The sequence below is a fragment of the Protomyctophum bolini genome (genome assembly GCF_963924005.1).
Source record: "Protomyctophum bolini genome assembly, chromosome: 9".
In the NCBI taxonomy this organism is placed as follows: domain Eukaryota; kingdom Metazoa; phylum Chordata; class Actinopteri; order Myctophiformes; family Myctophidae; genus Protomyctophum; species Protomyctophum bolini.
This window is the reverse complement of record NC_137870.1, coordinates 13,393,799-13,455,528: the sequence shown is the minus strand read 5'-3', so window position 1 is coordinate 13,455,528 and position 61,730 is coordinate 13,393,799. Positions and strand designations below refer to the sequence as shown.

Genomic DNA, 61,730 nt, shown 5'->3' with positions numbered 1-61,730 from the left:
TGCACTGGTCTACTGCCTACTGGTGATGAACAAGCAGCAGCTATATGACCTAAGGTCACATGAAAGGGACAGCAGACTCCAACAGTCATGCAATAAAGTTGTAATGCCTGTTTTGTCACAATACACAATTGATGAATTCACAATTCAAGTTCAAGGGAATTATTCAATTCAGTTGTTAGGTGCAGACACGACATCTTCTGAAAAAAGACCCATGTAATAGCAAGTCAAATGAATAAATATACAATTAGAACAAATGTTTTTTGTGCTTTGTAATTTTCTTCTTAAAGGACCTGCACTTCACCACTTTTCAACCTATCTTCATATAATAGGTCCTCACATCAATGATGTCACTGGTGGACGGGTTTCTGAACTGCCCACAGCCCTCCTATATGAGACACAGACCGAGTAGAAAAAAATGATACCATTTTATCATGAGTGAGGACCTATTATAATAAGATAGGGTGAAAAGTGGTGAAGTGGTCATTTTACAAACTGTTATTTGGGTGAGTTTAGCCATGCAGTCTAGTCTCTAGTCTATAGGGACTGTGTATACTGCTGTAAATGTAGATTTTTGTCTAATTTCCTTTCAAAGATGAGGAGAGCAAGGACAGAGAGGAGGTCTGATGATGCAATTCAGGTTCCAAACCACAACCAAATAGGTTGTGAGTATAGCACACTCCAGATTTGTGTTAGGCTACTTTGGAAGTAAACTAATAATGTATCATAGAAATTATGTGCAGATATTAAAACATTTTCCTTTGGATAATAAATAATAATACATAAAATAAGTAAACTCCATTATTATCCTTTTTGTTGTTGTTTATCATGTTTTTACATTGCTTATAACATCAATACTTCGAAATGTAGGCTAATTGTACCATTTTCGCCATAAAGGCCTGTGCCATATTTATGTTGGATATAAATGGCCTGGTTTAAATAAGAGATATGATATCATAGAATAAGAATTCTTATATGAACAAAAGCACAACAATGTATCAATAAGTTGTCTGGGAGACTAAGACTCCTAGATGAGGGCTACAGGTACTGTATTTAACACTGTTGATCTGTACAAAAATATATTGTATATTATATTAGCTAATGTAAGCTAAGCTAATATAATATAATTAGTTTTCTCCAATGGTACAATTTGTGTGTTACTGAACAAGTAACTACACCTTCTCTAAAATAATATAGGCTACTATATGTTCAAGTTCAATGCATCTGTGTAGAAAATGAACCTTTAGCCCTGCAAAGGTTGCAGCTATATGTGTGTGAAAGTGTATTGAGGGGACAGACGTGAACTGCAGTGTTGACAACATTCCTAACCTCCAGACAGCTTTCCTTGTAATCAGACAATTCAAGAACAGGCCGTGATGACAATGAACCAGCACAAGCCGTTGAGTCACATTTCAAGGATATAGAAAAAAATAAACAAATAAAATAAAAACTTGTAAACATATCTATACAAAGAAACACTAAAGTGTGGACACTTAAGAATGAATGGAAAATATAATAATTTAAATGAATGAAGGCATCTTATCCTATTGTTCTTAAAGTAGGGAGCACTACCAGAGCACTACTAATATTTGGTAGGATAGCGTCATCTGGTGGCCAAGTTGACTCATCGTTGCTCTTTCTGATCAGACAAGTATGTTATTATTATCATCATTTAATATTAGTGCTGGTGGTCTGTGCTGCAAGACCAGACAGAAAGGCACGAGACTGTGTATTTATTAATTGAATGTAATTATAATTTATAAAGAGATAGTCTACCCTTTTGAATAATTAATTAGTGGTTATTATTAGCTCTATTATAGATTCAGTCAAACACATTTCTGTAGGCTTACTGTACTTTTTAGCTATGTTATTAAAGCCTGAGGCTGATACAGTATACAAGTATGATGTATCAAACTCCCCAAATCCACCACAATAAATGAAATCTATTTAGGACTACTACAACTCCTTATATCGGCTGAGCTGAGTCATTAATTGTGACGTGAGGGTGATGACGTGATCCGCCCTAAACACATATTATTGTGATATCGAGTCGAGAATAAATGATAAATACAACTATTATTGGTTGTATTACTTTAACCGTCTATTTGTCATAATGTCAGATGTGGCGTTGACTTACTACACTGACTACATGTCCCAGCATTCAACTGTAAGTTGAAAGGTCGTACACTCGGTGAGGTAAATGCATCATGGCGGCGCTCGGTGCAGCACGGGGGTGTTTACTCCGAAGTTATTCTCGGGTGAAAGATTTCCATAAAAGTACACATGTTATCGACAGATTCAGCAGGAGGACGCTTTGTAGCGGAACACCCGACCACTGTAAGTGTATGTTTATAAACTGTCTGCATGATGAACGTATTGTAATTCATTCCGACGGACTGACCTTGCAGAGCGTGTGTATGACGTTAGCATTCAACCACAGAGCTGATATTCCATACGTATATTCTATTAGTATACAGTGTTACAGTCAGAACTCGCGATGCATTTTGTGTATAGTAGTACTGTAGTAGGTATAGTAGGCCCTCCTCTATAGCAGCCCTCCTAGCTCTGATCCAAAATGCGTTTCATAAATAGAGCTATGGACCAGAGCTACCCTCCTACAAAAACGGGATAATATTTTGCCCTGGACCATATCTTGTTGGCATTGCAACTTGTAGCAATAATCGACTTGCAGTCAGCTCTTTTGATTCATTGAAATATTTATTAACAGTTTTCAGAATTACAGTACATTTCAAGCACAAACTCAATACAAAGACTGTTAACTGTGAGTGGACGACCCAATTAAGCATTACACATCTTGTGGAGTGGACCAGACCGCCATTGCAAGATGCTGTACTCTGTCCAGCCTGTCAAAGTGGGCAGGGGTGCAGGGGTTCCAAACGGAGCTCCTCTCCCTTATGGACCAGTCACCAGAGGAGAGCTACCTCTCCCTCCGATTGATATTCCTTTGGAGCTAGTGTTCTCCATTATAGAATATGGAGCCTCCATAGTCCATACAGTATAGCCTACTGTACGTGCTCACTGAAGGAAGTTTACATGTTTACACGTTTGTCATAATAGATGACGAGCTGGCCTCAAAGTTGCAGCACTTAATTATTGGGCTACAAATTACAATTCTGATGAGATTAATCTATGAAAAGGGAGTGTTTCTGTATAGAATATATACAAAGAATATATTGTATGTACTGTGATATTGGCTAGCCAGTTGTCTGTGTAGCTTTGTGAACACCATGTCAAGCTATTGAGCAGATCTACAAGCTAACAACGGTGCTGTCGGTGGTGTAAGCTTGTAGGTCTGTGATCGTACATACATTTCATGTATTGCCAAATAGATTGGTCCCCTCCGCTCGTGCGGCGTAAATCTGCTCCACGCGGTGTGTACACTACACACCCAGTAAATAATTCTTACCACTTAGTCAAATATTGTCCTCTAGTTTCATTTCCATTCAAAGGTTTTAACAGAAAATGTGTTATTCAAATATCTCCACTTTTCCACAAGCTGCACAAATTTAGCAAAACTTCCTCTGATCACCACAAACGTCATCACAAATTGACCACGGAAGCACAAATGCATGTGTGCCCTACTGGCAATTAATAATTCATAGGACCTATTTACTGGGTGAGTACACATGCCGTGCGGAGCGGAATCATGCCGCACAATGCACGCATGTCACGTGCTAACCGCGAGCAGGGAGGACCGATCTATGGCTGTGCATTTAGAAATGTATGTACGAACGCAGACATTCTAGGGCTAGTATAGATGTGTTTTTTGCGGCACCGTCAGACAGACTTACTTTACTTGCACAAGCCATTCAACTAAAATGTGTCCTCCAGCTCCGTCAGAGGAACATAAGCCTCAGTACACGGACCCAGCAGTGCAGGACATCCTCACCAGGATAACAGGCCTAGACCTGCAGAAAGTCTACCGGCCCATCAAACAGGAGCTGAAGCCGCCCACATACAAACTAATGACTGATGTGCAACTGGAACAGGTACCGTGTCACTCTGCCTGTGTATTGACTGCTTGTTAGTCTTTGTGTATCTCTCCCTCTCACACAAACTAGATGATACTGATGTGCACACATACTCATCATCTTTTAGGTGTTCTTGCTGCTCTCTCTCTCTCTCTCTCTCTCTCTCTCTCTCACACACACACACACAGTGATCTGAACATCCCTTTACTAAGCAATATTATGGTGTCTTTTCCAGGCGACCAGGAAGGCGACTGAACAGGCAAAGAAGCTACTGCAAAGGCCTCCTGTCTTGCCTGAGAGGAAAAAAATTGATGATGTGCTGTCTGTGGACCCGATCCTGGAGGGCATGGACACAGCCCGATATGTCTTCACTGACATCACCATGACCATCCCACACAGGGTAGGGAAATACTGTCTGTCTTAATATGTTCTGTCGGTCTGACTCCACACGGCCAGCTAGATTCATGCTGTGTTTTCCCCTCAGGAGCGGTTCATCGTTGTGCGGGAGACCAGCGGGACCCTGAGGAAGGCCACATGGGAGGAGAGAGACAGGCTCGTCCAGGTCTACTTTCCTAAGGAGGGACGCAAACTCACAGCGCCTGCTATGTTCAAGGAGGAGAACATCAAGGTGAAGGATGGGAAAGTTTGATTTAATCAACTATACTGCCCCTTATGGCCTCATCCCTCCATGCTACTCTGTGCTATACAGTGGTTCTCAAACATTTTACAGTGCTCTAGTATAGAGCGTGTATAGGCGTGTATAAACCATATTTCAACTTTGTACTGTATGTTGTTGTACAAGGGTGTTGCACATACTAGGGGGGAAAAACGTGAGCAAACTATTTTAGATTTATTTTTCTGAGAAATTATGATTTTGCACTGAATTTCGCTCTCCCGTCACACTTTTCTAAATGTCATTTTATTTTGGATCTACTTAATGTCCTTCCATCCAATGAAATATGTCTAGATTCATTCTGTTTATGGATAGACAATGGTTGATTATTGACTCTTTATTATCTTGTTCATGTCTGCTCTTCCTTCATCATCCCTCCATGGTTCTCTCACTGCATCAGCTGGTGTTCTCCCAGGAGCGTCACAAAGACGTGTTGGACCTTTGTCTGGTCCAGTTTGAGCCAGATTGTGCGGACTACATTAGGGTAAGATGACACTGATTCTCTCTCTATATTTTGACAACTGCACCAAAAACGTGACTTCATTGCTCAATTACAGACGGAACATTTGAAAACCGTGAGCCGACAATCTGTCTCGTGAGACATACACTCAAGAAACGTACACAGAAGTGTAAGTGCAGATGTTATGCATTGTAGTAAATGTGCTTTGTGTTCAGGTACATGAAGCCACCTATGAAGACCTGGATAAGCATGGCAGATACAGCCTGTTACGCTCCAGCAGACACTTTGGGGGCATGGCCTGGTACCTGGTCAACGCACGCAGGGTGGATGGACTCGTTGTAGACATGCTGAAGAGAGATCTGTGAGTTTGTGTGTTGTGTAGCTAATCTGTCCAGGTTGTAGACTAATGCCTACGTTGTAGACAGCTGTGGTAAGACATCTTGTAACTACGAAGACAAGAGTGTACAATTGTAATTAAACTAATACACTCTGGGAGTACATTTTACACTGAGAATATCACTGTGTAAAATACACAGAATACATGAGCGTAGGCCTGTCCCCCACTAAGAATTGATATAGTCGAATCTGATTGGCAAATGGTCAATCCATCAATCCATCCATCCATCTTCAACTGTTTAGCCGTAGTCGGGTTGCGGTGGAACAACTCCACCAGAGGGCTCCAGACTTCCCTCTCCAGAGCACTGAGAGACTCCCTTGATCGATTAGTCAAACTATTCGACTAAACGAGGTCAGCCTTACATGAGTGTAAACTAAAGTCACTATAGTACTAGCTGTTGTTGTCCTCACACACACACTCATGTGTCCCCCAGGCTTCAGGATGCAGTGAGCCTGGTGTCTCTGTTCCACATGGTTCATCCTCACAGTGAGTCAGCCCAGGAGGCTACCAGCCAGCAGGCCACTGGCACAGACCTGCTCAAGGTGAGCAGTGTACACAACTCATAGGAAAACCTTATTGTCATTGCATAACCGCTGAACCAATCCGTGCCATTATGTCTTGTGCACAAAGTATACTTAAAACCCTTTTATTTTAGATCGTTTTTTTAGTATTAGTACAGCATAGACATTACAGAGACTTTAGTGGTCGCGGCTGTACAATACTTTGAACAGTTGTCATGTTGCACACATGCCTAAAATTGCTGATATTTGCGCCGCTCTCATTGAAAACAATGCATTTAAAACTCCACTCCGGAGTTGCATGACCAGCGCTCGAGCACTGTTTTCTGCCCCCTCAATGACGCCAATCTGCTCTACACCACTCAAATTTTGAGTCGTACATCATGGATATGTCATCGGTGACTGACATCACAGGCTGGCCACAAGAAGTCCAAGATCCACGCCATTCCCATGTGATCCAGAGATCCACATCACTCATTTTTATCCAATAACAAAATGCCAAGTTATGCTTTCAAGGTACCACAAATGCTTGATGGCAGGTAGTGTTTACAAATTATTCACTGCTATTTTGTGTCTTTCTTGTATCTTGTGTTCCAATTTATGTAGTTATTATTTAGTCACAAGCTATTGTTAATACTTTTCATTGGTTAAATATTTTTAATACCCATGGCCTGTTTTGGGCATGCCATAAGTGAAATGTCCAAAAACCGCCAAATCTCACAAAACATGAAGAAATAAAAAAACATTGGGAAATTTGCACATCTACAACATTGCAACATGTTGTGATGAGAAACATTGTGAGCTTAGATAACCTTTGTTCGACACTGTATAAAATAGTGCATTAATTTATGAAAATAATAACTAGAAAGATGCACTCTGTCGAGGTGCCAACTTGCGCCATGCACAAGTAGGCCGCACAACACCGACATACGCAGCCGATTACAGTACTTGCGCGCTTTGCTTGCGCAAGTAATAATAATACATAAATAGTAATAATTCTACAAGGAGCACCTGAGGTATCTTGTATCTGTACATGAGTTTAAATTTAAGGACGATTAACCATTTTAATTATCGTCATGATAACGTATTGCAGCCTTACGTTGCATTTCAATCTATGCATTGTAAAGGTCACATGAGTCCGAAGGCACATATTATTAACAGAGAGCGGTGAGGTTCTTGAGGGGTCACGTCAAGGCCATCTCATCTGAGATTTCCTGTGTTAGAGGTTGAGTGTGTTTTTTAGTGTGGGAACTCGGGGCCAGGCCCCGGGCACATCAGTTCCTATTAGGGCTCATAGGTTGACCCCTGGCCTCATAGAAATTGGATGGGACATTGAGAATGACAGCCATTTGATGTGGGGAAGGTTAGCAATATAGGGGATGTGTGTACGTGCATGTATTTCTGCTTCTCCGTCAGAGTTCCTGTAGTGTAGGGCCTCTCGTTTAGTCATGGTTGATGCTGAAGTTACTGACACGCAGGATCAGCATACCAGCTGATGAATAACCTTGTCACAGTCTGACCAGGTTCCTTTTCATTAACTCAAATGTCAGAATAAATGGACCCCCTCGTGTATTTATTTACCTGCTTAGAATTTCTGTACAACCCACAAGTTAATGCCTACTTAGACCCTGGTACTCGGATCAAATTATCTAAAGCTTAATTCCATATGTAATGGAAACTCTTTGCACAGTGCTGACCTATGACCTGCTTCCCCGCAGCTCTATGCCCAGAAGGAGTCTCAGAGATCGGGCTACATCGACCTGGCTCTGCAGAGCTACGAAGAGACACCTGCAGAGAGCACTGCTGCGTGAACGGACCAGCACCACACGGGCATTTTCTTTTTAGGAATGTCAATTTCCTGGGTACATTTGTACCATCGTAACCCATGTTACGGATCTGTGGCAGTCCCAAGAACACCCTGTGGACCAGTCTGGGCTCTGTCCTTTCGTTATAATGGAACAATGCTCATACATCGTCAAATGGGAACTGCAGAATTAACATTATGTACCATGCATAATGCAGTAACTTCATTTCCTGTGGGAGAATATCATAGGGCTGTATTGTGTAGGCCTACTTAAAGGTGCTGTGATATTTTGTGGTTAAAACAAAAAGTAACAAATTACCAGACGGAACTGCAACACTATAACATTGAAGCTGACAAATGGCTTCTCTCTCCTGATTGGATGAAATTGGTATCCTGAACAGATTTGTGTTTCTTCTGGTTACTAAATAGATGGGGAGACCCCAGTTACTGAACAAACTCCCTACAGCATTGACTGCTATTGGAATTATTATTATTTCAACAACAAAACATCGCTTGCAGCACCTTTAGTCCTCAGAGCCAAGCCACTCCTGGCACAGTACATTTAGGTATGTATATAACTAAATTAAACATGTTTTTTTATTATGTCTTGTTATTTACTTTCTCAAAGAACTCAGGCCTTGAGACAAGATTCACTTTTATAGCCCAGGCACATCCAGTTTACATACCGGTAAATGTCTACTTCGGTATAAGGCACTTCCTACCAAATAGGTAATCTCAAGATATGCTTAGTTAACAGCACCTCCTAGGTTCTTTGAGGACAGAAAAGGATGTACTATTACTGTGACATTGCCATTTTATCTTAAGCTTATTTTGTTTAATGCTCAATTTTGGTCTCAATGGTGCAGATTCAATCAGTGTTTGGGAGAAGCTTTCAAAAGGCTCAACAAGTTGGAAATCTGTTAAATTAATTAAATATTACATTGAACTACAATGTAGGCCTAATAAATAAGGTATATTAAGCCTAATGTTTTTGTTAGAATTCTGCATCCTTACCTGATTAATTTGGTCATGCAAAGTTTTCAGAAAACTTTCAATAATGGTGCATCTCTATAGTGTATGTTTATTGTAGTACTAAAAAAGAAAAAAAAAAATCATATTCCACATCAGACATCACACATGGACCATGACTTCCCTCTCAGTCTGGGTTTAGTCATGCATTTGTATTGTATCTTTTTCTTTTTTTTAAGCCATTATTTGAGAGAAAGTTTGGAGAGAGTAGGGGAGTGACACATAATGGTCTGGTCAGCCAGGAGAGAGTAGGGGAGTGACACATAATGGTCTGGTCAGCCAGGTATCAAACCAGGAATCACTGTCAGGTATTTTAGCCCATCTGGTATGCAGCACCCTAAATTCGACTATCGGGATGACCTTTCATGAAGATTCTGCAGAGATGCACATTTCCAATGCCACCTACATTTTGGAGTGCAGACAATAATTCAGTCGGGTTTAGATCATTTATGTGGTTATTGTGGGGGCTGGGGACTATCAGTGACATTATATAAAGAAAATATTGTATACATTTACAACCTTTTATTCGGTGAAATGGGTAAATATACAGCAAACAAATGTATCACTAATCTCCAATGGGAAACTATATATCCCATCATGCACTGATGTTGCTCTGTCACAGGTGACCTGTATCAGTCCCTCTCTGCCAGGGATATCAAATGAGTATCCACCTCAGCCTCTGTCAGAATCCTGAACTTGGGTTCCTGTGTTGTGACAACTCCCACCTCCAGGTCAGAGGGCTTAAAATCAATGGCCAGGGCTTCTGAGAGACAGGAGATGGCTGTCTCGATGGCTTGTTCAAAGGTCCAGTCGGATTTCTTTTTAAATGTCTTCTCCAGGAAGCTGGTGGCTTCTCTCTGCTTGACCCCAGCGGAGGTGGCCCTGTAGCCGTGGTAATAGCCTGCCGGGTCACACTTGTACACCTGAGGTCTTTTGTCCTCATCAATGCCAATGACAATCATGCAGCAGCCCAGTGGTCTCATCTCCGCATTCTGTGTGTAGACCTGTGAGATGTCTGCAATTCTCTTACATAGCATGTCCACTGGGATCTCATATGCATACCTGTATTGCCAGTTGGCTGCCTCATAGCGAGCTCTACTGACCTGGGACCGGCTGTCGGCTGCCATGCCACACATCACGCATCCAATATTCTCTGATATATGGAAGAGGTGGGTGACTGTGGAAGCATCCAGAAGCTTGTCTGGTACTTTCTTCTGGGTTACAACAACAGCACAGTCCTTCCCTCTGACAGCTACAGCCGTGAGTCCGCCTTGGCTTACAGCTTTGAAAGCATATTCGACTTGGTGAAGCTTTCCTTCAGGAGAGAATATAGTGATGTGACGATCAAAGGCTCCACTTGTTCCACGCGACATTTTAGACACTGACTGAATGGATCAGAGTCGCTCATGCAAAACTATTTTTTAATCAACACCGTTCTCCTCTTATAGCTTTTAGTCTGAGTTTGCCTCTCATTTTGCATCATGAAATGATGATGTCAGCCTTGCCCAAATAGGGGGTTACACAGAGTTCCAAGTACTCTGGTTGGACATATCAGGTAACCATGGCAACTTGTTATCAAGACACATTGACAGCTTGAGCAGCTTCCCCCAGATTTCTTATGGAAATCTGTTCAACATACAAAGGCCCTAAAGAAGGTTGTCCTAGTAAGACAGTGGAAGGTGAACCATTTGCTATTTAATTACTATTCCATGTACAATAACTTTTAGCCAACACATACAACACAAATGGGATCATTTTTATTGATCATTGTCAAAAACAGTCAATTTACGAGATATGCACTTGTATACCTGTGCATACTAGTCTATACCTTGGTATGAACTACTGTAGTAACTGATGTGACTGAACAAAAATTCCATGCCTCCATTCTCTGATATTGACCAAATAAATAATTCTTTACACATGTAAGCCTGTGATGTGAACTTGTGAAGATAAAATTGATATTATTTATATATTGAAATTGAGTCTGTGTTTAATAGTGGGAGGGGGGATAAATAAATTACTAAAGACAATACTCTGAAATACCCTGAAAAGCGAGACCAAATGCAGGACCATGCCTTTTTCCCTTTTAGTTTGAGTGTAATCGGACGTTTCTTGCTCTTATATCTTGGTACAGTATAATCTCCCTGTCAATCCAGACTTCAGCATAGATGCACAAAAACAGAGGTAAATCACCCCTGTGTCACGGTGGCGGTTTTAGCAGGTCCTGCAGATGACCCTCTTTGACGAGCTGGTAAGGAAGCTGGAGCTTCTTGTTCACCTGAACCTGGAGGGAGGGTCGGTGCTGAAGGAGCAGCTTGCATACCTCCTCCTGACCACGTTCTGCAGCCTTGTGTAAAGGGGATGCTCCGTCGTCATCACACAGCCCAGGATCTGCTCTGTGCTCTAACAGGAGCCTAACCACGTCCACGTGACCGCAGTATGCTGCTCGATGGAGCGGAGTCGCACCGCCTGGCGTCTGGGGTGAGGCACAGGCCCCCCTCTCAAGAAGGAACCTACATACAGTAAGCTGGCCATTGCGACTAGCATAGTGCAGGGCAGTGAAATTTGACAGGTCTCTCAGGTTGGGGTCTGTGCCCTTCTGGACAAGGTTCCTGACTTTGTCCAGGTCTCCATGCATGGCTGCAGACCAGATACCTCTTTCAAAGTCCATTTCAGTCAGTGTCTGGTAGGTACTAGACGAGGAAGCTTTGTGGGAGCAACAAGAACATTGTTCTGAATCAGACGTCATCAGGCAAAGAGAAAGAAGTGAGAACAACAGAATTCAGGAAAAGTGATAGAAGTGAGAACAACAGAATTCAGGCAAAGTGACAGAAGTACATCCCTGTGGAACAAAAACCAGACCTCAGCTTCTGGGATATGGGTGGGGTGGTGGTCAAAGTTAACCCAATAAAGGAGATGGTGATGGTTAGGATATGACATCATCACTGTAGCTATTATAGTAGGTTGCCTAATAAGGGCATGAGGGGGATCACAGTAGCTGATTATGTGATTCAGACACACTGCATGTGTCAACTAAGACAGATATTGAAGGTGAGATACCAGGTATAATCATAATACACTATATATTACTATTCCAGATAGGGTGAAGTCTAGACTATTATTTATTACTTGTGCACGCAGAGCGCGCAAGTACTAGTTTCGCTCAGGACGATATTCGGTCCATTATTATTAGCTGCTCACAAATAGACACGTAGACAAACGGGGGGAAAAACCTAATCACCGCCCTATAATAAATTACAAATTACTGTGTTTGTTTCTGTGTTTACTGTGAATTAACAATGAATGATTTTGGCATGTCCACACATCCCTGCTCTCAATCTCACCAAAGACAACGATTACATCAGAAATGAATGGCTGATTTAGCAACACATTGACCCATGTGATATTTAATTGGTGTTATTGCATAGTTTCATTATTTAAACCTAGTGGCATTTCAATGGCTTGTTGACATGTCTCTTAGGCTTGGGTTAATTAAAAACATGTTTGTGTGCTTGTGGAGCCAGCCAGGTGACACGACTGTCATTAGGGAGCTGAGCTGGGCCTTTGGCTTCAGTCTTGTTTCCAACACGTTACGTTGTAGAACTTGTAGTATGAATCGAGCTTCAGAAATAACAGAGATACTAAATACAAAAACAGAAATTCTACCACTAAGCAGTGGTGTGTTCTAGGTTTTTTCGGACAGCATACAATAATCATGCCCTGCACGACATGCGCACATATATACGCTCGGGCGTGGTCAGTGGATGAAATGGTTTCCAGACCCGGATTGGCTGGTCTGGCAATTCTGGCAGATGCCAGAAGGGCTGGGCAGTCAATCCCGAATGGTTAGCAAACAGTACTGTAGTCTTTTCCCCAAACATTTCTGCAAGGCATACTACAGTATGTATATTGCGTAACATGGTACAGTAGAACACACCACTGCACCAAGAGCCAAAAGAGTGAATTCCAAACATTTTGCATATGACTGTGTGTGTTTGTATGCACACATCAAAACATGCACTGTCCTTAAACAAAAACAGAAAAACACTAGCAGTCAAAACATCAAACTTCAAGGCAATCAATAAAGGATTTCCTAAAATCCATAATGTTTTCATGACCAACAGTCTTGTGGCCTTGGTGAGATATATAACCCTGTTTTTTTTACTTACGTAGTGACCTAAGTTGGCATGTGGGGATGGCATAGTACCGATGGGTGTTGCTGAAAGATTACATAATGCCCCTATGTTGGCACAGGGGTATAAAATATAACAACTAGACAAAGAATTCAGGGAGGGGGTGTTAGGCACAGAGGACAGTCATGAAGGCTTATCTACACATACACCTGATTTCACACAGCTTGACCTTGATATTGTTGTCTTCCTTCTGTCCTGTGTCTTCATCAGCTTCCTCTTCCTGTAACTTGCAGGTTCAGTTTGATCTGAACAGAATGTACAAGGCTGGGGATTTTGTTCTGGGTGGTTTGTTTAATAACATCCACCTGCATGCTGTCGACCCTGAGCTGTCTTTCACGGTTGATCTTCCAGCCCAGCCTTCTCAGGGCTTAAAGCCAAAAAGAATCCCAAGACTGAAAATTACTTTTAGCAAATCTGCACTGATCTCATTAAATAACCCCTATGAAATCCTCAGGACTGAAATCCGTCCCCAGGAATGAGAACTTTAAGCCCTGCCTTCTACAGAGTACCATCGAGAGCATTCTCACTTACTGTTTCACCTCCTGATAACAGTACAGCCGAGGAGAGAAAACAACTGAACAGGATACTGAGAACAGCTAGTAAGATCATTGGTACCTCGCTGCCATCCCTGGCAGACATGTACCAACAACGATGCATGAGGAGAGCGACTAACATCGTTAAGGACACCACCCACCCCTCTCAAAGCCTGTGGATAATGTGAGAATGGTGGAGAGTTGGGTGTGGTGCTGAATCTGCTGATTGGTGATTGAGTGCTGATTGAAAGCAGGTAGTGTGTTGCATATTGACAGGTACAGCCTCTGGCCCTGTCCCCACTTCTGATTCGTCAACCTCGTCCACGCCCTAGCCAGGATTGGCTGTGCGTCTGAGTCCTCATCTATAAAGCCTCAGTCTGCCCCGATGACTCTGTGGAATGGCAGCTGAAAAGTAGCAGAGAATGGAACACACTGTTCCCCACCAACCAAACCATGTAGCATTCAAACATGCTGTCCCCAGTCCCCCACCAACCAAACCATGTACCTTTCAGTACAGGCAGAAACCTTGTATCTCCATATTTTAAATCTTTACCTTTTCTTTTTTTTTTTAATTAATGCCTGACTTCATCATGCATGTATGTAGGCCTATGTCTCCACCATCCCTGAATCCAGTCTGTCACAACTGAAAGGCAGAATTCCCAATGCAGCACTTTGTGCCGTGCATATATATACAGTAACACATTTTCTGTGTGAGAATATCACAGTTGTGTATTTCAGCTACTGTATACTCATCGGAGCCAAGTTCTCCTGTCACAGCAACTTTATGCACATAACATTAAACATCTGTGTGTATTATGTTGTTTCTTGAAGAACACCAACAGGCTTCTTTAACAATGTATGTTTTTATTGAAACGAAAATCATTCCATTCACATTTATATCCCAGACGCATCCAGTTTCCATAAAATAATATTCTAGTTCCATAAGGCACTTTTGTTCAAATCTGTTTTAACAAAGTAGATTTCCTATCAAATAGGAAAGGCACTAAAAGGCAGCAGATTGGGATGACCGCAATCTCAAGCTCCTAGGTTCATTGAGGAGACAGTATATTGAATTATTATTGAATTAAATGTTGCCCTATTATCCAAAGGGTGGACATCATGGCTGATGACAGTGGAAGTTGGATGTCGAGGATTCCCAGCCCAGTCAGTGTGGAATCTGATGACAAAGGTCATATTGAGAGGTCATTTGAGGAAAACAGCCGTTCGTAGGCTGGGAGAAGCGGCAGAGAGAGCCTCCTGTTGGCTCTGGCATAAGAGAGAGAGGACAATAGCTGGAAGCCTGGATGAGAGGGGCAGTTGGCACGCCAACTGGAGAGTGTTGTGGTTAAGTGTCGAAACACTCTAAGGTTGGGGACCACCTGACGACCTCTCATCCAGGTCCACCTGACGACCTCAATCCATTAAAAATGGATTATTATCGAATCTTTGATGTATTTACAAAATGAAACTATGGTCCCTTATGAGTTAAAAAAAAAGAGTAAAAAAACTGTATCATGCCCCAAATATGGAATAGTTCTGTTTTGTATTATATAATCTCTTGGAATTGGTATTCTATTGAAAAGGTTCCAGCATAGCTTACAAATTACATATTTTCACCATGTAATTACCAAGTGCAGGGTTCAATTACATTTACATTTTAATTTGGAATGTTGAAAAGAATAGTCTTCAACAGGTTGACAACACCCCTAGTCAACAGTGGTGTTCTCTGAGGTATAAGAATGAAAAGTGGTACCATGTACTTAAAATAAAAAAGACGAAAGAAATGAAAAACAGCATGCCAAATGAAATATATTGCAGACAGTACAGGATCTCACAGAAAATTGTAAAACATTCCCCATTGCAGAACTGTTTTCAATGTCACATTTTCAACTGCACATAAACTGTGATGATTACAGTTGAAAGTCTTGCATCAAAGCAACAGTTGTAAAGTGTCCGACATGTAAACACCCATCATTACAGGGGTTTCAACCTCTTAACAATTTGTTACCTGAACCACTGAGTCAGTGGCAGTGTGAATAAATCGTCAGTGATATACTGTACCAATCTAATTCCAGGTGCACACACAATGTTGTTGAAAATATTCCCTACAGTACTGTAGATTTCATGATAACCTAAAACATTTAAACTCTTTCAGCACATCCAGTTACACAGTAAAACCCTTGGAGTTTATTGATTTGTAACTCAGACGGTGTACAAATGCACCCAAATGCCTGGACCCTTACATTGTACCCTCTCAGAGTTATTTTATTAGAGGATTTTACTGTGTAGTATTGTAAACAGCACAGGATAAAACACTCCACCTGAGGTTACATCTCGTGCACGGGTACATAAAAGTACAATTATTTTCTTCTGCTGATACAACGTCTGAAGCAGAAGTAAATTCTTATGTACCCGAACACGAGATGTAATAATAAAGTATTAACCTTGAACCTTGCCCTAGACCTGTATCTCATGTTATCACTCCTTTCAACTGCCTTGTTCCCTTTGCCTTCTTAACTCTTTCCTTTTCCCTTCCTTCACTGTTCTCTAAATCTAAACGAGCATAAAAACCTTAAAAACAATCACCCTCCTCCAAATATGTCCATATTGATATAGAAATATGGAAAGAAGACAACACTGTGTTCTTTGGTCACTTTGTCAAAAAGAAGAAGATAAAAAAGGGTATCTAATTAAAAATGTCTTTTCCCTAGTCGTCCAAAAAGTCCTCATCCAAGTTAACATCCGAGGTGTCGATATCGTCATCCAGGTCAAAGTTGTCCAGGTCAAGATCATCCAACCCCTGGAACAAAAAAAAAACAAGTCACAGTTTGCATTGTGGACAACCTACCAGTCAGCTAAGCAGCAACACTGTTGCATGGCAAACTGTATTTAAACTTAGCTGCTTGCCAATGTCACACACTGACAATAGACAATCGAGAGAGGGCAACGTGTCTTGTAGATCTGCCATTTTCACACACAAAACTGACTAAATATAAATCTGGCTTATAAATTGCACTTAAATGTGGCACAGAGTGGTGCATAAGACCATACAAATACATGTAATTAAATGTATCAATGCATTGTTCTTTATTTATTTACCTCATCATTCATCTCCATCTCTAGGTCTTCTGGTGGTTCCTCAGCTCCTCCAGAATTAGCCTCTTCCGTTGCCTTCCCGAGTGAGGGAACTGCTGCTGGAACTTCAGGTACCGGTGGCTCTGGGGTTGGAGGATCCGCCACAGAGGGTATCAGTATTGCTTCTGGCACTGCTGGTGTTGGTACAACCGCTTCCTCCGGGGCTGGGGCGAAGGCCGGCACTGGCTCCATTACCGCTATTGCAGATGGGCCTGGGAGTGGTGCTAGAATGGGCGCCAGGTCTGGGATTAAAACAGTGTCCAGCTCATTCATATCCAAACTGACTGGATCTTCTAGACTGATGAGTTCATCCAATGCAGCAGGTGCTGCTGCAGATTCCGGAACAAGCACCATCGCTGCTGCCTCAGTGGCCGCGGGCGTCGACTCTGTTGCCACAACATCTGTTGCTACCGACTCAGACTCAGTTTCCTCAGTGAAAGATATTAGGGTGTCAGTAACCTCTGTCACTATGGTTTCTGCTGGTGCTGACTCAGTTTGTGTGCATTCTGTTGTAATGGTCAGTGAGGTGGTCTCAACAACAGGCAGCACCGTGTCTAAAACAATGGTTTCTGTTGCTACGAATTCAACAGGAGGTATGTCAGTTGCCAGAGACATTTCCTGGACACCCATCTCAAGTGAAGATACAACATGTTCTGTAGAGGTGGGAAGTAGCACTGGGGGCTCTATGATGGAAGTCTCTGTGATGACGGCGGTCTCTGTGACAGGAGCCTCTGTGATGGCTGGAGCCTCTGAAATGACTGGGGTCTCTACGACAGGAGCCTCTGTGATGGCTGGACCCTCTACTGTGGGTGCCTCTGTGATGGCTGGGGCCTCTACTGTGGGTGCCTCTGTGATGGCTGGGGCCTCTACTGTGGGTGCCTCTGTGATGGCTGGGGCCTCTACTATGGGAGCCTCTGTGATGGCTGGAGTCTCTACGACAGGAGCCTCTGTGATGGCTGGGGCCTCTACTATGGGAGCCTCTGTGATGGCTGGGGTCTCCACGGCAGGAGCCTCTGTGATGACTGCGGCTTCTTCGATGGAAGCCTCTGTGATCACATCTTCCAACAGGTCCTGTTCTGCATTGACTGGCGCCACCTCCGACATGGCGATGGTATCCACTTCCACTGCTGCTGCCATCTCTGGCTCAGCCACAGCCTCTTCAGAGGAGACAGGTTCTGCTTGCGCTGGTTCAATACGCTCCGTCGGTACTGTGACCAGTGGAGGCGATGTGTCCATCGGAATGGATTCTTCCTCTGCCGCCGTGACCGGCTCAATAAGCTCCTCTTCCACCGCTGCTGGTTCTGAAGGTGCAGCCTCTACCACAGCTGCTGCCACGGAGGTGTCCTCCACACCCTCCATCACTTCCTGAACAATGTGTTCCAACACCTGTTGGAACATATTTTTACATGACACATCAAGTAGGTTGTTGACGGCTACAATCAAATATATAACAGAACATCTACAGTAGTAGTCAAACAGATAGAATGGGTGTCTATATTTATCAGTTAAAGTGATGCAACAATAAACAAGATGAAGCGGAGAAGCATAAACATCCATATCTGTAATAAGTTAGAAATTATTTTGTAATATTGCCTCCGTAACATTTGCAAGAAACAGCAGGATTCACCAAAAAGTTAAACGCAAAACATGATGCAAACCATAAACTTGCTTTACAACGAGCCATTGTCGTTATACAATCGAGAACTATTGATTATGCTCTTGCTTTTACTGTGCTTTGTGTTTTATTTGCTTATTATTTTCTTTTAGCCCCATTTCCCCTGTCCCTCAAAAGGCCCTAAGAATATTATGTTCTTAATTTGTCTTGCCTGGTTAAATAAAGGTTAAAAACATTTGGAGTACCAATTTGACTGTTGATTCTCAACGGTAGGAGCTTACCTCTGGCTCAGCAGTCTCTCCTGTTGGCACATAGCCTGCACAATCCTCCAGAACATTACGATCCTCGTTGGGCTAAAGAATAAACACAACAATGAAGAAGCTGGTGTCAGGATCTCAAATTTGATAATGCTAAAAATGCGGTGCAGGCACAGTATATTAACCACCATGTTAATTTAACCACTTAAACACAAACCCTATATACTTATTTGACCCTTACACGTCTGTAACTCTGAGAGTATTGTTTCCATTTTGTATATTCTCAGAGTAATGGCGGGGTCCTTGAAATTAAAAGGTTTGAGAACCACTGCTGTTGCTGAACACCCACTTGAACCCCAAAGAGAAATTCTCTACTATGAATTTAAACATTTGTACTGACCATAATGAGTGGGTACTCTGCAGCAGGTCTGACCCTGACGTGGGTCTCTTTCAGGTACTGCTCAGCCAGCAGGGCCTGCTGCAGGCCTGGGAACAGATTGCTGTACTGGGTCGGGTCAGCCAGAGCATCTGCTGCCTTTTGGTTCACCTTGGACAGGCTCTCCTTCCATAACTGCACTACCCTGGAGGCACGGGGATGAGATTGCACACAGGTTACTCATGCAGCTAGTTTTCTTTAATACATTTATTTCAGACAATTGGACATAATGAGGCTCCCACCCGACACAGCAACGATATGTACACTATATACTGTAGACAAAATATACTGTATAGCGTTGCTAAACAGATTACTGTATTTATACTGCGGATCCAGGAAGCATTAAAGCATGGCACCTTATAGCAGTGTTTCCCAACCTTTTTTGTCCCAGGGAACACTTTTCATAGCCTAAAAATATCGGGGAACACCTAGGGGGGGGGGGGGGGGGGTGTATATATATATATATATATTAAATATATAGCAAAACGTCAAAGTAAATATACTTTTAAAAACACACATGACAGCACTCATGTGCTGTCATAGGAAACTATAACTATATTGTCAGTGCATCAGTGTATGCACATCTATGTATTCACAGGCAGCTGTACCTTGACACCTGACTGGGCAGGTATGTCCTGGCCAGGAATGCAGCCTCTGGCAGACGGTTAGTCTTGAGGAGGAGATCCAGACATTTGTCCAATCTGGAAGGGATTGAAATAAATATAATATAATATAAGAGCAACATTCAAATAATCTGGATAAAAATAGTAATTCCTCCCCCTCCCTTGGCCAGATTAATTTTGACAGACACTCACTTCCCCTGGAGGAAATAGGTGAGGAACGCCACGTTGGTCTTGCCATCTTTCTCAGCCCCCTCTGCCAGTTTGCCGACCATGGCTGCATTGCCCGATGCAGTGGCCAACAGTAATAATCCTCCATAGTCCTGGGCATGGTGCAGACACTCCTGCGCCAGACCAAACTGGCACTTTGTAGTGGCTAGCTCTGCCAGTTGCTTCCATTTATGCTCTGACTGCAGGGCCAGTGTGTCAAGGTGTGAGGATTATCGCATCATTGTGGGGAAAGGCAAAGACAGTTAGTGACACACAGTCAATGTTTGCAGGTAACCCAAACAAGGTCTTGTATTTAAACTTGTGAATGAACAAAGAATTGTGAATGATGACTACTGTACTACTAGCTCATGACATGTGTGTGTGTGTGTGTGTGTGTGTGTGTGTGTTTTGCATGAATGCGTGCGTGCGTGCGCCAATGTGTACAGAGTACAGACCTCTGCTTCCAGCGCCAGTGTGTAGGCGATCTTCAGCTCCCCCAATTGTAGAGCTAGTTCAAACCTGTGTTCTGGGTCAGTGGATACCGCCAGGGCCTGTTGTCTGAAACCCTATACAACACAAACAGAATAAACAAAAAGAAAAACAAGGTTAGCAAACCTCTACCAGATTGCCGAGTTTCACGAAAACCGACTGCACGGTTCAGTCAGAACAGCTATTTTTGGCGGAAGGAGAAGAAGAAAAATAAACACAAAAACAAGAAGTGACCAAAGTTACTGCGTGTCTTCTTGGTCCCTTAAAAAGAAAAACAAGGTTAGCAAACAACAGATGTGTAAGTTATTAATGTTGGACCCAAAAGCCCTGCAGCGGAAGACAGTGGAACTGGCAGTTGCATGAAGGATGAATAAGCTCTGCAAACAGAAGGTTGTCATTGAATTCATGAGGGGGGAAAAAAGCTGTGTTTGGATAGAGAATAAATCATGTTTTCCCCTCAATTCAGAGTAGATATGGGCTGGTGTAAACATTTTCCAACAAGTGCGATACTGAGCGTGATATAGGACTGCTAATACCATCTTTAACCACTTGGGGTCACACTTACAAAGTAAAATCATACTTTTTTTTGCCTAGGTATTTTTTTAGCTCACCTTTCCTCAGCTTATTGATTATGTGAGCAGACATGAGACTTTGTAAACAAACAACAAGATGCGCAGAAGATCGCACATCGCTTAACACACCTTGGACCCCGGACCAGACAAACTAGAAATCGACCCAAATCTACTAGAAACATTGGGTGAAGTAGGGCCAGGCTGAAGAGGAGCATGCTCTAGTCTAAAAGATAATAACAGCATTCCTGCCTAGAGGGTAAACTATAGTACATCTGGATGCCTTCCACTTTATAAAAGAGAAGGAGACTCTGACCATATCAATCAGACATTCATAAAAACTCATACATTTGTATACAGTATGTGCATAATCCTGTCTTCCCATCTTGGGCAAAGGAAGAAAATAACAGATGCAATGACTAAGAGAGATGAGTGGCATCACATTTACCTGTTTCTCCAAGAAGTTGGCCACACGTGTCCGCTGTTCCTTGGGGATTGTGGGCAGGACCTTGTCGGCCATGCCGAAGTCCCTCCTCATGACGGCTGTCTGGTATTCCAGCACAGACACCAGCAGGGAGTAGCTGATTATGGTAAGCTCCTTGTCCCCCAGATAGAGGTGGTTGTCCTTAGGGATGTAGCCCAACAGGTACATGGTCCTAACGTACAGCCAACACAACCACTGAGTTAGCTTCTATTAGATCAGTTTTGTTCTGACGATAGATGATAGCCGAGGCAGTCTGATCTATTTTAGGCTTAGGAAAGATGGAGCAGCTGAACATATACTACCTCATGTGATTATAGTCACAAGGCCTTGATTCACACCACATAATCTATTAACTAGTTATTAAATGTTTCATAATGTCATTGTTGTGATTGTAAAAACAAACATAGATGCAATGAGTCAACGTTCATTTGCATTCCACTCAATTGCTGACTGACTATATAAAGACTGACCTATCTAGGTGAGCAACGGTGACAATCTCTCCCCCAACATAGTAGTTGAGTCTGTTGACAGAGCTGGTGTAGATGAAACAGTCTCCGACCCACACCCCGGTCTTCACCACCTCCTGGATCTCTCCCAGCACCTGGGCGGCGATAGACAGATATGGATAGAGAGATGGAAGCAGAGAAAGAGAGGGTTTGGAGAACCAGATGAGGAAAAGGAGAGAGGGCGACAGCAGGCAGACAAGTCAAACAAAAGACAGAGAAACGTAAGAGCAAGAAATGGAAAAGGGAGTCAGTTTACAACTATACTATAATACTATACTATACACAATAACATTCATTATGTATGGTTTCCTTGAGAACAACGTTGGGCTGTTGTAGATATATTCAGACCTCAAATGCGTCCTCTATCCCGTCCTCTGTCATGGTCTCCTTGGCCTCCTGGGCTGCAGCCACTCTGTCCGCCAGGTAACGCAGCACAAAGAAAGATTCCTCTGTGGCGATACACACCAGCTCCCCAGAGTCTGACCAGAAGATCTACAGACAGGAGAAGGACAGATGCTACTAAGTGGCATCACAACACAACGCAGTCTGATGGCAAGGTTTTTCCAACCCTGATCCACAGGGACGTTGGCTATTCTATCCTACTTAGTGCTTCACGATTCTTGCTCAAATGAGAATTTAGATTTTCCTCCACATACTTTTTTTTCTCAGAATTCAAAATCTGAGCAAAAATACATCACATTGGATTTGACTGGGTGAATGAACATCTAGTGACATTAAACTGTAATTTGTCTCCAGAATGTGAAACAACAGAATGGGGGAACACACATGTTTCGGTTGGATCTCGATGCGGCGGACCAGTTCAGTGGTGTCCCAGTCGTAGAAGGCCAGACCGTTGGTCGACTTCACACCCAGCAGGAAGCCTCCGTGGATACCTGGGGTAGGTACATCATTATAGTTAGATTAGCAAGAAAATACCGGTGTGTCTCTCTCTCTCTCTCTCACACGCTCTCTCTCTCTCTCTTGGCCATCACCCGTACTCAGCCAATTTTAAGCCCATCTCTAATACTATACAGCAGAGTACGCTGCGCATATTAAAAACACACAGCAAACATATCGCGCGCACACACACACACACACACACACACACACACACACACACACTTTACTACAATCCTTGATAACAGAGCAGAGAGCAAAACTCACCTTCAGCCCCAAAGTCAGGCTTAAAAGCCTTCTTTTCCTTGAAGTTCTTAAATATTTTGACCAGGTTGCCGCTCTCCCTGGTCGCATACCTAACAAATGGGACATGGACAGGTGTTTAAAAGTGAAAGTGGCTGAACTTGTTTAACCCCTGTATACCACTGACCGGTGTGTGTGTGTGTGTGTCCCAGGGCTCACAATGCTCACAATGTGTTGCGCTGCGACACGTTGTGAGCTTGTAGATCGGCCATTATAGCCCCAGAATAGGGGTTGTTAATGTGTTGGTTAGGATTGGTGGAGGTGTGTAGGAACCTACTCTGAGGAGTCGTGGGCCCAGACAAACTCCTGAGCCGAGCCAAAGCTCTTGTTCCTCAGCGCCATGGCAGTGTAGATGATATACTCCCCATCTCCGCACACCACCACAAACCTGAACGTACACACAAACAGAGAGAGAGGGTGGAGAGAATCATGATGAACATTGATCAAAGACCAGTACATACTGGTACATACATCATTTTATTATGGTGTTATTGTTTACAATAACTAACAGGTTCAAATCTATATTTATCGCCATAGTTTATAATCATGACACTTCTTCTCTTTCCATGTAAACCAGCACATGAATCGGCCCCAGCCGCTCTCACCTCCCGTTGGGGCTGTGTTGGATGGTCTGGGGGTAGATCTCACAGCTGCCCATATCCTTGACGGCCAGAGGCAGCCTCTCCCCGTCCTTGATCTCAGCCTCCCCCATGGCCTTCAGGTTGGCCTGCTGCACCTCAGAGTGCCGTGCCCACATGATCTTCCCACTGGAGTCCATGGACATGGCCGGCTCCTCACGGCCCAGCTGAAACAAGGAGGGGAATTCAATTAAAGAGGAGAAGGCGCCGAGAGAGACGAGAGAAGTGAAGTTCCATTGAGAAATGTGTAATAGAGGTAATACATACACCGACCAACTCCAATGAGTTGGTCTGTGTGAGCTCTCCACCATTGGTGTGTGAATGTGGGAAGTGAGGACGGTGGCATCGACTGTTTGCCGCTTCACCTCCCAATGTATGAATGAATGAACCATTGTAAGTGCTTTGAGTAGGCACATAGTGCATAGAAAAGCACTAAGCACTGTAAAAATGCAATTCATTATTATTATTGCATAATACCACAGAATACCTTGATGATGATGCTGCCTTCATCATAGCCCAAAGCCACATTGTTGGAGCCACGCTGGCCACACACACACCACACCCGCTCCATGCCGTAGTTGAGTGTGTTCTCCAGTCTGTATGTGCTGGAATGCCAAACTCTAACAGTACCTGAGAATGTGACAATAAGGTTAGAATGCAGAAAAAGGCAAATAAATATATTCAGTATTTCTTTTTAAAGTAGAGAATACTGGGCACAGTGGGCAATCCACTGATCTTTTTTTCCCTGTACTGAAACCAACAGCATGAAAGTATCAGGATTTTCCCAGCAGAGGTTACAGTGCTGGTAATTTATTTATAATGTTGAATCTATTAATTGTACGACTCACCGTCCTCAGAGCCTGTGAGTATGATCGGCAGCTCGGGGTGGAAGCTGACACAGGACACATTCTGAGCATGACCTTCCAAGGTCTGCACACACGTCTTATTCTAATACAGAAAGGATGGGTCAGAGTCAGTGAACACAAAGCCAGAAGAGATAGGGAGATAAGTTGCTAAAATACACCTCAAGATCAGCTGGGAACTTAAATAGTTTTACACCTCTCTCCATCTACATAATACACTGAAATACTATGTCCATTTCAAGAAAAATCATTACTTGCGGTTTATTTATTTTAAAATATAATAAAAGAGATTTTGCCTTTTGTATTTCATGATTTTGTTTTTACAAAAGTGCTCAGAGATTGGGAAGTCAGGTTCAATCACCCATTGAACTGTTAGTTCCAAGGTTACTTACTCTTTTTAAGTGCTATCATTTGTTTGAATATTGTATATCAGTTTAAAAATGAAATGTTACTTTTTGTAAATAATGGATACACATGGATGCTGTCCGTTAGTTACCTGGTAGTCCCAGATCTTCACCAGACGGTCATCTGCCCCCGATATGAGGTAGGGCTTGTCTCCTCCACTGTAGTAGTCAATACAGTTGACCCCCTTCTCATGACCCTCCAGTGTGAAGTTAGGAGTGTTGGAACCCAGTTGCCACACCTTAAAAACAGACCAAGTACACAACCGTTGAGTGCAAGTCAGTGTGTAGGAGCCATTTTGAGTCTGATGCTGATGCTTTTGGATGCAATATATATAATATATTTTAGAATATAGTTATTCTGATACCGGAAAAGATGATCCGACACGGCAATTTGCAATTGCACCATGATAATATTTTATAATGGTAATATCTTTTGATTGCTTCAGCTATTGTTACAATATTGTTTTATACTCTTAAGGTCCTTGAACGCGTTTGTCGGAAAACCGGCGGAAAACCGCTGCTAAAAATCCGAAAAACGCAGCACCTGTACTGTACTATTTACATTACTATTTTACTACTAACTTGGAGCTGCACTTTTCCAATTATTAATTTAATTAAACGTATTATTATTTATTCCTAGATCAGTGGTTCTCAAACCTTTTCATTTCAAGAACCCCCTGAGTGTACAAATGGGTTCATTTGAGTTATAGACCTGTAAGGGTCCATTTGAAACCCCCTCAAGAAACCCTGAGGGTCGCTGGACCCCACTCTTTTTTTTATTACACACGATTATGGGTATCGGAAGGAAATAGATTGTATCGGTACATCTCTATTTTGGAATCTATCTACCCATTGCTCCAGCTGGCCTGCAGTGAGTTACAGTATGCAATAGCTAGTGTAAACAACAGCAAACAATCAAAGCTTTAATGTTATTGGCACAGTTAAAACCCTTCTTTTGCATTTATGTACAATAGTTGAGTCTGCAAACCAATGCATCAGCACCTGACTTCACATGAATGGGCCGCAATGCAAAAACGTATTCATGTTTTTGACAGTGGTGTGCAACTGTATGATTTTACTATATGAACTACAGATGTATGTACAGACAGGCCTCATATGGCCTTAGGCCTGTCCGGCTGTCCCCATACAGTATATTAGACTATTTTGATCAAAAAATCTAACTGAAGTTTAATACTTTATAACATACACGTGACAGTGATGCTCCAGTAGTATAGCCATCGCTTACCTCACCCATTTTGAAAGGGCCTAGAATCATTCCTTGGCTGCTTGGTCGTAGCCAGCCTACTTACTGGAATGACTCTACTTTGCTGTGGGTTATTGGTCGCCTCAACAAACACCTAGTCGTGGATTAGCGGCTTAGCCTGATCCCCTAAAAGTCTAATATCTCCCCCGGGCCATAGGGAATATTCTCTTTGGCTTAGTGGTTAAGATGTTGGCTTTCCACCACGTGGGAGACCCGGGTTAGAATCCCGGGCGTTGCACATGCAACCGAGTAGGTGACATTTGTTTGTTGAAATAGATGTGTGTGCATCACAGAGCAGATTTAATTGTGAGCATTGGAATGTACCCGTGTGTGTGCACTGTACACTGTACCTTGAGCATTGGAATGTACCTGTGTGTGTACTGTACACTGTACCTTGATAGTCCTGTCCAGGGAAGCACTGGCGAACTGGTTGGTGTCTTTGGGATTGATGACAATCTGCATGACATAGTGAGTGTGTCCCTCAAACACCTGGCTGCATGTCCACTTCCTGTCCCAGTCCCACAGCTTGATCAGCATGTCATCTACACACAACACACACACACACACACACACACACACACACACACACACACACACACACACCAGAACAAATTTAAATAATCAAAAAGACAGTGTTTGTAGGACGAGTTGTGCACTGTTGATTGTGTGTTTCCTGTACCACTGCTAGTGAGGATGTAGGGCTGTGTTGGGTGGACAGCGATACAGCGGATGTAGTCAGAGTGGGCCTCAAACATATGAGATCTCTCCAGGGTGTTATAGTTGAACACACGGATCTGCATGTCATCCTGCAATCAGATAATGAGACAAAGGAAAAGATTCATTATATGGATGTTCATACTATTTTTATTATAGGAATATAGATCAGGCTGGTACTGTAAAATATGACTATACAGAGATACATCCAGACTGCATTCATGGTCTTCAGGCTTTATTTGGCTTACCGCTCCTGCGATCACCCAGTGTTTCCTTGCTACAAACTTGGCCACTCTGACAGGCAGGTCACACACTTCAAAGGTTTTCACCAGGTTCTGCAAACACAGGAGGATGCACACATCGGGTAATCATGAACATGAACATGGGAATATCACGGGTAAGACATGAACAAATGGATGAAGAAGATGAGTGAATGACTGAATGAACGAATGGAGAGCAAGTGTGTTAAGGCTCACGCATATTCCAGATTTAGGTGATGAGTAGGTATAGGCCTACAGTATGACTCTAAAACGAGATGCTGCATCTCAAGGGGCCATCCTCAATCAAATTCGGACAAATTCGAATCGCCCTAAAAGTGAAGTATGCGTGGGCCTTTACTAGTGCATGTGTGAGAGATTGAATTGATTGATTGATTGATTGATATTTATTAACAGTTTGCAGAATTACAGTACATTTAAGCACAACTCAATACAGAGACTCAATGAATTGAGCGAGTGAGTGAGTGAGAAAGCCGAGTTTGTGCAGTGAGCGTGAATGCATGCATGAGATTATGCAACATGAATAGATCAGAATCTACATTTACATGTAACTGTCTGCCTGCCCTGAATGTGTGATGTGGGACTTGTGCACGAATGACTGCACGAGTGCACTGACCGTTATGCACGGACAGTTTCGACCAGCTGCCTCGCCGACCTGCCTGACTGAATGTGTGTTGTTAAGTCACCTGTGATTCGTGGTTCCAGACCACCACGCTGCCATTGTACAGGCTGGCCACCATCCATGGCTCTGTGGGGTGCAGGTCAACACTCTTCACACGGTCGGACCGAGCTGTCAGCTTCCGCTTGATGTCCAGCCGCAGAGGCTGACGGGCAGAGGCAGGCAGAGATTGAGAGGGAAATCAAAGCAAAACACAGAGTTGATTCATCCACCGCCAACAACAACAACAACAACGAGGGTCTGTTGTACGTGGTTTGATTGATTGATTGAAAATTGTATTAACAGATTGCAAAATGGGTACGTACAATCCAAGGAAGGTACAGGTCAATACAAAAAATTATAAGAGGATAAAAACCAGAAGAAACCACTAAGACTTTTAGGGGACTTTACATCAGGGTCCTCCATTTTCAATTCATCAAAACATTTAAAGACATACAAATACACATCTATGCAAAACAAAACCATCATCACATACACGATTAGAAAAAAGGGAATATGTGAACAGTATAGAATAGATTATAGAACAATAGACGGGGACGACGACGTTTGGAACGTCTCTGTATTTAAAGAGTTCCTTTTGATGGCAATGACAAACTAGAAGCAAATAATGATGCATAGCCTATACGTTATGCAACTTCTTCTGGAGATAGTTATTTGAGGGGGTGTGTCTGTTTATATTCATTCATTCCCCATTTGAGCTGCATGAATGCATCGTTGTTTATGACCGTATAGTTATTTGCAACCTTTCAAGTCAAGCAAAACATTAAAAGCCTTTTTGTGCCCTAAAACTATTAACTATTAACTTTTCCAAGACCACAGCAATGACCATTCGTGGTATGTGTGAACGGGCTACCATACGTTTGTTTTTATCACACGATGTATCGTAATAACCTATTTCTATTAAGAGGTATAACAGTTTATCTACACATTTATAACATTTGCATGGTTGTTAACTTGTTTTGTATTTTAAACTGCTGACTTTAAACAGAAAAACAATCTTCTATGCAAACAATCACCCCTTTCCACTGTCAGAACTGGCACACTGACTCACAGCCACTGCTCGTGACAGAAGTTGCCACAATTATTATTATAGGTGATTTGACTACATTGTTCTTGTTATTATTATTATTTTTCGTTGAACCTACCATGTTTCCACGTTGGCGGGTGGCGTTTATTGAAGTGCCCGACCTCCCTGCTTACACGTCGGCCCTGTCCGACCAGATATTCTCTGCGGAGAATCTTTTTGGCGACGTGGATCCTGGTGAGCTAGCTCCTCCTGCTTAGATCCGGTGGAGAACTAGGCTCACTTTGCGTATTGCAGATCCGGTCCGACTCGAGAGCAGACACGGAAACGGGGTGTGCTTTACGTTTAGTATGTAAATAATCGGATTATAATGGGCGGGCTCTAGGCCGGATCACACTAGTTAATTCGGAATAGAACCCAGGCTTTCCGCGGGTACTCCCGGAAAGCCTGGTGTGGTGACGAGGACTCGAGGAGAGTGGGAGAACTAGAACATGCTGTACCCGTCTCCCCGGCTCATTACTGTAAATACAGTAGTAGGCTGCTCCTCATGAATGGACGACACACGCAGGTGAACCGAGGTACTTGCAGAAAATACATGATTCAGAAGTTGGTCGTGAGTGACAAATGATGTTCGTTGAACAATTTACAAAACAATAACTGTCAACTGAGTGAGTGAACCACTTTCAAACTGGCGGCCCTATGTTAGTCAAAGTCAAACTCATCATAGATATAAATGATATGGGTCATTTCCTGGTATTCGGTGCCATTTGTGTCCCCAGGTTATAATACAGCATATCTTGTGTAAAATAAGCAAAAACATGGATGGATGTTTGTGTTTACACAAACACTCAAAATTGTCCATTCATTGTCGATGGCATTTAATGTTTGCGTTAGGACAAACATAGGTTACAAACATACACTAAAAGCTGGACATACGGTAGGAGGGGACAAATGATACTTTTAAGGTTTTGCGTGCAATTTGCCCTCACATTTCAATATAGACTATAGGCCTACCATTTGCCCAAAAGTCTTTCAAACAGGATTACTGTAGAATATCCCCTTATTCACATGTCACCTGCTTTCATATTCTCTCATTTTCCTTTGTTCCCAACATCACAGTCAGTTTTAAACTTGACATTTGGCCTATATACAGTAGGTTTACTGCACTAAGGTTTTCATTATCAACTATTTAAAAGGACCATTCATAACTAGCCTACTTATTTTTCTTCTGTTGTATCAATTCTGAAGCCAGTTTGTCCTAGTTTTGTTTATTTTTTTCACACCACATTAACTGGAAATTGACATGACCTACTGGCTGTACAGCTTGTCTCCTGATGTGTTCACACAGGGCAGATTAAACAGCTGCCCCAAATCAACTCACAACACGTCTTTGCATCGTTTCATCTGCCCGTGTGAACACACCATAAGGCAAATTAAGGACCACTTGGGTTTCTACAATGAGATGATATACAGTAGTATGTATCTACACAGTTGCAACACATTTACACCAGTCTACTGTTGGAAAAGACAAAGACTATAAACCTCAACAAGCTGTCAATCTTATGACATTGTTGAGTGGTTCTGTGGTTGAGTTGTTATTTTCCGGTAGGTGCGCTTGTTTCAACTTCAACTTTATTGATCAAACAAAAAAAGCTCTTTTATAGGCTCTCGATTGAAGTTTCAAGAAAGCGGTATTGGTAACAATGTCAGATATACTAAAATATAGATGAACGTGTTACAGAATTGTCTTGGGATTTTATGGAAATAGAAATTGCAAAACTTGTCCAAATTATTTAATGATAAATTAGTTTTCAAAGTCAACATATATGCACACTTTGATACATAAAATAAATGTTAACCACTTAAATGAATCACATAATGAATTTGTCTATGATTTCTTAAAATACCCGCCATCTTCCATTCCTCTTTTTAGAAATGTAATCATTGGCTAATTTCTGCTTGCACATTGGAAAGGTTAGAACTGGTAGGAGTTGGTGGAAGAACCTTTTTTTCCCATTTGGGAACTGGAAGGTTCCCGTTTCAATCCTCCTCCTGTTTACATGTCGAAGTGCCGAGCAAGACACTGATAATATAGTGGTTTCCTCTGCGACTGTGTTAATGGGTGAATATAAGGCACATTGTAAAGTGCTAGGCGCTAAACAGTATATGCACCATTTACCATTTAATACTGCCATTTTGTTTCATAACCAGGTTGTCATGCAGATTCAGAGTGGCACCAAGTTGTCTGATGTCCAGCCCATCATGATGATCTATCCAATATTACACAAGACTGCCTGGTAAGATCTTTACAGCATTTTTATATGATATAAAGGAAAAGTATACTCCCTCTTTCATGTCCTACCCAGGATAGGCCAGTCAGAAAAAGGGCCTGACCCAAAATAAATTGCAATAGTTCAAGGTTTTTTTTAATCCTCAGGGTCATCCAAATATATAACATGTCATAAATCACACCTGTGTTAAGTGAGGAGTGCTCTTATCATCCTACTGTACTTCATCATGCATCATCTCATACTGAACAATCAGAATGCCTGTTGCCACAAATTTACGTCATATTTGGCGGACATTTGACCTAACTTCTCCTTTCATTGTCTATGGCAAATATGAGGCGTGTGAAGACAAGATGACGTAAAGTAACAATAAAGATAATTTAATGTTTGTTTTGACACAGTTTGTTTTACATCACTATTACATCACCTAATCAACATGAGTTAGACTTTAATATATTAGCGCTCCTCACTTCACACGGGTGTGATATTTAATATGTTATTTGGATGACCCTAAGGATAGGGTGTAATGTTTTTCTGTACTATGTGTTGTTTTGTTGTTGGTGTTGAACAGACCTGTGAAGATGAATATCCTTCGGGACAATAAAGATTATTATTATTAATACAAAACCTTGAACAGTTACTATTGCAATTTCTTTTGGATCAAATCTTAGATTGACTGACCTAGGAGTTGAAGCCAGGTCACCCACACGAGCAGGAGGATGTTGACTACTGAGCTAGCGGTAATTCAGAAAGCCTGTTATTGTTCTCAGTCTACATCCTGGTTCTGAAGGCCCTGGTCATTTGCCCATGCAGCTGTCAGTTATTGAAACAAACACAGATACAGTGGCATACAGTGAAAATCCATATAGCACATTGGTTTTCAAAGTGGGGTCTGGGGACCCTCAAGAGTCTAGTGGAAAAATGCGGAACAGTATAATTTCACTATTGTTTCATTGCGTAGAAGATAGCTCAGTGAGAGAATGTATTAGAATGATTATCAGGGTGACAGGTTTAATTTTCTCCACTGTTGTATCTCCCTAGTCCCTACCTAGACTACCGGTATATAGACAGTTGTAGAATAAAAAATAATGTCTCTTATGAGTGTCCCTGGCATAGAATCTTCTGAAATAGGAGACCGGGTCCGTAGCCTGTCTATTCATTTTGGGTACTTGACCTGAAAATGATTGAGAACCACTGCATTCAGAGAACTCGGCACATAGCCAGTTGTCCCATCGATCAAAGGTTCGTCAAAGTAGTTGTGACCTTGTTTGATAGATAATGTTGACCCACTAAACACTGATAATGACACTCAGACACTTTTACAATTAGTTGACAAACTTGACACCACCTTTGATTGGACCATTAAACTGGTTTATCAGCTTTTATATGGTACATTAACTCACAAAAGAAATAAAATAATATTACAAGTTATTTACAATTTCATTATAAATAGATAGCATCATAAAACAGGAATACTTTTCAGTAAAAATGGTCCCATCTTATTCTTTCTTCTTAAAGACTTGGAGGCACACTTTGTCCAGAACATGCATTTTCTGAAAGAAAAAGTGTCGATTTCAGACTACAAAATAAACCCCAACGTCAGGTACAATCTTCTATTTGCTGAGTTACATCATCAAGTTGTACTTTACTACTGTCATTTATCAGTTTCTAGTATCTCATAGATAGGCCATTCAAAGTTATGGGCTATGTAGAAAAATACATTATAAAGCTAGTTATGGGTGGGTCAGAAATGGAAGTGAAGAAAACATTACTGTCAACTGTTAGTTTCAATTCATTTGAGATGATATAATAATGTCTCAGTCTCTCACAAAGTGCAGCAAATCTCCCTCGATCCAATGTATCCAGCCTCTGTTTTCCTTCTCTCCCTTCTGGGTACACACCAGTCTGTCCCCGTCCCAGACCACCAGTGCCTGCGGGAGACACACGCACACATGCATAGACAACATCAGATGATTCAAGGCCAATATTTACACGATATGGGGCCAATAAACACAGGCAGAGTAATGATGGCGCGCAATCGTTTCATTGTCAGCGGTCCCACCTTGACAGTGCGGTTGTCCAGGCCCTTGGTGAACTCGTCAAACTCCTCTCCCACCGTGAAGTTGACTTCGTAGTTTCTGAAAGTGCTCAGGGTTTTGGTCTCGAACTTGTCTCCGTTCTGGACAATCACCTTTGTCTGGGTCAGGTGGGCAGCTATCTTCCTGGTGGCAAAGTCAATATCTAAACACAGACACATACAAACAAACGATGTGATGGAGTTTAACGATCATATCACAGTGGTATTATGATTAATGTTCAGGAACGTCATTAAAATCGCAACAGCACATTATGCGTGTAGTTTCGCTGCAGACAATGTATCATGATCTGGCTTTCAAATGTCCCACTGGTTTACTCACTGCCTAATGAGTAAAACCTTCTAGCTTTATATTATTCACACAGACAGAAACACATACACACACACTGGCATATGACACCGCTGGCTACTTATTACTATTCCTCTCCAACTGCCCAGGTGACAGTCTCATTTAGCCTTTAAAAATGACCTTGCTTGCAGCCAGAATGGGCCTAAATGGGTTTCTCCGCCCCAGTCAACCAAAGGAAAACCACCCACCACTGCTCCGATTAGATATTCACATCCCATTTGTCCTAATGTGAAAATTCAATTTCTTTCCATCGCTCTTTTAAATGAAGCTTCTTTATTTATCCATCCATTTTTTTTACACATTTCCAATTCGCCCAATGGAAATGAGCCAGCGTGGCTGAGAAATGAGGCTTCGGGGAGTCACAATGTTTTGGGGCATTTGTGTGGCTGAGCATGCCAGGACTGAATTGCTGGTTTGAATTGCAGATAAAGTTGTGAATAATGAAAGGCATCGTCCCGGGCCTGATCAATGATGTGCTAAAAAGGGATGCAAGCGTCGAAACCATATTTTGCCAGAAAGATGAGCAGGCTCCGCTAGCCTGATCCAGGGTCAGAATCTGTCATACCCTTTCCGGGATGAGAGGGATAGAAATGCGTAAAGCCGTGAATCAATATGTATTTGGCATGGTAACAGAGCTAAGGTTAACTCTGCCTGACAGAAGCTCAATAAGGAAATCAAGCAGCCTGCAGCATTCCTCTTTATTCCTCTGTCACTCTCTGCACTTCTCTTCTCTCTGTCTCTCTCTTTCTCTCATGCACATGCACACTTATACTGTATACAGTACGCATCGTCAGTCTGTCACTCACTCGCACATTCCCCCCTCTTCCCTGTCTCTTGTACCCCCCAACACCCCCCCTTCATCTCTCTCTCTCTCTTTCTCTCTCTCTCTCTCTCTCTCTCTCTCTCAGTGTCATCTCCATCTCTCTTCTCCTGCCGCAGCAACCCATTCCCCGGGTAGAATGTGCATTTGCTATTTTTGTCTATAGGACAGCAGAGAGGCAGCAGCTTACCGATGGCTTTCATAACCTCCTCGAAGTTGTCGTTGCTCACCATCTCCCAGCTTCCGTTGTAGTCTGCAGGCATGTTGGCTAGCTGAGGTGCTGCTGCTCTGGAGCCAGGACAGTACAGTGTTCTCTGCAGGGCACACAGTGGGGAGAGATAGCCCAGGGACCCACCCTTTATACACTGAGCATATTGGTGGGTGTCCGTATGGACCTAAGGCCAGGGTTCACTATGTTTTAGCAGTAGCTAGGCTACATGCACATGCCTGTGAATAAGAGATTGGGTCACTATGTTTGAGCAGTATGCGCATGCGTGTGAATAAGAAAGAGATTGAGTGTGTGTGTGTGTGTGTGTGTGTGTGTGTGTGTGTGTGTGTCAGGGCTTAAAGTTCTCAGTCCTGGGCACGGAATTCAGTCTTAAGGATTTCATAGGGTTCATTTAATGAGATCAGTGCAGATTTGCAAAAAAACATTTTCAGTCTTTTTTTTTGCTTTAAGCCCTTGTGTGTGTGTGTGTGTGTGTGTGTGTGTGTGTGTGTGTGTGTGTGTGTGTGTGTGTGCGTGTGCGTGTGCGTGCGTGCACATGAATGAGTAAACAATAACTCATGTACACTATGTTTGTGTGTGTGGGGTTGTATCTGTTATGCACTGACAGAGAGCCACTTAAGAGTCTGCTGTGGACTTCCTTCTATCTGGCCAGCCTCACCAATACTAATGCATCAGAATGGAAGGTAGACAGAGAGAAAGAGACACAAATGAGGACTGATTCGATTACCCCTGCCGCCTCTAAAAACCAGCACACAAAGCAAGGCTGCAGAGTGGATTTAATTTCTATTACTCGCATATTTCCGTGACTGGGCTCTAAGCCCGTGGGAGTTGCTTCATAAAACAGGCTCCTCTGTTTTTTTAATGTCACCAACCAAACTCTCGGAAGGGAAACAGGCTTTGAATTAGCCTAAGTAAGCAGTTGCTCGTGCCATGACATTGATGTGACACATTCGCAACGCTGCAATATTATCTACTTTGCGATATAGCACATTATTAGGCTGGACTTTTTTGGCCTGCCGCCTGGAATCCAAATTTCTATGATAGCAGGCAATGAGCAAAAGTTAGAGGAAAGTTAATGCTGAAGATCTGTGTGGTCAATGTGGGTTTTCTTGGGCTTTGATTGATCTTTATTCCTCTGATACGTACTGTACGTGTACTGTTTTTCTCAACTTCTGGAGAATCAATGACGGGGGCAGCACCTACGTATCAGCCTGTGTTTGCTTTGCCAGCATGGGAACATCAACGTGTGCGTGCTGAGCTCATGCATGTGGTTTGCGTGTGTATGTGTCTGCACATGGGACTTAGTGTGTTAATTATTTGTGTTCATCAGTCCAGGTCCTGTCATCATATCAACTAGAGCAGTGGCAAGGGAAAGTCGCTTTGCAACGTGTTGTGAGCTCACCGTTTGGCAACCACTGAGCTAGACAGACCAGGCAGGTATGTCTCGTCTTGTGCCAGCACACGCGTGGTGTTTTGACCCATTATCAGTGCGCCTCTGCATTGTGTAAATATTGCTGTGGGCGACTTGCAGTGACTGGGAACCGCAGCGCAGGGCTTGGATGACAATGCAGAAGCTCAGTCAGGGATACTGGCGGTGTTATTGATCCCAGCTGAGTGTCTATGTTTAGGGAAACAGAAGTGCATATTACCTTGTCCTTCCTTTATTCACCTCGTCTTTCATGTGATCCACACGAATGTGCACGCACTCGTGCACATGCATGCACACACACACACACGCATTTGTGTATTCACACAAATGCATTATACACACACAAATGCATGCATTCTGAGGTGGCCTGAGGCCATGAAACAAGATCTATAGTCACTATACGATTTTGTAACTGGAGATTTCATAACCTGCACAGAGCCAGCCAAGAGTGGCACTATTTGCGGACCATTTGGTGACCTTGGGGCAGGCTAAACGGTGGGTCAATGAGTGTATCACATGTTGTTTATCAGAAATCTGATAAGGTGGCACAATTCAACATGACAGAAGAACCTTTCACCCACTGGTAAGTTAAACTGATGCCTGCTATCTCACGCCCAATGTTCCTTTGTAGATATAAAACTACTATATAAAACTACATGTTTTACTTCTGATTATCAATCAGTATGAAGTAATCTTTGAGGTAATCCTAAGGTCGCCTTCACAGTCACACCAGGATGTTATACTGCGATTACTGCGTCTGGCCCAGACTGTTCTAGTTCAACCGTCTGGGCACCTAGGCTGCTGAGTCAGCTTGACGGTGTGCCGCGGGTTCGACTCCCAATCCAGATGGCCTTTGCCGTGTGTCTTCCCCGCCATCTCTCTCTCCATTTCCTGTCAGTTTACTTTCAATTCATCAATAAAGGCAAAAAAAAAAAGAAAATATCCTGCTGCGTATTGTTAGAAAATGCGCTTCGTTTGGCAGGTGTGAAGGCTCATTCGAACTCTACTGCGGATCAAACAATCGCATTCTAGTTCGCCAAAAAATGTGGGTTTCGCTTTGCTTTCAAGCGCACCTGACTTCACTGCAGGTGTGAATGCAATCTGCATCAAAGGAAATGAAGCAAAACACTGTGGCAGATGAATGAGTAAACACAGTTGGAGACGGAGAAGGCTTATTTTACGCAGCGAAAAGATGTCCCATTAGGTTACCGTGGTTACTGGATAGATGTGGTCAAATAAGGACACCGAAGCCCTCATCAAAAAATGAGGACGAGCACATTAATCAATTGCTTAAGGAAACATAAAAACACTGTAGTGTACAGAACATTCTGTCTGTCTGTGCGTAAACATCCAAGTGGAGACTTTCTTTATCTTGTTTAAATATAAATACTTCAAAATGAAACATATGTTTAGCTCAGCATGATCTAAAAACTTTATAGCTAAAAAAGTTATCTTTGAAAAACAAAGAACACTGTCCCTTCGGGACCCTTCTTTGTTTTTCAAAGATAACCTTTTTAAGTATGCTTTATTGCCCTACGCACCTGTCACTAGCCTTCTGAGGTGTGCATCTGCCTTTTGCTGCTAAACTGTATAGCTAACATGGCATATGCATAATTGTATATGGTGATCTGATCATCAATGGGCCTCTGGGAGTACAGTGTGAAGGCAAACGCAGCAAATTAAATGCAAGAATGATGCAACTGGCATCGAGTCTACCGAAGTATAGGGATGTGAATGTAGATTCAAGAGGATTTATTTGTCACTCACTCATACAGGTACAAGCAGTGAAATGTTGCTGTGGCATGTTGTGCAGTCTTTGCATGAATCCTTGAGTTACATTAACATGACTTATACTGTGTGTATCTGTAATTGGGTGTAGAAAAAGAGGATTACCAAATAGCAAGTAGACTATAATCAGAGGCAACATTCTGAAAAAAGTAGAGGGCAAAATGAAGTAACATAATGCATTTATGGTAACAGACAATGTTATGGCATCAGCCGGCCCTTTTTTTTAATAATATAGACTATATTCATCACTGGAGGATAAATCCAGCTACATTAAAGTAGATGACACTAGCCATGTTCTCAAAGCAGACTTAACTCACACACACACACACACACACACACACACACACACACACACACACACACACACACACACACACACACACCAGGGGTTTGTTATTGTGCAGTTGTAAAACAAGCACACATCAGTGCCATGGGTCTAAATTACTACATACATAGCCAACTTCTCTACTGTTATAAATCATTTAAAATATTTTAAATCACTACTGTATTTGACCAACGCTTTATCAAAAGGCAACAAAGCAAAGAGCGGAATGCTATGCTTTGGGGATGGCATTAATTCTGTTATGTTCACACAGATCTCCTATCCTTTCAGCCTCGATGTTACATATCTAACGGTAGTAGTTCCTCTCAGTTGCCACACGAGGGTGATATTGTTACATCAAACCGCCAGCCCCTGAAAATCATAATCATGCAAAGGAGGCACAGCATAGTATTTTCTTAAAATGACATGACTGCACTGTAATTCTGTTATGACACAAGCACACGTGTGTGTCATCACACACACACACACACACACACACACACACACACACACACACACACACACACACACACACACACACACACACACTATCCTACTTAGTGCTTCACGATTCTTGCTCAAATGAGAATTTAGATTTTCCTCCACATACTTTTTTTTCTCAGAATTCAAAATCTGAGCAAAAATACATCACATTGGATTTGACTGGGTGAATGAACATCTAGTGACATTAAACTGTAATTTGTCTCCAGAATGTGAAACAACAGAATGGGGGAACACACATGTTTCGGTTGGATCTCGATGCGGCGGACCAGTTCAGTGGTGTCCCAGTCGTAGAAGGCCAGACCGTTGGTCGACTTCACACCCAGCAGGAAGCCTCCGTGGATACCTGGGGTAGGTACATCATTATAGTTAGATTAGCAAGAAAATACCGGTGTGTCTCTCTCTCTCACACACTCTCTCACTCACTCTCTTGGCCATCACCCGTACTCAGCCAATTCTAAGCCCATCTCTAATACTATACAGCAGAGTACGCTGCGCATATTAAAAACACACAGCAAACATATCGCGCGCGCGCACACACACACACACACACACACACACACACACACACACACACACACGCACGCTCACTCAACAGTCAGTCACTCACTCTCTTTCTCACAGTTATAGACTCTTTTGTAATTCAGGTACAATGGAATCTATATTGAAGTGAGCACAGCATCTAACATCCAACTCACATGCAAATGTAATTATGGCAGTTTTAATAATGCATGACAGAGGATTAATTTTCAGTTCTGCCTAATGCACACTTAATGGTACACCCTGTAGCTCAGTAACCTTGAAGGTTGTTCCTGTGAGTGTTCCTGTGGTGATGTAGGGCTATATGTAAATGAGCAGCAGTATGCAATTTGCATGGTAAAAACCATCTTTGTTAATTTAACTAAAGGGGGTACAACGGCCCCAATGGACTCATAAGGATCTGTTTGTACACGCTTAAAGGCCAAACCGCACAAATGCAACTAGTCGCAACTCCTTGCAACAAAACAGTTTTTTTGCACACAACGAAACGTGGGACCAGGTCATTCAAGTATCCCGGGGCCTGACCGAGCTCTAAAAGTGAACACCAGGACCTTAAACTGGACCCTGAAATGAACCAGAAGGCAGTGCAAGGAGGCCAGGACTGGTGTGATGTGGCACCATCTGCTGGACCTGGTTGTTAATCTGGCCGCAGCATTCTGGCGGTCCATGGTAGTTTTATTGAGGCAGGTAAAAAGTGAGTTACAATAGTCCAGGCGTGAGGAGACTAATGCATGGATAATCAATCATGTGACCATTGAGCAATCAGTTTGCCCCAAATCTACAGTGCACTGTAATGTTATTTAACTCTGAAAGTGTAAAAATGGATAGCTCCGTTACTTTTAGCCATTTCTTCATCCAACACCCACATAATAATAGCCATGAAATGGTTTTGTACATCTCATTATAATATGATGTACCTCTCTCTCTCTCTCTCTCTCTCTCTCTCTCTTTCTCTCTCTCTTTCTGGCTATTGCTCCCATGGCTGCCACCATCTTTTAATTGTATCTTTTATTCTATGTCTATTCCATGCTATTACAATTTCATGCATTTGAACTCTTTTATTTGCCTGGCATTCAAAGCAGCCCCATTGCTACGCTATTACCCCCTGCAGCCCCTGCCACCAGGCGCCCACCACCCCACACACATCCCCAGTCTCCTTCCCTCTCTCATCTCCTCCTTGTTCCACAACATCAAAAGTCAGATTAATCGCTATCCCCACAGGAGACCAATGATGGTGGAAAATCTGCTCCCTTGCCTCAGAAGCCAAGTCATACAATCTAGCAGACAGTGGGTGTAACTGTAGCATATTTTAATCCCACGCATGGACTCTCTAATGGTGCAGTGTCTTGCTGTGTGCTTTGAAGTCATAGTGAGAATTTAAAGGACCCTGATGTTCCTATACAATTGTTGAACGTCTGTGATTTTACCCGTGTGCCTTTAGGAGGCTTTTGCTGAAGAAAATACAATCGTGTTACGTGTATAGAGGTGGAGTTACATTATCCAGCCAACAATGCACCACACTGTTAAGATTCACACACATTCACGTCTATTGTACAAACTTGCAAGTTTAGTCGTAAGCTATACAAGCACACAGGGTCATACCATACAAACATGGATACACCATCTGGGACAGCCCCTGCAAAATGGACACAAAACCTCAGTCCATTTTGTCGCCAGCCTACATGGTAACGCGTCGTACATCACAATGGGGCTATACTGGATCCATAATAGCTTGACAGCTGTGATCTCGGTGAAGAATACAACTCAGCCGCCACAGTCACAGGTTTTCTCAGAGCAAAGGTACCTGAAGGCACTTTCTGTGGTCAAGGTCACTGTGTGTGTGTGTGTGTGTGTGCGTGCATGTGTGAGACTGTGTGTGAGACTGTGTGTGTCACAAAACCTCCAGTCCTACAGAGCCATCTATCGTGCATTCCTGCTGGTTTGTGAATATATATGTTCGTGTTATGTTAGCGTTTGCGGTTGCATGTGCGCTTATGCATGCTAATGTTCTGCCTCGACCCCCCCCCCCCCCCCCCCCCCGCCTCCCACCCCCATGACTCTTACCAAGCCCCCCCCCCACCCCCTCCTCTCCTCCATACAACATAGAGCAGCTTGCACCATGGGCACCACATTCTTCATATTATTGTCCTCGGGACATAAATCAAATCCCATGTTCCACCTCTACGCATTGGCATGCTGTCCTCAGAGGCCGGAAACCCCTCTCATCCTGGTCCCTATACCAAGCTAGGAATGTCCCTCTGGAGACCCTCACCCATCTAAAAAAAAATAGAAAGAAAGAAAGTAACATCAGCATGATGATCATGAGGAGGAAACAAAACACTACATCTTACAGCTTGTTTGCGTTTCTACCCCTTGGTAAATATTTCATGTGTTTCCCTCTTGGTATAATTCCATATGGTCGGAATGAGGCCTCGTTTTACGGGGGAACTGTATAGGGAAAGTTCTATTCCAGCCGTCATCTTCCTCTTCTTCTGCCTTTTCCCCCACCACTCCTCTGCTCTAAAACAGGCCTGGGTGGTGATGCATAATGCATGGGGCTTCCTATGTGGATACGCAAAGGGGCCGCGGGTCCTCAGGGATCAGCCGGGGGAATGGGTGTCCAGATCTCACATGCTGCAGTAGGGCGAGGGAGGTGTCACCAAAAGAGAAGATGGGGGGAGATTACTTTCCCTGTCACTGTGCTTGTGTTGGCCCTCGGCACTACAAATGCACTCGGGCTGCGAGTCAGTCCATTGGCTGTTAGTTGGGAAAAGAAATCCCAAAAGACAAAGACACTGGACAGATATAACTATAGACAGTCTTTCATTTAGTCAATCCATGCCGCTTAAAGCTACAATCTGTATGTTTTATGACTGTTGTCTCCCTCTCCAGACGGAGAGAGGTGACAACCAGGATGTGTCCTACCCGAAACTAGAATTTAAATGTCTCAGTGGAGACATAGTTTGGAGGCGCAGAGGTGCTATAGTTATATTGTATAATTATATTACAATAAATACGGTATACTCTACTATGCTGTTTGGTTAAAATCATGTTTTATTCATTATTACAATATAAGTCTTGGGTTGTATAAGCTAACATCATCGCTTGTTGTGATTTCTGAGGGAGGAGAGTGTTGACTGCTGCTGGATGGAGAGAGGAGAGGAGAGTTGTTGGCAGTCGACAGGCTGTTAGTAGCCAGTCCAGACAGGCAGACAGACTATGCCATCTGAGCATAGCTGGACTTACCACATTCTAGACAAAGACCAGTGTGGGGGCGGCAGGGGGTTGAAGAAGAAAAAAAGTGAGGCTGGAGAAAACACGTAACAAGGAAACAATTGGAAGGGAGGTGAATTCATACTGAAATAAAGAAACAATGGGAGTAGGTATTTGTTTTCTTTCCATCATCCAAGCTGTTTACATGCTGTATTGGCTCATAGTATTTCGCTAAGGTTCAGGAGCTTGTCCTTGTCAATAATGTCATAATCGATCCGTTCCCTCTAATAAGACACAGAAACCTTTTCAGTATGCCTCAGCTGCAAAGTGCAAGTGGAATGAGAAAACTTTGGGTTTGGGCGAGTTGAGTTCACATCTAATTTCTCTCAGTTACAGGCTATATCTTTGTCTAGAATGTGGTAAGTCCAGCTATATGTCTGTACCTCTTTCTGTAAAGCGACTTTGGGTACCCAGAAAAGCGCTATATAAATCGTATATATTATTATTATTATTTGTGCGCGCTGCATGTGAAGATTTCAGTCCTGTACAAGACATCTCTTTTGTAGTTTCCAGAAAACGTGTATGCAGGAAAACAACATTACCTTCAGACAGAACAGAAGGCAGTGCTGTCTGTGAGCTGTTTGTCCTGTACCACCACTAGCATGGCTGGTGTCATTTGGAGATGCACGGTGGTGTGTCTTCGTGATAATTGTGTAAAATGAATGCCAGGCTCTTGCTGATGGAACATGAAGACACGATCCCCGAGTGATGTTTGTATTTATAGTGCCAGTATTTGTAGGCAATGAGCCTACCTTTTGTTTTTTCAAACAAAAGGGGTGGCCTTTTCTACTAGAATCTAGACTACTGTATAACAAAGTTAACACTGCATTTCAACATGAGATGTGGAGGTGTATTGTTAGTCATATCTTCATTACTTTTTTTGATTGATGTACTGATATGACCACCTGTGTTTCAAGAGGGGGTTCATGCTTGCTGGTGCATATTCATGGCTTAACACGTTTCATTGTCTCAAAATCAAAGTGCTCCCTTTGAGGTGTGAGGAATCATCCATCTGTCTAGTTGAGGTTCCAAAAACTGTTCTGCTGTGACAGCCAGGCTTCCCTCTAGACCCCTGTTTCTGAGCAGTCTGGGCGCTGCAGTGTCTCAGCTAACATTTATTGCCAGTTATGGACCCTATGAATAATTGATCCCCGATTCTATTTAAAATCTTGACGAGGACAAACGACGCAGAGCTGAACGGGCCAATATTTCTCCCTCCAGTGCCCTAATAGGAGCCCTCTTTAACTGCGCCAGCGCAGTCATTTTTCTTGCCTTTCATACGCTCCTCTCATATCCGTCCCCCCCCCACCCCCCTTTCATACGCTCCTCTCATATCCGCCCACCCCCCAACCCCTCTCTCTCTCTGTTCATATAGTGCTATTTTAAGAAGTGGAATAATTCCTGTCGGCATGAATGGTATTACAGAAGCCTAGCTGCAACACCATGACGGATGTTGCTGGCATTGGCTAAGAGCGGTGCATGCTATACGATTGATCTGTGTGGTTTTGTGGCGTACTGACTCTTTACTGTCATAACTGGCTGGATAATTTGGAAACAGTGGCATGCAACTATAGTATCGGTTAGGGGGCAGAGGCAAACACCACGATCAATGCTTATTGCATTATTGTTAACTCTTTTTTTTACCAGCTACGTATATATTCGTGCCCCCTGACAAGGAAAAAAAAGTGAGGCTGGAGAAAACAAGTAACAAGGAAACAATTGGAAGGGAGGTGAATTCGGACTGAAATAAAGAAACAATGGGAGTATGTATTTGTTTTCTTTCCATCATCCAAGCTGTTTACATGCTGTATTGGCTCATAGTATTTCGCTAAGGTTCAGGAGCTTGTCCTTGTCAATAATGTCATAATCGATCCGTTCCCTCTAATAAGACACAGAAACCTTTTCAGTATGCCTCAGCTGCAAAGTGCAAGTGGAATGAGAAAACTTTGGGCGAGTTGAGGTCACATCTAATTTCCAATGCCAGCAACAGATGTTGCTGGCATTGGCTAAGAGCGGTGCATGCTATACGATTGATCTGTGTGGTTTTGTGGCGTACTGACTCTTTACTGTCATAACGGGGTGGATAATTTGGAAACAGTGGCATGCAACTATCTGTTAGGGGGCAGAGGCAAACACCACGATCAATGCTTATTGCATTATTGTTAACTATTGACTTACGCCCTGACATTCCATATGTTGATCCTTCCTCCTCCATCCTTTGTCTTCGATGTCTCCCTTTTGACTGATACCTGTCCATTTAAACTCTAGACAGGCCTGCCCCAAAGTTATTAGTGCAGCCGCGCCCGGCAGCCGGTGAAAACTAGAGTTCTCAACAGGCCAGAAAATGAAGATCTTACCCCCCATGCCAAATCACCAGCGCTCGCCCAGCAGTCTACTGTCACCCAGGCAGATATGTTGATCTGACCTCCCATTCCAAAGCGCCAGCGCTCGCCCAGTGTGTGTGTGTGTGTGTGTGTGTGTGTGTGTGTGTGCGTGCGTGCGTGCGTGCGAGAGAAACAGAGAGAGAGATCCCGTCATTTTGTGCATAGTCGATAAGAGAATACATTCAGCATGCATTCAGTGTGTGAATTGTGTGCACATTTGTTGGTGCATAATGTGTGTGCATGTGTGTTTGTGTCATTGTAGAAATTCTACCCACTGTATTTGTGAGGAGAATGTACTCACATGCGTGCGTGCGCTTGCGTGTACATGCGTGAGTGTTTGAGGGTACAGTAGATGATTCATGCAGATTGTGTCCCTGTGCTCAGTCCAGCACCTGGAAAGGATCCAGCTTTTGAAATGATGGCAGATTATTAGGCAGTACACGTGGGATACACACGGACAACTCACTGTGTATGCACACACACACACACACACACACACACACACACACACACACACACACACACACACACACACACACACACACACACACACACACACACACACACACACACACACACACACACACACACGCACACACACCAGTCAGAAGTGCTGACAGATACGTAGTCATCAGAGTCCTTAATGATACCGTGTGTTATTTAATTCCAGCATCATTGGCAGTAGCTGTAATGAGGTGCTGGGGGTCCCATGCTGTTCCATTCTCCTGCTCCTCCGCGCAGAGGAAATCACTTGATTTGTTCAGTCGGAGCAAAAACAGTGGCGGAGCGTGCTCGGAAACAGACCCCATTACTATTGATTGTTCACTGAGAAAGCAAACCTATATCAGCAGAATACCATACAAACTGGTGTCCACACATTCACAAAGCCTTACTCTGCCACTGTGTTGACGGCTTTGGCCTTTCCACAGCAGCAAGATGTAGAGATGTTCCTTCCGACGCCAGTTTTTCCTTCCCCATATGCTGATTTTGATACCCGAACTTGTGTAGCGGTCAATCTAGGGTCACGATCCAATACCAGTGCATTAAAATGACATGTCATTTTATATCTGGCTGACGGGACACTCCGCACAGCACTGCATGTATTCTTGTTTGCCCGTGAAGCATAAATGAGCTAAAGTATCATCATGTGATGTATTACGTGATATCGGATCAGTGCATAATAGACTTGCACTTGCCGATACATGATTCAGCATTTCAGGCTGTACCGGAGGCATTTGCGACATCGGAATAACTGTCGAGAGGTGATGTGGAAAGGACAAGGTAAAGGACTATAGGCAAAGCCCATGGAGCTTAACGCGCAAGCTGTCCTGCCTGATATCACAGACGGATGGGTTTACCTCCAGTGCGCAACACATTGCACACACAGAAGAGACTGATGAGTTGCATGCTGAGATCATGCTCTCCCCGTCCATCCATCTCTGTTTGTCTCTCTCGCTCTCCTCCTTATTTACCTCGTCCTTTTGTCCCGTGTCTGCGTCTCCCGCTGACCCCAATAGAACAAAACAAGAATGAATCCATCCATCACAGATTTCGCCCACATTAAGTTGTAACTGTAGGGGCAATATAGGACTTTCTCAGAGTTGTTAAAACGGCTGCATGGGGAATGAATTGAAGGGCCCACTCACTGTCTGTTCTGCAGGATTGACACATTGTATAGGAATGGAGAGCTATCAAAAGCTTCCCCGCGCTGTTCTGTTCTGCTCTGTTCTGTTCTGCCAGCGGCTGGGCCTAACGAACCCCATTGTGCAGGACAATGGCCCCAACTACTCAATCACAACTAGACCTGGCTGTCACATAGCAGAGAGAGAGAAAGTAGGGAAGAAACAGGTGTGGGAGATGGAAGAGAGATGGAGGAGAAGGGAGGGAGAGATGGGAGAGAAGGGGGGAGGAGACAGAGAGCATGTCTCCGCTTGCAAATTGTTTCCACTTTTGATCAAACATAAAATACGAGTGAACCCAACCTCTGTCTACAGCAGAGTGAAATGTCAATCTGATAAAGAATAGAATGCAGGTAGCAAGTGGAGACAGACTGTTTTTCTCTGTGTGTGTGTGTGTGTGTGTGTGTGTGTGTGTGTGTGTGTGTGTGTGTGTGTGTGTGTGTGTGTGTGTGTGTGTGTGTGTGTGTGTGTGTGTGTGTGTGTGTGTGTGTGTGTGTGTGTGTGTGTGCGTGCACGCGTGTGCTTTGTGTATGAGAGAGAGAGAGAAACAGACATCCTGTAAGACAGGAGTCATGCTCTTTGCACCAGTCTCTCTGTTCTCTCCGGTCCTCCCCAAAGTGCTTTATTTATAGACCTGTGCACATGTAGAGTAGCATGCGTCTCTCTCCATCATCACAGCACCCCCCACGCCCCCACCCGACCTATATTGCCGTCAGAATATTTTGGGTTCACTTCTAACCACTTTCAAACATTTATTAAACCAGCAGTTTCACAGAAGAGGGCCACATCTCCAGTTATGTGGATTACCGCCGTACACACGTACAGACAGATAGACGTACAGTACAGACAGACGTATAGAGACAAGGTGCATTTATAGATAGATGTAACCCAATTTTTGTCCCAACAAAAACATGAAATGCCATTGACAATGAATGGACAATTTTTTCGTGTTTGTGTATATATAAACACAAACATTGCGTATAACACAAACATTGATAAGGTGAGGATGCAAATTGTGATTGGCTGAGATGATACTGAGAGAGAGTTAGAGAGGGTGGGGGGGGGGACACGTACAGTATACTGGGGATATAGGAGTGGGAGAGGCAGGGAGGCAGAGAGTAAGTTAGAGAGAGAGAGAGAGAGAGAGAGAGATAGAGAACGTATAGTATACAGTAGGATGCATGGGGATATAGGAGTGGGAGAGGCAGAGAGTAAGTTAGAGAGAGTGAGACATAGTGGCATACATCATGTATAATTGACAACCTAAGCTTCCCCTCCATGGACTGGATGACATTTTCACTACTCTTAATCTACTCTCTCTCTTAGCTCCAGAAATGGCAGTTGGTCGGTCGTCGGTCTGTCAGTTGCTGGCCAATACTCTCATTTACCCACGAGATATATAAAAATGTAATGGCCGGTCGGATTGTTCTAAAACTTGCTGCGTCTGCGCCTGTTCCCTGGATGACCTATAACCTTTTGAGTGACCTTTCCTCTAGCAGCCCTGAGGCCTTACCCTTTAGTTCCCATTTATTTTTTGTTTAGAAGACTGGTTGCTTTTTAATTATCAGGGCTATGCACAGAATTCTGGGAGGGGGTCTCCGAACACACGCACAAGGAGAAAAAACGAAAAACAATGTATTCTTATCGGGGGACAATAGCAGTAAAAGTGTATTACATGTGAGTGAGTGTGAGTGTGTCCAGTGTCCACCACCAGAGTTCACACCCACATGTCTCAGAAATGCCCAGGAAGGTCTAGGACAATTTCCTTCTGCTGCTGTGCAATGTGCATTATTAAAATTGTTACTACTATACTGACAACTTTTGCTATTTTTGTGCCTTTTGGGTCAGCACCCGTCATACTCTAGAGACGTTTCTGTTGAGCATGCCAGTTCCCTTTCTTGCTGACACCAGAATTATCAAGAGGGGAAACAAAATGACGAAGGCAATAGGGCAGGTGCTCAGGAATTGGTTGACTCCTATGTGTGCACATGCCTGTTTTACTTAAGCAATATTACACAAGAGACACCCTCTTGTGTTATTGTGATTATTGGCACACCAGTGATGCGCAGGAATGAGGCGGAGCAGATTTCCGAGAGTTCCATGCCAATGACCTGATTTTAACATACCATAGTTAACAACTTAACATTCTCATTGACATAACTCGAATAAAGATGCTGCCAGACAGGTATTCAAACCCAATTGTTTAAACTGGGTTACAAATTATTGCTCCATCTATGCCTTCCCTCTCAGCTTTCCACTCTCTTAATAAAATTAAAGTACAAAGGGTTGAGGTCAAACCACTCTCCCTCTTTAATAAATAATGAGCTTTAATTGACGTAGGCCTAGATCTCGGCCAATGGCGGTATAAGTGATAAAAACACAGCCTGTGTTCTCCATCATGTCTACTGCACTAGTATACATTTAGTATTTATGGTAATATAATTGGCCACTAATTTTGTATGTCGGTGGCAAACATTTAGTTTGAGGAAAACTTCCCTGGAAGTTGTACATTTTCCACTTTCCACACAAATTCCAGCACTTCTGTTTAGACAATGAACAGAGTGAAGTGAATTGACTAGTATTCTGCACGTCATTTTTATGTTTTTCCCCTGAATTACAATTTACAATTTAGGCATTTAGCAGACGCTCTTAATCCAGAGCGATTTACATTAAGCAAGAACAAAAAAAGCATGGGAATACATCACATAAAAACATTTATCATGAAACATGCGTAAGCTAAGAAAGTAACAGTGGAATATCCATATAATGAAACTATACATATAAACTACTATGCTGTACTATGACGTGATATGACTACATACAATGCAATTATAGTGCTGTCTTCATAACATGCTATAAATCTGTGTCAAATGCTATCTAAGTCTACAGAAATGCTATCTAAGGGGGTGGGGTAAGTGCTATGGGCCATGATGGAGTCTGAGTCTGAAGGTGGGTTTTCAGACTACGGCGGAAGATTGGGAGTGATGCTGCAGTTCTGACTGCAATGGGAAGTGCATTCAAATGAACTCAGAGGGCTCCATTTTCGTCACCGCTAAACCCCTTATCTCTAAACTTCTTTGCCTTTTTTTTTTTTACTATTTTGAAAAACATTTTTGAATAGTTCAACTAGCCAATCTACATTGACACGCTGTGAGCTTGTAGACTGGCCATTTTAACTATTCAAAAATATTTTGAAAAATTGTAAAAAAAAAAAAAAGGCAAAGAAGTCTAGGGATTAGCGGTGACGAAAATGGAGCCCTCATTGTTTGCTGGTGTGGGAGGAGAGGTAGTGTAGGAGGTGTGTGTGTGATTTGCAAATCTCTGAAATCCAACCAAGACTAAAGTGAGAGTTACACGCACATCCTTTGCTATTTTCAGCCCACTTTATATAGCTGGTTGATGATGCACATCCAGATTTACAGTATGTCAAAATCACACAAACACACTTCTTATATCTTATGCTTCTTGTCTTCTCCCCTTTGGGATTACTCCCTCAAGCTGACATGCAAAGAATATTGAAAGCATAAAAACCATATAATGTAGCTTTCTCCTGCATAAAAGGCTTTCATATTTCAGACAACTACTACATTATGCTGTAGATACTGGCAGGTTCTGTTTGGATCATCATAAGACAGACATGATGGAACTGTTCCTTAATGTGCTTACATTTGTATTTAAAGCACTCGATAACTAGAATCCCTATTCTGGAGCTAACATTTGGTGAAAATAGACGATCTACATTGTAGTTGGCCTTGTAACCAACCCGCTCTGACTTCTGGTGCGCTATCCACATAGATCAACATCATATAAATACTGGGTCGCACACAAGTGTCAAGAGTGAAAAGTAAAACTTTATTTAATTTTCTACATTTAAATGACAAACATTTCGTCAATGACATTACTTCATCAGTGTGTTGATATCTTCAAATGTAGACATTTTTCTTCTTCTCTTACTCTTGGTCGGCAGCAGATGGTTGTATTGTAAGTTGTAACGATAAATGACCTTTCTTGTAACCAAAGCGCTCTGACTTCCTGACACTGATGAAGGCTGGAAAGCCGAAATGTTTGTCATTTTAGTTACAACTCACTCTTGCCACTGTGTGCGACCCAGTACCTTTATGTATATATGATGTTAAGCACCTTATGCACACACACCTGATGCTACTGTTTCTAAAATAACATGTACATGCCTACATAGATGCTTATGTTCTAAACATCATTATACATCTTTATATATTCAATACATATATAATGATGTATATGTATCTTTACTTGTTTTATTTTAAGATTAGTTTTGATCTCTTTCCCTTTGCTCTAGCTCACTCTACCTTTGTCCTATCTGTTCTCATACTACAAAATGATGGAGTACACATGAAACAAACAAACAAACAAACAAAATCACCCACTTCTTTATACCTGTAAATCTGTGATGTGACAAACACAGCTGCTGATTCTGATTCTGAGATCGTCTATTTTTGGCAAATGTATTTAGTTTAGACTAAATAGGCAATAATAGACAGGATGGGGCCCTAATATAGAGCCCTTGGGAATCCGGTCAACAACGTTATCTTTTGTTTGCTTGTTTAATTGTTTTGTAATTGTTTTGTTTTTTGTATTTGTGTATTCATAGATGTATTGACAAATGTATTGCATATTGACAGAGACTTTTGAGAGCTAATAATATGACACTCCCAGTCTGCAATCACCCCCAGGTGAGGCTGGATAGCCAAAACGTCTCTCTGTTATCTGACAGAAAATTGGTTTTCTTTACAGAAACAAAGCTAACTTTGGAGATCTAGGCACTGGCACCAGTTTATTTTTTATTTTTTTTAATGTTTTTTTGTTTGCGTCTTTCGCCTTTATTTTATATGTTTTTATAGAGGGACAGACAGTAGGCTGACAGGAGATGGGGGAGTCGGGATCGGGAGTCGAACCCACAGCACACTGCCAGACTCAGGCTACCGGCCAAGGTAAGCTACCGACCGCTGAGCCACGGCCCAGGCCGCACCAGTTTATTTACCACCCTATATCTCTTTGCTGCTAGACTGGAAAAGAAGAACTCGTCAGACCCGCTCAAGTGAATTTTCGCGGTTCTAGAGAAATTTGGTTAGTTTTTTATCATTGAATTAGTGGGAACACTGGTACTGTAACTGAGAAGAGTCCGGTTTCAAAGTATGGGTGACAACAACGTCAGCAATAAGCCCATCCATGGCTTGATAAGACCATACTGGAAAATACATAGCTCAGCTGTGGGTGCATCCTACTATACAGTACAACATAATGCGACCATAATGTGTGCACTACTAGTAGAAACCCGAGCATTGTTTTTTCGCCGGCGAGGGTGGGAGAGGTGTGGGGGGTCCTAGTGCCTGTCTTCTTTTGACGCCCAGTTTTTTTCGTTCAGTCTTGCGCCAGCCCAGTCTTGGGTCATCAGCCCACGGGGTACTTGACCCCTGAGACCCCTGTCTCCTACGTACCTGCACCAGATTATCCGTGGACGTTTTGCCTTTCATAGTTCAGTGTAGGATACTCAAAGCATGCTCAGAGAATACCGAGCCCAGACAACACGTCTCACGGACAGGTCAGATACGCACTGACACAACAAATGACTGGTGCGCCGACCTCCTATAGGCGGACATCTGCTCAGGGTTGTGGATACACAGCGGACCCTGAGCAGATGTCCGTCTGCTCTACAAGGTCCTCACTGCAGTCGTTTTGCGGATGTCCGTCCATGTTGTACATTTGACGAATTGTGATTATGAATGGGTTTTTTTAACTGAAAGCACTTATTATAGTACCGGTGTCAGACATAATCACTCACAAGATCATTTCATATCATCTGCTCTCAGTGTGTTTCATGATGTGCTATAGATTTGTTATTGATGACTTATTGACTGTGCACCTCCCAGACAAGGCCATAGCTTGGTCCTACAGTACATTTCTTTTTTACTTTTCAGCATATCAACATGGAAATTAACAGCACGTTGTTGCACTGATCACAGCACATTGTTCACTCGTGATTGACTCCACTGGCATCACACACACTGATACTAATACTATTCAGTCTGTTGCAACCCTCCTTACCATTTCCTTCCTTGACTTCTAAGTCCAGGAAATAACAATTGTCTGTCTCCACGGTCCAATCCAGTGGTTTGGTTCATGTTGATTTGCCTGTTAACACAAAATAGGGCAAAATGGGTAATGGTGAGCTCAAACAATATCGTTCTCCTCCTATGCCACAAAACTGTGGAATGCCCTACCAACAGTCCTAAAGGAAAGTGAATCCCTACGTACTCTCCTTCAAAACCGCTCTTAACCCATTCTGGGCGGGAACCCCTATTGGTATCTTACCCCCTCAGGCCGGGCACCCATATTTGGGTTCTGTACAGTATGTACAGTATTCAAAAATGTAAATTTTTTGATGCTGCTATATAAATATTTGAAGTTTTTCAGAAACCTTAGGTCAGGATTTAGAGGCGTTTTTAGAATTAGGTTAAAGAGTACTTGTGGCTGCAATTCGAAACTGGCCCCAGTAAAAAGTCAAAGCACCTGCCTCCTCCTACACCCCAAACAGGCTACTGTACATATTGTTCTTTTAGATTTTTTATGTTTTTCTAAGGTTTTTGCATATTTGTATGTCATTAAATGTTTTGATGAATTGAAGTACAAAGGACCCCAATGGAAACAAGCCTCAGGCTTTCTTGGGTTTTAAATCCTTTTAGCAGATCTTGTATTGAATTTCCTGTGCTTTTTTTTTGCAAACTGTTTCTTCATAGGCTTGAAACATTTAGGTCACATTCACAGGGATGTGAAGGCTGGGAACTGAACAGAGCACTGTACAGTACAGAGCAACACGGGAATTTCCATCTGTTAGAGAACATACTGAGAGTACAGTTGACTGCAGGGTGGATGCTGCCTGCTCTTCAGAGGATGCCTGTAGGGCAAGATTACCGTATGTAGGAAGTGGTGAGCGTGTGTGCGTTCCTGCCTCCCCCCCCTCCTCTCTCTCTCTCTCTCTCTCTCTCTCTCTCTCTCTTTGACATCTTTTATTTTGATCTGCACAAAAGGCGCAATCTATAGATCGACAGACTGCCCATAATAGCTGAGACAGTATTTAGCCAATGTTTTTGCATTTGTCTTTTGCAATTCACCCAATTGCAGGCCCCTGAGCACAAGTTTATGGACATGGCCAAGACTCCCAATATCCCAAGGCCATAATAATACGTTCCACCAAAGGCTGATATTTCATAAGTTTGGATGTAAAACAAGTGTCCAATCAAATGTGAAACCTATTTCAAAGATAGTGACAGTTATTTTCTAATTTCATCTATATGAACACAATATCAGGGGTATTTGGAATATCTTGTAGACTGAATTGACAGTGTCATTGTGATCAAACCAGTCTAGTTTTACAGTCCTGTGTATTAGTCACATACACCCTCCACCTTTGTCGATATATTCTAGAGGTTGATAAATCGGCTTTATCGCCACAAGAGCAGCAATCTGGTTACATCCATATTAGTAACCTTTCTTCCCTACATTGACACCAACTCACACTCTTTCACTTTCTTTTTCTTGCTTGTTTGCTGCAGCCTGTCTCTCTTGTATCATGCAATCACTCTAGCCTCAACTCCCACGTTTCTCCTTTGTTGACTCCACCATCACCACCGCCCCCAACAACACCAAAAACAAGCATGTGTTTATTATTATGAAAAATGTATGCACGTCTAACGCCACACGGTCTGTGTTGCTGTTGTTTCGCCGTGAATGTCGTGTGTCTGAGTGAGACACACACACACACAAACCATACATTTTGAACGAGGGCAGACACTGATGTGTATTTGATCACTGACTGTGTTTTGTTCCATGCTGGGCAGGTTGTGTGGGCGCTCTGTAATCGGTCCATCGCATCACGGAAAGTGAAATTGCGAACAGCCACGAAGCTGGGTTGAATACGCAGTCAGTGACATATCACGGCCACAAAGCACAGACAGACCAACCAAACAAAGTGTGCTCTTCTCAATTGTATATAGATTAACCAATAAGTCATTAAATACATTCAGATATTTTGGCCTTGGATGTCATCTGTCAGCTGGTTGGCTGCCATTGTTTGTATGTCATGCTGTTCCACACCACAGTGTAAATACTGGACACCACCCCCAAAACACACACTCACGCACGCACGCACGCCTCTCACTCAACTGTTTTATCTCCCCGTGCAGTGCTTATCTATGGGCCTGGGGGATTGTACGTAGCAAAGCAAATTGAGTGTGCGTGGGATTGCTAGGGGGCCGGCTATTGTTTAGTCCTATGTAAATCCAGGCATTTACATTTCCAGGTTAACAATCAAGTAATTCACACGCCTCATTAGCATGTAAGGTATAGGATGTAATTATACCTCCCCCACAGGGAGGTACAGCTTATAGGAGAGGTAATTATGAATACGTGGGAATGATGTCTGCCCCCTCACTGTTACCGTGCTGTCACCACCATGGCCATTCAATGACATGGGAATGACTGTGAATGGCAGGTTGACATGGAAGATGCATATTCATGGATATGTCTCTCATGCATGGATTATTATTTATAGTATTATCTTTTAGAGCAGATGTGTACCCCTCGCATGCGTAGTTGTACAGAGTACACCATACACCAGTATTATGAATCACCTGCTGATGACAACAAGTGTGTCTTGTGAACTGGTTTAGGCTTTCGAGTACAATAGTAATAGTCTGCGTCCCTCACATTAGTGCATGTCTGATGTATGTGTAGCCAGAGAAGATTCCTTTTTACCGTCTGCTGACTTTACCATTCAAATGGTATGACTTCTCCCTTACAAGCACCATTTTACAGTATTTTAAGTGTTTTTCATGCAGTATTCCTTCTGCTTCTTTCACATTAGACACTGCTGCTAAAGATATCATACCTGCCTTGAGAGGTCTATCAAACCTGCCATTCTAGCTGTACTGTATCTTATCTCATCTCATCCAAATAAATCCCTCAAAATTCTTGCAATAGAATAGAATGCATACAATTTGCATTTAGTTACCTCTTTCCTGTCTCTCTTCACTTGATACTATCAATAAAGGCAGAAAAGCCTAAAACAAATCTTTAAAAAAAAGAAAACTCTACAATGTAGATTGTAGAGTATCAGCTTCTGAATCCACTACGCTGCTGAGAGTTCCCCTTTTTTAGCCACGATTGCATCATTGTAAGTAACAAAACAATTAACAATATATAATTATCTGTAAGTAGGGAGATTCCTCGAGTCGTACCACCAGAGGAGGTCTCCTGTACCACTAGTGGTACGCGTACCACAGGTTGAGAATCACTGCTCTACATTATTAGTCGAGTCGTGACTCGTGAGTGATCAACTTCCACCCTTACATCCATAAACCCAGAGTTCCTTATGTCGCTGCTAACGTACCCACTTTCTAGTTGTTGTGTCTTTGTTAAGCGCCTCATGAATGTTGTAGCTCTGTGTATAGCCCAGCGGGCAGTGTTCAGGCAACGTTCTCCTCTGTTAAGCGCGTCTATTTACACTGACAGCTTTATTATAGCTCCCCGCTCATTTGCATATGTAATCAGCCCATATTTTCCACAACATGTTAAGATTTAAGGTGGCAGCGGCTAATTGGAAAAAGGGAATGCAATAAGGCGGCGTCTGAGTTATGCCTGAGCTATACTTAGTTGGTAAAAATGGTAGATCTACAAGCTCACAATGTGTCTTGCTGTGATGCGTTGTTGCAGATCATCCATTTCCGTATAATAAGTATAGATCAGGCTTCATGCTTTCCCACAACTTGTTCTCTTTGCATGACACTAATAAAGTGAGGTCTCCACTGCTGTAGAAGACTGAGCTTGTTTTGTTGTTGGCCTCTGACGAGGCATGTGAAGCAGGTTAATTGCCTTGGCCCTGCTAGTGATGGAAGAGAAACCGTCTGAGCCACATATAATCTGTATAAATCCATGGCCCTTTGTTGCCAGCAATTTGAAGAGCCAATGAAGGTGATGGATGAGTAGAGGAAGAGAGGGAGTTGAGAAGACTTGTTGACTTGCGGAAGAAAAGGGACAAATTAGACGCATACTCACTACAGTCAGTGCCAGTCAATCACTCTTCATGGCATGCCAATCTATGTTTTTGCACGCACACACACACACTAATGCGAGCATGGTCACTAATGCACGTGCGCACGCATACACACACACACACACACACACACACACACACACACACACACACACACACACACACACACACACACGTATTCACACACGCACAGCACCATCAGGGCCATGCACAGACTTAAGTAAGTATGCATAAAAGAAGAAAATAGCCTTTACTGTATGTCAGTATAAACCACAAAACCAATCTATTCTAGTTAGTTAAACATATGTAATGGATGATAATGATGTATACCGCAGATGCCGCTTGACAGATTAAACTGTAAAACACGTATTGCATCATGTACTGCATCCACAGGATCTAACAAGATCGCACTTTTGTGCACGAGTTAGCTAATTTAAAATGATAGGCAATATGTGCAATATATGCATATGTATGGGGATGCATTTCCTAATGATGAGGAAACACGTGTTTCCTTTTGGGTGTTTTATTAACACATTGTTTGCTACACAGTCCAGGCAGGCCTAAATCCCTGGTGCTGAAGGAAAGCATTGAAGGAGGACCCTTATCCAAGGCCCACAGCAAATGTTCTCTTATAGCGAGACACAGGACATCTTTTATGTCTTGTATTGTTTTTGTCTTTGTTTTTCTGTTCTACTTGTCTTGTTATGACCTTAAGGGGGTGCAGGGATATTAACATGTCCGATGCAGTAAAATGTACATGCATGTTTATTTTCTGTCACACAAAAAAAGTGGGCAAAAAAAAGGGCCATTTCTCCCATAAAGGCAATCGAGAAGGTGCTCAGGCACTGGTTAGCTCCTATGTGTGCGCGGTACACCAACTCACACACACACACACACACACACACACACACACACACACACACACACACACTCACGCTGGCACACAACCCCATGGGTCATTGTTCAATCATTTTCAAACTCGGAAAGCTCACACTGAACCTCACACGCCTCCATGACCGTGGGTCAGGGAGCCGTGAGACTCATCGGGACTCCTGCAGTTGTGGAAATAGAAATTTTAATGAAGTGGGTCCAGAGGTGGTCGCTCCTCCCTCGCCTCGGACCGCCCCTCGGCCTCACCCCACCACCCCACCCACCCCATCACCTTGCGGAATAAGTGGCACTCTAGACCATTCTGGTCAGCCGATTTCATTATAGATGGAAGAAAAGACACACAGGAGGCGGCCCCTTAGACCCCCCCCCCACACACACACACACACACACACACACACACACACACACACACACACACACACACACACACACACACACACACACACAGTTTCACACACACAGTTTCACACGTCAAGTGAATGCTGAATCTCTCCATTGACTCACTGTTGTGGCTTCAGCTCTATCACCAACCTACACTTTCAAACTAATCTCTCCATCTTCTCTCTCTCTCTCTCTCTCTCTCGCTCTCTCTCGCTCTCTCTCTGTTGTCTGTTGGGTTTGTCCTTGGTTGTAAATGTCACCATGATTAAGCCATCTTGTCTCATCTTGTTTATTTTATTTGTGCTAATGACTTGGTTCCATGTGTGTTTGCTCTCCCTGCAGCAGTATTTGTATGAGGGTCCTGTGCTAGTTATCTAGAGTTCTTTCAAAACGTCTGCATGATACGGGAATAAAAATGAAAAAAGGTTATGGTTGGTAACACAGTAAGGGGCTGTGTACTGTTCACAGAAATGTGCTTCATGCACGGTGGAGCACTTTGGTTATAATGTACAGTAAACACACACACACACACACACACACACACACACACACACACACACACACACACACACACACACACACACACACACACACACACACACACACACACACACACACACACACACACACATCTATCTATCTATCTATCTATCTATCTGGACACCCGTCCATCTGTCTATCCATCCACCAATTACTTATCACAGAACAATAGACTCATAGCTACCTTCAACAGATTTTGCATTATTTTAATTCAAGAGTTTAAAGGACCACTTTTCAACCTACCTTCATACAATTGGTCCTCACTAATGGATCATATAAAATGCCACCATTGTTTTCCTCCTATACTCAGTCTGTGTCTCATCGGAGGGCTGTGGGCAGTTCAGAAACCCACCCACCATGTGACATCATCGATGGGGAATCCAAACTAATAGAAACTGCAGGCTTTCTATTACTGAAAAGTTGCAATGCGATAATGGAAGCCATCATTCCTACAATAATACAAATCTAAATATGTTTTGTGTGTTTAAAAAAATCTGCCTAACGATGCTGTCACTGGTGGATGGGTTTCTGAACTGCACACAGCCCTGACACAGACTGAGTAGACAACAATGTTGGTATTTTATGAACATTAGTGAGGACCAATTATACAGTGTGAAGATAAGAAGATCTGTATGTCTGCGGTCTATCTGTATGTCTGCGGTCTATCTATATGTCTGCTGTCTATCTGTATGTCTGCTGTCTATCTATATGTCTGCTGTCTATCTGTATGTCTGCTGTCTATCTGTATGTCTGCTGTCTATCTGTATGTCTGCTGTCTATCTATATGTCTGCTGTCTATCTGTATGTCTGCTGTCTATCTGTATGTCTGCTGTCTATCTGTATGTCTGCTGTCTATCTGTATGTCTGCTGTCTATCTGTATGTCTGCTGTCTATATGTCTGCTGTCTATCTGTATGTCTGCTGTCTATCTGTATGTCTGCGGTCTATCTATATGTCTGCTGTCTATCTGTATGTCTGCTGTCTATCTGTCATTTGTCTGTTTGAATGTACATCAGTGGAAGATTGGTTTGAAGAATGGTAAAAAATATATATATATCCCGGAATCTCTCTCACTCTTGCATCCATACATGTCTGTCCATCTGGTGACAGGCCCAGAATTCTAAATCAGCTCCTGTAGCTGGAACGTTAATAACAAAGATTATCTGTCTCCGCACTCAGGATCTTTAAATATTAAGGCTAAGAGAAAATTACTCTGCTCGGTTTTAGTAGCAAAACCAATTTAGGCTCTGTTATGCCCTCCTTGCATTGGTGAACCAGCCTAATACGCCACACAATCTGGACCTTTTACTTACAGAGAGAGCGTGATGGAAAATCACATAATTGCTGTCATTATAGCCATTTTGATTTCAATCTCTGAAAAGGTCCAAATGTTTATGTTTTTGTGAGACAGAGCAAACGTGGCAGAGATTGTGCCGATAAGATTGGAGGGGTGACATTGTTGATGTTATGTCATGATGGTGTACTGTGTACACACAACCACAAATACTTTATTAGTTTCCCACATTTTACATTAAAAAAATCTAAATGTCTTTGATAATAATTGACCATTAGGTCCGGATGTGGAGTGCATTAGTCCATGAATATTATTATTGTACCCTCTTTTTCTCCCCAATTTAGTCATTATGCCAATTAATGCCTCCCCACGCACATGTCTGTGTTGAATCCTATACTGACTCACCCATGCCAGTGAGGAGCCCCCACCAAGAGGACTACTCCTCCCGCCTAACATTCCCTACTGACAGACAGGTACCGCCCCAGCCTGCATTACATGCAATGACCAATGTCACCCTCCCCGCCCGGCTTCCCTCCCCTGAACACGGGCCAATTGTGTCTGCATAGACGCCCGACAAAGCCGGATGCACGATGGTGGATTTGAACCCGCAACATACATGGTGGAGGGCAGGGACTTTATCCCTGCACCACCCGAGCACAGACATGGTGGAGGGCAGGGACTTTATCACTGCACCACCCGAGAACAGACATGGTGGAGGGCAGGGACTTTATCACTGCACCACCCGAGAACAGACATGGTGGAGGGCAGGGACTTTATCACTGCACCACCCGAGCACAGACATGGTGGAGGGCAGGGACTTTATCACTGCACCACCCGAGAACAGACATGGTGGAGGGCAGGGACTTTATCACTGCACCACCCGAGCACAGACATGGTGGAGGGCAGGGACTTTATCACTGCACCACCCGAGCACAGACATGGTGGAGGGCAGGGACTTTATCCCTGCACCACCCAGGCACAGACATGGTGGAGGGCAGGGACTTTATCACTGCACCACCCGAGCACAGACATGGTGGAGGGCAGGGACTTTATCACTGCACCACCCGAGCACAGACATGGTGGAGGGCAGGGACTTTATCACTGCACCACCCGAGCACAGACATGGTGGAGGGCAGGGACTTTATCACTGCACCACCCGAGCACAGACATGGTGGAGGGCAGGGACTTTCAAAAAATGATGATGGTGATGAACAACACTGATTTGTGCATGTGTCCCCATGTTGCCTCTGATACACCCGCATATGGGTCGGACTCGGATCAGCGCTGTGAGGTATAGCTGTGAGGGCCCGAACCTCTAGTAATCCTTCCTATAAAACTATAGGAACAAGTATTAAATTGGCTTCAGGGAGGACTGGCGGGCCGGCAGACCCTGTTGATGTATATTTTGTGTCAAATGACCCTTGTCTGGTAGCAGCGATGGTTGAATGAGTGAGAAGGAACGGAGGTAGGCAGGCAGGTTGCAGTCTTACGAATCCCGCTTTATTGTCAGGATTCACTCAGTACAACAAGGCAGAGGCACGGGCTGAAGGCCCCGTGCCCTCAGTTCGGAGTCACATCATAGTAGCCAATCTATGTGAACACAAACAGTGGTCCCAAACATTGCCATATATTCACTTCACAAAGTCCCCCCTCCGGATTCAAACAGGCTGCCTCCTCTCTATGGGAGCCAATCAGATTGTTGCTTTCACCGGATCTTCCTGTAAGATCTGGCATGTAGCTCATGTGGCACAGTGACTATACGGTTTATATCAATAGGACTAACTAAATATCAATACTATATTATAAAGTATGCAGAACCTTATTTAACACATAATGTCACAGAGGTAGAATGTAATA

At 43.0% G+C, this 61,730-nt stretch overlaps 5 protein-coding genes across 6 annotated transcripts; 1 reads left to right on the top strand and 4 right to left on the bottom strand.

Annotated features, from left to right (window-relative positions):
* The first annotated feature begins 2,198 nt into the window (after window positions 1–2,198).
* mrps22 (mitochondrial ribosomal protein S22) lies at window positions 2,199–8,441 on the top strand. Of its 2 annotated transcripts, none has more exons than XM_080771837.1 (8): window positions 2,199–2,334; window positions 3,850–4,007; window positions 4,225–4,389; window positions 4,474–4,617; window positions 5,063–5,146; window positions 5,338–5,483; window positions 5,953–6,061; window positions 7,756–8,441. In XM_080771837.1, the coding sequence occupies exons 1-8, from the start codon at window positions 2,205–2,207 to the stop codon at window positions 7,846–7,848; spliced, it is 1,029 nt and encodes a 342-aa protein (XP_080627963.1). In that variant the 5' UTR covers window positions 2,199–2,204; the 3' UTR covers window positions 7,849–8,441. The 2 variants fall into 2 exon arrangements, with proteins under 2 accessions (XP_080627963.1, XP_080627962.1); XM_080771836.1 differs by having other exon boundaries at window positions 2,199–2,340.
* A 957-nt stretch (window positions 8,442–9,398) lies between these two features.
* LOC308321379 (proteasome subunit alpha type-6-like) lies at window positions 9,399–10,243 on the bottom strand (the record flags this gene model as incomplete). Its single annotated transcript, XM_080772241.1, has 1 exon — window positions 9,399–10,243. One exon carries the CDS (start codon window positions 10,241–10,243, stop codon window positions 9,503–9,505), a length of 741 nt encoding a protein of 246 aa, XP_080628367.1. The 3' UTR covers window positions 9,399–9,502.
* Window positions 10,244–11,070: 827 nt separating this feature from the next.
* On the bottom strand, window positions 11,071–11,619 carry LOC308321330 (uncharacterized protein; the record flags this gene model as incomplete). Its single annotated transcript, XM_080772171.1, has 1 exon — window positions 11,071–11,619. The coding sequence occupies one exon, from the start codon at window positions 11,617–11,619 to the stop codon at window positions 11,071–11,073; it is 549 nt and encodes a 182-aa protein (XP_080628297.1).
* A 2,843-nt stretch (window positions 11,620–14,462) lies between these two features.
* Window positions 14,463–29,209, bottom strand: LOC308321481 (coatomer subunit beta'-like). The gene is made up of 22 exons (XM_080772395.1): window positions 29,103–29,209; window positions 27,965–28,102; window positions 27,249–27,335; window positions 26,966–27,092; window positions 26,680–26,828; window positions 25,115–25,261; window positions 24,604–24,703; window positions 24,243–24,385; window positions 23,723–23,922; window positions 23,395–23,505; window positions 23,082–23,170; window positions 22,704–22,810; window positions 22,266–22,409; window positions 21,882–22,012; window positions 21,376–21,583; window positions 20,325–20,435; window positions 19,855–20,069; window positions 19,648–19,740; window positions 19,004–19,184; window positions 18,628–18,699; window positions 16,696–18,117; window positions 14,463–16,396 (listed from the first exon to the last, which is right to left on the bottom strand). Exons 1-22 carry the CDS (start codon window positions 29,103–29,105, stop codon window positions 16,304–16,306), a joined length of 4,071 nt encoding a protein of 1,356 aa, XP_080628521.1. The 5' UTR covers window positions 29,106–29,209; the 3' UTR covers window positions 14,463–16,303.
* Window positions 29,210–32,768: 3,559 nt separating this feature from the next.
* Window positions 32,769–34,835, bottom strand: LOC308321359 (retinol-binding protein 2-like; the record flags this gene model as incomplete). Its single annotated transcript, XM_080772211.1, has 4 exons — window positions 34,724–34,835; window positions 33,332–33,510; window positions 33,099–33,200; window positions 32,769–32,822 (listed from the first exon to the last, which is right to left on the bottom strand). Exons 1-4 carry the CDS (start codon window positions 34,794–34,796, stop codon window positions 32,769–32,771), a joined length of 408 nt encoding a protein of 135 aa, XP_080628337.1. The 5' UTR covers window positions 34,797–34,835.
* Between the last annotated feature and the right edge of the window lie 26,895 nt (window positions 34,836–61,730).

Coding starts and splice junctions, on each gene's coding strand:
- mrps22 (XM_080771836.1), top strand. CDS start 2,205: ATGGCGGCGCTCGGTGCAGCACGGGGGTGTTTACTCCGAAGTTATTCT. Junction 2,341..3,849: donor AACACCCGACCACTGTAAGT/GTATGTTTATAA, acceptor TGTGTCCTCCAG/CTCCGTCAGAGGAACATAAG. Junction 4,390..4,473: donor CCATGACCATCCCACACAGG/GTAGGGAAATAC, acceptor TTTTCCCCTCAG/GAGCGGTTCATCGTTGTGCG.
- LOC308321481 (XM_080772395.1), bottom strand. Junction 24,386..24,603: donor ACTCACAGGCTCTGAGGACG/GTGAGTCGTACA, acceptor TCACATTCTCAG/GTACTGTTAGAGTTTGGCAT. Junction 18,118..18,627: donor GAGAGACTGCTGAGCCAGAG/GTAAGCTCCTAC, acceptor ATGTTCCAACAG/GTGTTGGAACACATTGTTCA.